Source organism: Taudactylus pleione, unplaced genomic scaffold (assembly GCF_031769625.1).
Source record: "Taudactylus pleione unplaced genomic scaffold, aTauple2 ptg000034l, whole genome shotgun sequence".
NCBI lineage: Eukaryota > Metazoa > Chordata > Amphibia > Anura > Myobatrachidae > Taudactylus > Taudactylus pleione.
In genome coordinates this window covers 5,471,335-5,543,423 of record NW_028284436.1, presented here as the reverse complement: position 1 = coordinate 5,543,423, position 72,089 = coordinate 5,471,335, and the positions used below count along the sequence as shown (strand labels likewise).

At 45.5% G+C, this 72,089-nt stretch overlaps 1 pseudogene; it reads right to left on the bottom strand.

The window, feature by feature from the left end:
• Nucleotides 1-29,989: 29,989 nt before the first annotated feature.
• On the bottom strand, nucleotides 29,990-32,022 carry LOC148538873 (uncharacterized; annotated as a pseudogene).
• Nucleotides 32,023-72,089: the final 40,067 nt, after the last annotated feature.

Genomic DNA, 72,089 nt, shown 5'->3' with positions numbered 1-72,089 from the left:
CTTGATTTCCGACCGCAATGACTGGTTGGCGCATGCGCACTTTGACCCATACGCATGCGCAGTTGTGCGAACATCGCTCAGAGCGAACGAGTGGCCGCTTACGAGCGGCTCTGAATCAGTTCCCACAGTTCATACACCAAAACCTTATTTAAAACAAAACATTATAGAGTAATCTCAAATGTCCACTTTAGTCAGTTATCTCAGACAGTCCTCCTGCCATGGCACTGCACCTGGGGTCTCATTCAAACCTGCTCGCATGCGCTCGCAAGCGGGTCGATGTTGAGGCCCTGTGCATGCGCAGCGGCCGCACTGCGCGTGCGCAAGCCCCGGAGCGAGTGAGAAATTCTCTCGCCCTGGGACTCACTACAAAAGGATGGCTGTTGATGGTGATTGATAGCTCGCCCCGTTTTGTAGGCAGGGCGGGGGGGTGGCTACACACATGGAGGCGTTCCTGACGGAATGCCTGCAGTTTGGGGGCGGCCCCACTGACATCACTCGTGATGTCAGTGGTGAGCTTCCGGCTCTAATAGAGCCGAAAGCTCACTGGGGCCTGTGGTAGATGAGACCCTACCAAAAGGGTCTCGTTGCAAGCTCCGATGGTCGTGATGGTCTTGACCATCGCAATCATCAACCTGGCCACTCACTAAAGCTGTGGGTGGTCACCCACAGCCTAGCGAGTGGCCAGGAGGCCGGCTCCGACCATAGAAGAGACCGCCCTCATTCAGAGCAATCGCTCGCATTTTGCGAGTGGCTCTGAATGAGGTCCCTGGTCTATTGAAATAGGCCATATGCTCCTCCCTCACTTTTTTGGCATGTGTGGTCGATGTTCTTGGAATTGGAGGTGCAGTCACTGATGTAAACTGGGCAATCACCTCCGGATGTTCTGCATCTTCTGGTCTAGCTGTGACTGGTCCTCGTTGTGTAGTTTTCGCAAAAAGTTATGCAGCACACAGCATGACCCAGTCTATCTTGTCCACACGTAGGTTTATGGTGATGTGGAAAATGCGAAACCGGTTACTCAGTATTCCAAACGCATTTTCCACAATGTGCCGTGCCCGGGATAGATGATAGTTGTAGATCCTCTTCTCTCCGGTCAGGCCCCTCTGTGCAAGTGTCTTCATCAAGTAAAGGAAGATCCTCGTCTGCAAGGAAAACGTAATTTAGGCTGTGCTTTGCCTCGTCCAGTGACGGCAAGTTGAGGGTTTTGTTGGTGAGTCTCTGGTAGAATGCCGTCTGTTTGAGGGACCCACCAGTCGAAGCACGGCCATTCTTGCCAACATCCACAAACAAAATTTCGTAGTTGGCAATCCCCACTGCCATGAGAACGATGCTTTATAGTTGTAGTAATATGATCCGGTGTTGGCAGGTGGGTTGATGTGTATATGTTTTCCATCAATGGCTCCTCCGCAGTTAAGGAAATTCCAATGTTGTTCAAACTCTTCAGCGATGCTCTTCCACTCATCCACATTGTTTGGAAACTAAAACAATAGTAAAAAATGGGTTAAAACATGACATATAATAATTTTTTCCATTTTTTACCTATATAGACTCCCACCCAAGAGCCAGATTTGTCCTCAACTCCGGACATCAGTCTGATTGGGGACAGCAAGGTGGATACCTTATCCCCAAGCCCACCGACCATTCAACCACCCCCAACATCTTCCGCACCACCCCAAAGAAAAAAAAAGGCAGGGGAGAAAGCAGCAGCAATATACAGAGGCGGAGGACATATTCCTGCAGCAGGTGGAACGAATCCTCCAAAAACAGCCCGATGACATAGATAACTTCACTGCACATATAAGTAGCAGTATGCGCAAAATGAATGACCAAACAAAGAAGGACTTCCAAAGGCTGGTGTATGAGCTGCTTATTAGGTCTCTCAATTCGAATCTGCATGGTAACACATGTAAAACAGACCCTCTTTTGTACTCACCTGCCCCAACCGCCTCTGTGAGACCCCCCCCCCCCCCCCCAGCCCAGTTGGATACTACCAGTACCACAAGCCAGGCTACTTACACTGCTCTGCTGGAGGCAGACGATGATTTGCCCCATTACTAGAAAATGTAAAGTAATCTTTTGTATTATTGTTGCCTGTACTATCACCACATTTTATCACTCCCAATAGGTGCTGCTGTATGGTATACGGTGGTGATGACGCTGATTGGACAAGGTCACTACACACATGGCGCAAGTACAGATTGATGGAAGCCGGGGCCTGTTCAATCTGGCATCTGACCCACCGTATAGCATACAGCAGCCTACCTATTGGGACTGATAACATTTGGTGATAATGCTGTTTTCTGCATTTTATATGCATGCTTAAAAATGTATATTTAAATAATAAAAAAATATTTCAGTTATTACTGTGCAGTGTTGTTGGCACAGTGTTGTTAATGCAGCCTTATTGGCTGACAGTATGGTTATATAACGAGTAAAAAAAAAAAACAATATAAAAACTTTTTCATTCACAAATGTGTAGTGTGTTTTTTTTTTCTTACCTTGCAATACTGGTACTGCAGCACTTTAACAATAGCCTTGCAGGTCTCCGGGATGATGACGCCCAATGACTGAGGGGAGATGAGGATCCCAAACTTCAGGTCTTCAAATTACCTTCCTATAGCCAGGTACCTCAGGGTAGCCACCAGCCTCTCTTCAGCATCCTCTGGATGTGGGGGGGTCACCATACTTAGCAACTCCTGGAAGGTGTCGTCATCCATGCGCAGGTAGTTGCGGTAGTCGTCCGGGTTGTTCTCCTTGATCTTCATCAGCAGGGACATGTGAGAGTGAGAATCCCTTTGCAGCAGCCACTTCTTGGTCCAGCATGCTCTCCTCCTTTGCTGGGCCCTCTCCTTCATCACTTTGAGCCCAGGATAGGCGCCCATCACTCTATACCGATAGGGCTCCATCAGCACAGAATTCAGGTACAGGAAAGAATGCAGGTAGGTAGCACACACTTGCAGGTAGAACACACTTTGTAAAAGGCAAGCCAAATACAAAGCAGAGCACAGTAGCAATGTACAGGGTTCAGCAGGTATACACTTAGCCTCATTAGTAGCAGAGCAGAATGAGCACAGGGTTAAAATGATGCCTGCTTTTTATACCCCCTAGCTAGCCCCATCCATTTTTTATATTTCCCACCAATCGTGAGGGTCCTCGAGTGTTGTTTGGTAAACTCACCATCTATCGGGCACAATCTCACAATTTGGACTTCTGACACGTTGCACGATAGATCGTGAGATCGTGATTCAAATTGGCAGATTTTTAGACCAAATCGTGACCACGACTGCCGGGGAGTTCCCGGGGAGAGTTCAAGGGAAATCGTACACATCGCCAAGTGTGTAGGCACCTTAAGTACATGTCATTATTCATCTCGCAGTCTGCCATGTCGGAACCCACCTGGGCATGAGTGTGTGTGTGTGTGTGTGTGTGTGTGTGTGTGTGTGTGTGTGTGTGTGTGTGTGTGTGTGTGTGTGTGTGTGTGTGTGTGTGTGTGTGTGTGTGTGTGTGTGTTAAAAAAAAAACAGTTCTGTCTATAACTGAAAAAAACACCAACCCAAATTATGTCTTACGCTTGTGCTTAAATACCCAATTCTGTTATCACTGCATTTAATTCAAGAGTTGACACTCTTAGGAAGTCTTCGGTCATTCCTGGTCTGATCCCAAACTAGAATCACAGCTTAATTTAATCCGAGTTACTGTAATCTAAGCAATTGCCTTGTACTAAGTGAGGCATTAAAAAAAAGCCACGTCTTTCTGAGTTGTGAAGTATTTAAGAACACATACTCAGAACATTATTAATGAGTTTTGTATGACAAAATGTCATAAAAATATTAATAACTAACTTACATACAAAGATAAATGCACAAATGTTTTCTTAAAATAAAACAGGAATGAAAGCTGCAACTGTCTTAAAAAAAAGGGTTATTGCTGCTTCTCTAAAATGTATTAAAATTAGGGGTGAGCGGGTTCGGATTTCTGAAATCCGAACCCCCCCGAGCCCCCCCGATCCGAGGCAGATCCGAGTCAGGCTCGACTTTTCCCGCCTGACTCGGAACTGAAATCAAGGCAAAACGTCATCATCCCGCCTTCCGAGTCTCGCGGGTTTTGGATCCTATATAAGGTACCCGCGTCGGCGCCATTTTCTCACTCGGCTGTGGACAGTGAAGAGGGAGGGTGGGAGTTAGGGCTGTGTAGTGTAGTGTAGTGTAGTGCTGCTGTTGTCCAATACTTCAAAGTCCATAGGGGCTGGCTGTGTTGTGCTGTGCTGCTGTTGTTAATAAGGGCTGTGTCCACTACTTCAAAGTCCATAGGGGCTGGCTGGACTGTGTTGTGCAGTCAGTTCTCCATAGGGGCTGTGTCCACTCCAAAGTCCTGTGCAGTGTCCCAGTCCTAAAGGGGTGCTGTAGTGTTGTCCAGGGGGTGCTCTGTCCATCAGGGGTGCTCCCCCCAAGTGCTAAAAAAATAATATATTTTCTGTGTTTGTGAATTGTGTGCGCAGTAGCCGCACGTGCATCAACAAAGTAGTGCCAAGCGTGCGCCTGTGTCATAAGTAAAGGGCCGGCTGGCTTGACCGTTAAAGGGTGCTGTAACCCCCGAAAGTACACTCCAGTTCAAACCAAAAAAAAAATTATTTTCTGTGTTTGTGAATTGTGTGCGCAGTAGCCGCACGTGCATCAACAAAGTAGTGCCAAGCGTGCGCATGTGTCATAAGTAAAGGGCCGGCTGGCTTGACCGTTAAAGGGTGCTGTAACCCCCGAAAGTACACTCCAGTCCAAACCAAAAAAAAATTATTTTCTGTGTTTGTGAATTGTGTGCGCAGTAGCCGCACGTGCATCAACAAAGTAGTGCCAAGCGTGCGCCTGTGTCATAAGTAAAGGGCCGGCTGGCTTGACCGTTAAGGGTGCTGTAACCCCCGAAAGTACACTCCAGTCCAAACCAAAAAAAAAATTATATTCTGTGTTTGTGAATTGTGTGCGCAGTAGCCGCACGTGCATCAACAAAGTAGTGCCAAGCGTGCGCCTGTGTCATAAGTAAAGGGCCGGCTGGCTTGACTGTTAACGGTGCTGTAACCCCCGAAAGTACACTCCAGTCCAAACCAAAAAAAAAATTATTTTCTGTATTTGTGAATTGTGTGCGCAGTAGCCGCACGTGCATCAACAAAGTAGTGCCAAGCGTGCGCCTGTGTCATAAGTAAAGGGCCGGCTGGCTTGACCGTTAAGGGTGCTGTAACCCCCGAAAGTACACTCCAGTCCAAACCAAAAAAAAAATTATTTTCTGTGTTTGAGAATTGTGTGCGCAGTAGCCGCATGTGCATCAACAAAGTAGTGCCAAGCGTGCGCCTGTGTCATAAGTAAAGGGCCAGCTGGCTTGACCGTTAAAGGGTGCTGTAACCCCCAAAGTACACTCCAGTCCAAACCAAAAAAAAAATTATTTTCTGTGTTTGTGAATTGTGTGCGCAGTAGCCGCACGTGCATCAACAAAGTAGTGCCAAGCGTGCGCCTGTGTCATAAGTAAAGGGCCGGCTGGCTTGACCGTTAAAGGGTGCTGTAACCCCCGAAAGTACACTCCAGTCCAAACCAAAAAAAAAATTATTTTCTTCGTTTGTGAATTGTGTGCGCAGTAGCCGCACGTGCATCAACAAAGTAGTGCCAAGCGTGCGCCTGTGTCATAAGTAAAGGGCCGGCTGGCTTGACCGTTAAAGGGTGCTGTAACCCCCGAAAGTACACTCCAGTCCAAACCAAAAAAAAATTATTTTCTGTGTTTGTGAATTGTGTGCGCAGTAGCCGCACGTGCATCAACAAAGTAGTGCCAAGCGTGCGCCTGTGTCATAAGTAAAGGGCCGGCTGGCTTGACCGTTAAGGGTGCTGTAACTCCCGAAAGTACACTCCAGTCCAAACCAAAAAAAAAATTATTTTCTGTGTTTGTGAATTGTGTGCGCAGTAGCCGCACGTGCATCAACAAAGTAGTGCCAAGCGTGCGCCTGTGTCATAAGTAAAGGGCCGGCTGGCTTGACCGTTAAAGGGTGCTGTAACCCCCGAAAGTACACTCCAGTCCAAACCAAAAAAAAATTATTTTCTGTGTTTGTGAATTGTGTGCGCAGTAGCCGCACGTGCATCAACAAAGTAGTGCCAAGCGTGCGCCTGTGTCATAAGTAAAGGGCCGGCTGGCTTGACCATTAAAGGGTGCTGTAACCCCCAAAGTACACTCCAGTCCAAACCAAAAAAAAAATTATTTTCTGTGTTTGTGAATTGTGTGCGCAGTAGCCGCACGTGCATCAACAAAGTAGTGCTAAGCGTGCGCCTGTGTCATAAGTAAAGGGCCGGTTGGCTTGACCGTTAAAGGGTGCTGTAACCCCCAAAGTACACTCCAGTCCAAACCAAAAAAAAATTATTTTCTGTGTTTGTGAATTGTGTGCGCAGTAGCCGCACGTGCATCAACAAAGTAGTGCCAAGCGTGCGCCTGTGTCATAAGTAAAGGGCCGGCTGGCTTGACCGTTAAGGGTGCTGTAACCCCCGAAAGTACACTCCAGTCCAAACCAAAAAAAAAATTATTTTCTGTGTTTGTGAATTGTGTGCGCAGTAGCCGCACGTGCATCAACAAAGTAGTGCCAAGCGTGCGCCTGTGTCATAAGTAAAGGGCCGGCTGGCTTGACCGTTAAAGGGTGCTGTAACCCCCGAAAGTACACTCCAGTCCAAACCAAAAAAAAATTATTTTCTGTGTTTGTGAATTGTGTGCACAGTAGCCGCACGTGCATCAACAAAGTAGTGCCAAGCGTGCGCCTGTGTCATAAGTAAAGGGCCAGCTGGCTTGACCGTTATGGGTGCTGTAACCCCCGAAAGTACACTCCAGTCCAAACCAAAAAAAAATTATTTTCTGTGTTTGTGAATTGTGTGCGCAGTAGCCGCACGTGCATCAACAAAGTAGTGCCAAGCGTGCGCCTGTGTCATAAGTAAAGGGACAGCTGGCTTGACCGTTAAAGGGTGCTGTAACCCCCAAAAGTACACTCCAGTCCAAACCAAAAAATAATTATTTTCTGTGTTTGTGAATTGTGTGCGCAGTAGCCGCACGTGCATCAACAAAGTAGTGCCAAGCGTGCGCCTGTGTCATAAGTAAAGGGCCGGCTGGCTTGACCGTTAACGGTGCTGTAACCCCCGAAAGAACACTCCAGTCCAAACCAAAAAAAAAATGATTTTCTGTGTTTGTGAATTGTGTGCGCAGTAGCCGCACGTGCATCAACAAAGTAGTGCCAAGCGTGCGCCTGTGTCATAAGTAAAGGGCCGGCTGGCTTGACCGTTAAGGGTGCTGTAACCCCCGAAAGTACACTCCAGTCCAAACCAAAAAAAAAATTATTTTCTGTGTTTGTGAATTGTGTGCGCAGTAGCCGCACGTGCATCAACAAAGTAGTGCCAAGCGTGCGCCTGTGTCATAAGTAAAGGGCCGGCTGGCTTGACCGTTAAAGGGTGCTGTAACCCCAAAAGTACACTCCAGTCCAAACCAAAAAAAAAATTATTTTCTGTGTTTGTGAATTGTGTGCGCAGTAGCCGCACGTGCATCAACAAAGTAGTGCCAAGCGTGCGCCTGTGTCATAAGTAAAGGGCCGGCTGGCTTGACCGTTAAAGGGTGCTGTAACCCCCGAAAGTACACTCCAGTCAAAACCAAAAAAAAATAATTTTCTGTGTTTGTGAATTGTGTGAGCAGTAGCCGCATGTGCATCAACAAAGTAGTGCCAAGCTTGCACCTGTGTCATAAGTAAAGGGCCGGCTGGCTTGACCGTTAAAGGGTGCTGTAACCCCCGAAAGTACACTCCAGTCCAAACCAAAAAAAAATTATTTTCTGTGTTTGTGAATTGTGTGCGCAGTAGCCGCACGTGCATCAACAAAGTAGTGCCAAGCGTGCGCCTGTGTCATAAGTAAAGGGCCGGCTGGCTTGACCGTTAAGGGTGCTGTAACCCCCGAAAGTACATTCCAGTCCAAACCAAAAAAAAAATTATTTTCTGTGTTTGTGAATTGTGTGCGCAGTAGCCGTACGTGCATCAACAAAGTAGTGCCAAGCGTGCGCCTGTGTCATAAGTAAAGGGCCGGCTGGCTAGACCATTAAAAGATGCTGTAACCCCCAAAGTACACTCCAGTCCAAACCAAAAAAAAATTATTTTCTGTGTTTGTGAATTGTGTGCGCAGTAGCCGCACGTGCATCAACAAAGTAGTGCCAAGCGTGCGCCTGTGTCATAAGTAAAGGGCCGGCTGGCTTGACCGTTAAGGGTGCTGTAACCCCCGAAAGTACACTCCAGTCCAAACCAAAAAAAAATTATTTTCTGTGTTTGTGAATTGTGTGCGCAGTAGCCGCACGTGCATCAACAAAGTAGTGCCAAGCGTGCGCCTGTGTCATAAATAAAGGGCCGGCTGGCTTGACCGTTAAGGGTGCTGTAACCCCCGAAAGTACACTCCAGTCCAAACCAAAAAAAAAATTATTTTCTGTGTTTAGCCGCACGTATATATCAAATCGATATAACATAAATGGAGGACCAAACTTTCTCCGATAAAAATAAAATAGAGAAAGATCAAGAACCACTTCCTCCTAGTGCTGAAGCTGCTGCCACTAGTCATGACATAGACGATAACATGCCATCAACGTCGTCTGCCAAGGCCGATGCCCAATGTCATAGTAGAGGGCACATACAATCCCAAATGGCAAAGTTCTGGAAAATGACCTTGAAAAAGACATTTAAATCAGCTGAAGAGAAACGTAAACTTGCCAATATGCCATTTACGACACGGAGTGGCAAGGAACGGCTAAGGTCGATCCCTAGTATGTTCATGACTAGTGGTTCAGCTTCACATGACGATGGAAGCCCTCCTCCCACTAAAAAAATCAAAAGAGTTAAGCTGGCAAAAGCACAGCGAAGAACTGTGCTTTCTAAGAAGATATCACAAATCCCCAAGGAGAGTCCAAGTGTGGTGGTGGTTGCGATGCCTGACCTTCCCAGCACTGGACGGGAAGAAGTGGCTCTTTCCACCATTTGCACGCCCCCTGCAAGTGCTGAAAGGAGCACCCACAGTCCACTTGCTGATATGCAAATTGAAGATGTCACTGTTGAAGTACAACAGGATGAGGATACTGGTGTAGCTGGCGCTGAGGAGGAAGTTGGCGAGGAGGATTCTGATGGTGATGTGGTTTGTTTAAATCAGGCTCCGGGGGAGACAGTTGTTGTCCGTGGGATGAAAAAGCCCATCACGGTCATGCCTGGGCAGAAGACCAAACATTCCACCTCTTTGGTCTGGCAATATTTCTATCCAAATCCGGACAACAACTGTCTTGCCATATGTACCATATGTAAAGGTGAAATAAGTAGGGGTAGGGACGTCAACCACCAAGGAACATCCTCCCTTATACGGCGCCTGCAGCGCGTTCATAAAAAGTTACTGTCAAGTTCAGAAACTTTGGCTAAGACCGCAAGCAGTCCAGGGACACCTAAATCCCGTTGTCCTGTTGTATCCAAGCGCCTGCAAACCACACCGTCAACTCCCTCCTCGTCAATTTCCTCCTTAGTCAGGATCGGAAGTAGTCCTGCAGGCCATGTCACTGGCATGACTGACTCTCCTATCCGGGATTCCTCCGGAGGATCCTGCATTGCTACGCCTACTGCTGCCGCTGCTGCTGTTGCTGCTGCTGGGAGTCGTTCATCATCCCAGAGAGGAAGTAGGAACACCACTACTTTTACTAAACAATTGACCCTCCAACAGTCCTTAGCGAGGAGGATGAAGTACGACAGCAGTCATCCTGAAGCAAAACGTATAACTGAGGCCTTGACTGCTATGTTGGTGTTAGAAGTGCGTCCGGTATCCGCCATTAGTGCAGTGGGATTTAGACAATTGATGGAGGTAGTGTGTCCCCGGTTCCAAATCCCGTCTAGATTCCACTTCACTAGGCAGGCGATACCGAGACTGTACAGAAACGTCAGAAAAAGTGTCCTCAGTGTCCTGAAAAATGCCGTTGTACACAATGTCCACTTAACCATGGACATGTGGACAAGTGGAACAGGGCAGACTAAGGACTATATGACTGTGACAGCCCACTGGGTAGATGTATCACCTTACGCAGCAACAGCAGCAGCGTCACCAGTAGCAGCATCTCAGAAACGCCAGCTCGTTACAAGGCAGGCTACGCTGTGTATCACCGGTTTCAGTAAGAGGCACACCGCCGACAACCTCTTAGAGAAACTGAGGGAAATCATCGCCCAGTGGCTTACCCCACTTAGACTCTCCTGGGGATTTGTGATATCTGACAACGCCATCCAATATTGTGCGGGCATTACATCTGGGCAAATTCCAGCACGTCCCATGTTTTGCTCACACAATAAACTTGGTGGTGCAGAATTTTCTGAAAAGCGACAGGGGCGTGCAGGAGACGCTTTGGGTGGCCCGAAAAATTTCTGGCCACTTTCGCCATTCAGCGACTGCGTGCTGAAGACTGGAGCGCCAGCAAACACTCTTGAACCTGCCCCGCCATCACCTGAAGCAAGAGGTTGTGACGCGGTGGAACTCAACCCTCTATATGCTTCAGAGGATGGAGGAGCAGCAAAAGGCCATACAAGCCTATACATCCACCTATGACATAGGCAAAGGAGGGGGTATGCACCTGACTCAAGCGCAGTGGAGAATGATTTCCGTGTTGTGCAAGGTTCTCCAGCCCTTCGAACTTGCCACACGTGAAGTCAGTTCAGACACTGCCAGCTTGAGTCAGGTCATTCCCCTCATCAGGCTTTTGCAGAAGCAGCTGGAGAAAGTGAAGGAGGAGCTAAGACGGAGCGATTCCGCTCGGCATGTGGGACTTGTGGATGAAGCCCTTCATTCGCTTTGCCAGGATTCCAGGGTGGTCAATCTGTTGAAATCAGACCACTACATTTTGGCCACCGTGCTCGATCCTAGGTTTAAAGCCTATGTGGTGTCTCTCTTTCCGGCCGACACAAGCCTGCAGAGGTGCAAAGACCTGCTGGTGAACACACTGTCAGCTGAAGCGGAACGTGACACGTCAACGGCTCCTTCTTCATTTTCTCCCGCAACTGGGGCTGCCCGGAAAAAACTTAGGTATCCTAAGCAACCCGCTGGCAGTGATGCAGGGCAGGCAGGACCAAGTTTGGACATCTGGTCCGGACTGAAGGACCTGGCAACAATTTCTGACATGTCTACTGTCACTGCATATGATACTGTCACCATTGACAGAATGGTGGAGGATTACATCGGTGACAGCATCCAAGTAGGCATGTCAGACAGTCCATACCTGTACTGGCAGGAAAAAGAGGCAATTTGGAGGCCCCTGTACAAACTGGCTCTATTTTACCTGAGTTGCCCCCCCTCCAGTGTGTACTCCGAAAGAGTGTTTAGTGCAGCCGGGAACCTTGTCAGCGAAAGGCGTAGGAGGTTGCTTCCACAGAATGTGGAGAAGATGATGTTCATCAAAATGAATTATCAGCTCTTCCAGGGAACCCAGCCTCCAGAAGGTACAGAGGGACCTGTGGTGGTGGATTCAAGTGGGGACGAGTTAATACTTTGTGAGGATGAGGATGTACACACTGAAGAGGGTGAGGAATCGGTGGATGAGGAGGATGAGGATGACATCTTGCCTCCGTAGAGCCAGTTTGTGCAGGGACTCATTAATTGCCAGCTTGTTTTGTGGGGGCCCAAACGAACCAATCATTTCAGCCACAGTTGTGTGGCAGACCCTGGCGCTGAAATGATTGATTTGTTAAAGTGTGCATGTCCTGTTTATACAACATAAGGGTGGGTGGGAGGGCCCAAGGACAATTCCATCTTGCACCTCTTTTTTTTCTTTGCATTATGTACAGTTTGGGGCCTAGTTTTTCTAACTGCCATCCTGTCTGCCACTGCAGTGTCACTCCTAGATGGGTCACGTGTTTGTGCCGCCCACTCGTGTCGCTTAGCATAGTCATCCAGCTACCTCGGTGCAACCTTTTGGACATAAAAACACTATTGTGAGGTGTGAGGTGTTCAGAATAGACTGGAAATGAGTGGAAATTAAGGTTATTGAGGTTAATAATAGCATAGGAGCAGAAAAACCTACAAATTCTGTGATTTTAGCTGTTTTTATGCTTTTTTTCAAAAAAATACAGATCCAAAACACAAAACCCAGAACCCAAAACACGGAAGGGTGGTTTTGGCAAAACCAATCCAGATCCAAAACACGAAGAAAGATCCAGATCCAAAACCAAAACACAAAACACGAAAAGTGGCCGGTGCACACCCCTAATTAAAATGTTGACTTTGAAGAAATCAGAGATTTCTCCAGTTTTTGCTTCAGCTTGTGTAAATAATGCCGGAACCATTGCCAGTTATGGTGGTGAAGCACAAAGGAGTACCTACAAGCGACAATATTTTCCATTACTTGTCCCATAACACATAGCGTCTTCCAAGGATGAAGCTATGTGTTACCTACCAGTGCCGATGCTGGTTCCCGACTTTTTCTCGCATGAGCCACTGGTCGTCAATGGTAGCTCATGTTTCCTTAGTGAATTAAGTGAATTCTCCATCTTTTAGCATTAGTGGGGCTGTGCACTAAATTATAGTTGACAGGTCATCTGGACACCCCAACATCCCTACATGAACAATCCAAGCTAGATGACAAGAAGCAGGTCTTCGAAGACTACATCAATATACATTCAAGGGTGCAAAGATATGGGGGTAGTGGCTCCTAATTACCCGAGCCCAGGCTTGTCTAAGGGGCCCAGCAGGGGACCAGGCCCACTGTGGAGGGGGAAGAATGCTCCTCTTCTCAGTGTACAATGCCGCTGCCCATAATGTAGTTCTTTTTTTATCAAACTACTGTTGCCACGCCCCCAGGATTTGGCCACACCTCCCCATCACCCATGCACACCATTGCCTTCCCCGTTTGCATTATCCTCTTGTATACAGGTCTCATACTAATTTGACATCAAACATTAAACGTATTAAAACATCTCCTAGCTTTGGGAGGGATCCGTACCACAATAATATAAATGTCTCCTAGTTCCAATTGGGCTGATGCAGAGACCATAGCAAAATGTGTGTTAATTAAAATAGGCTATTTTTGTGTGCCATTTATTTACCTTCAACTCACATGTATAGACATACAGATCTTGTTCTGCAGCAAATGCGCCTAGGTTACGGCAAGTGATAGCTGTGAGCGTGCATTTGCCACTATTACACCTGCAAAGCGCACTTTGCCCATCACGTAATGATGTTTAAAAGAATGTGCTTCTCTTACTGAGAGATCCATTTATCAGAACATAAAAAAAAATAACACAAAGCAATCATGTCCCGCCAAGCTCCCGTAAACCCAACTAACTTGGTTCTGGTATAGTATAAATAAAAAAATACAAATTAAAGATATTAAAAATAAGGTACAAACTGTTTGCAACACATAGAAAACTACCTGCTATTGGACCTGTGGGAATAATAATTGAAAATAAAAAATATATATTAAAAAAGAAATTACTTTTTTTTAAAAAAAAAAGTTTAAGTTTAATTTAGACATCATTTATACAAAATGTATATACAATTTTTTTGTACTTTTTTTTCTTAAAGTTTAATTTAGACATCATTTATACACAATTTTTAATACAATTTGTGTGTACTTTTTTTTAAAAAAAGGTTTAATTTAGACATCAATTATACAAAAAATGTTTTTTATTATAATGGCCCTTTAAACGATTATCTATTATTCTCATCCCAACTATGTATTAGTGGTGTTACTGTAGCAGCCATGCATCTTATTAATATAGGGGGATGACAGCTACTGTACACATTATTGAATGAGAATCATCTAGGACAAATTTGAGGGAAGTTACTATATCCCGTGGGTTAGTATTACACAAGGTTATTTTTACGACTGCAAAGAACCATTCAAATTGTGTAAAGGATTCCAACTCTCCAAGGTATTTATTGGAAAATACGCTGTAAAAGAGGACTCATACATGACTAACCATAGCTTTCAGTTCACCAGGCAGAAGAATCAATAATATTTGAAAGAGGATATTTATCGGAGAACAAACTCAAAGTATCATCTACATGCTGTAATGTATTATTTTCCTATTATGTTGATCTGTAAATAGACAGTTTTTCTTTTACTGTTCCATTTCTGTTACTGACCTGTTTCAATCTTAAATTAATTGTAAAGGTGAGGGGATATTAGGGCTACCTTTAGGACAGGTGTCATTTTTCTGTTGTGATTGTAAGATTATATCGGTCAAAGAAATGCACTGTTCCATGAAAGCACAACTGGAAGGCATAATGAACGCCCCATTAATTGTATAGGAATGTCTTTGGTTTTCCTATGACCACTTGTAGAAATGAAGTAACCTTGCAGGGAGGACAAGGTTGTGAAACCAACTGTAAACCAGGCACTACCTCCTTAAATGTTCCTCTTAAATGGTTACTAAAAGATATACAGATCCCCCAAAAAGACATGCAAAGTTTTGACGCCCTGCATACCTTGTCATTTTGGCCCATGACTAAATGCCATGAATTCCGGTCACATAATAACTTCCAGGCCTTCAGTGGCTGGAGAGCATTTTTCACCAGACAAGAGTAAGCAGAAAGCTGTTCTTTTCTGAACGTCTTTCCTTGCACTATAGAGGCACAAGTATGTTGCAAAATAATAACAGCAATATCAGTGTTCAGTTAAGAGTTACATGTATATTGAAACGGGGAAAATTAACAATATAGCGGTAAATACACTCTTCTCAGAATGCCGACGGTTAAGGTTAGGCGTCTCCAGCAGGGTTAGGGTTAGGCTGCGCGGGGAGATTAGGGTTAGGTTGCAGGGGGTGGAGGTTAGGGTTAGGAACCGAGGGAGTATTACGGTTAGGGATCAGGATTGGAAATAGGGAAATAATATCTACCTGGACGTCTGCCCTGGAACAGCTGCACACATGACTGCCGTGACACGGAAGAAGACGCTGGAGCCACTGCAGATGATAGGTGACTACTGGGCCAGGTCAACATTCTATCACGTCGATCCATGTAGCCATGATATATGTCGACATGCTCAACACACGTCGACAGTTCAACCATGTCGACATGATGCACGCCAACATGATAAATGTTGACTTAACATACCACACCCAGTGTATGTTTAGTATTTCTGCATCACAGTGATGTTCTATATTTTTTTGTTGCATTATTGGGTGGGAAAGTCCTTCTATAGCACTAAGTATAACACAACCACTTGTACTAATACTTTGGGTGTAATTGGTTTTCCGTCCATTTTATATGCTCAAATAGGGGTTTAAAAACAGGAGGGTTTTTTTGTTGGAAAAAAAAAATAAAAACCACGTCTCTCTTTAATAGGTACAATAAATGGCTAATTTAATGATGATGCTGGGAAGTAATTCAGCATTATGGTGTGCCTGGGATTTAATAAGGACAAATTCCACTTTACTGAATTCCGAAACCAAAGGTGAATTGAGTGAAACATTCTGCCGCCTCGGTTCTGGAATTTTCACTGAATTTATTCTCTACTAATAATAATCTTTCGGAACCTTACCAGTTTTTGCCCCAAAGTCATGTCTGAGTTGGGCAGAATAGTGTCACAGTGGTTAGCATTGCTACTTCATAGTGTTGGGGTCATGGGCTCAATTCCCACCAAGATCTACTGTATTTGTGTGGCTTTCCTCCAACAGACCAAAACATACTAATAGGTCAATTGGCAAGCTGGACCCACGTGTTAGGGAATATAGACTGTAATGTAAGCTCCAATGGGTCAGAGACTGGTGTGAATGAAAATGAGGATGTCTGAGACAGCAGACGGGCCCCAGTGCTTGAGAGGGGGTATGACCAATTGTGGGGTCTTGACCATTACTCGTTTGGCTTGTTCTGCACTGTTACAAATGTGCGCACTGCCTCCCTGGCTGATCGATGCCCATGCTGGACCCCCTGATGATAATTTTTCTCTGTACAGCGCTGTACATTTGGCTTTACCTTCCATGTCAGAAGCCTGCTATTTAACCATTGATCACCAAGGGATGAAGCCACAATGTTTATATCTGAAATGTCATCATGTGAAATGCCGACATTAGGGTTAGGCTGTGGGGGGATTAGGGTTAGACTGTGGGAGGATGGTTTAGTTTTAGGGTGATGGGTAGGGATAGGGGTTAGCATACTCACTGCCAGCACTGCTGGTTCAGGTGACACTGCTGGGACTCCGCATCACCTAACACTGCCAGAAGACACCCCTGCACTAGCAGAGGTAAGTGACTGCCGCACCACCACCATGATCCACTGACTTGTCGATGTGTAGAACCTGTTGTCAATGTCGACATGCTGCTGCATTAGGGCCATTTCGACATTCTCATGATGAACCCCTCACGAGTACTCTTTGTTGCAAGCCAGTTCTATTTTCCAGTATATTAACTGGAAACTACCTCGGGGGTCAGTTACACACTTCCCTTTTGTCATTTGTCATTTTACTTTTTTTTTACATGCATAGTATACTGGTGATATACAAAGAGGTAAAAAAATGTATAGCTGTATATGGCTTCTATGAATTCTTCTGTAGACTTATATACTCATATATTGTACAGTTGAGGATACAGTTTGAATTTAAGGATTCCTGGTGGTCATATGCAGCATTACAGTTTATATGCTACTTTCTTAGCATGTATTAGACAATACTAGAGATGTGCATGAACCCCTGTGTTCTGGGTTTGGTAAAACCACCCAAAATCCGAGATTCGTTTTTTAAACCCAAGTTGTGAACTTACAGCAGACCCGAGCCGGGACTACCTGAGACTCGGAACACCAAAGTTCAGGTTTGTTTGGTTTCCAAGAAAACTGAACCGTGCATCTCTAGACAATAGACTTAGGTTTGAGGGATTCCCAAACATTCAACCCCCCCTGCCGCCCTTTAGGCAACTGCAGGGGGGGCCAGTTGCCTGGAAACCCCCCTCCCCAGCCCACACCATGACCACAATAGAAATACTATAAAATACAATTTTACTAGTGCTGTATGTTCTCCTCAGTATCACAAATGAAATAATTAGCACCACCTGTGGATCTTTTAACCTAATGAATATACCTGTGCACGAGCTAGGATATATGGAAAACATGCACTGTTAAGGTTTCATTGCTATACACCATCTCTAGGGCTAATTATTAATACTGTATAATACTGCAAAATAATACACTATCCAGTGCATAAGGATACCAATATGTACAATAATGTCCAGGGCAGTGCTAGGTTCTTCTGCTGCTCCCCCAGGCCCCTAGTTTGCTCCCATGCTCTGGAATTGTGCCCACATGTGAAATTAAAACACTCAGCTCAGACAGGATGGCCCTACTGCCACATCTGATGGCTCACTGTGATTGTTGGCTCTATATATGTTGGAATTATAGGCTTGATTCAGAACCGCTCGCCAGATGCGTTTGCACGCAGCCAGCGTATGCAAATCCCGCGATTGCTCGGCAAAGCATTAGTACGCCCACTATGTCTTAGCATGCAATCATGGTGTGTAACTAATGCACGTCATCTCCAGGAAGTGTATGCAACCATCGCTAACATCGAGTACCATCGGATGCATACGCAGCACTTGTGGTTGACCATACCCTACCGCAAGCACTGCGAGCGCTTCAGTGTAAAATTCAGCCATGTGACGTGTACTGTGACACTGTGTCTTAATTATGCACACTTCTGAAACGGCGTTAAGATGCTCAGGCACGCCTGCATTCGCTCCACCACTCCCCCGTTTCCAGCTACCAACCCCTGTCACCACCCACAAACGGCTTCTCCTGTCACTCATTCTAGTGAGGTGTCTATGCTCAGCGAGCGAGTGCTTCGCGATTGCATGGACTGGTTCGCGCTCGCGCACTGCGATGCGTATGCATGCGCAGAATGCAAACATCGGCTTGCTGCGTGTCAACGCATCCTAACGAGCGGGTCTGAATTGGGCCCTATGACACACAATACACTTTGAATGACGCATATTAAAGCTGGTTAACCGCTAATTATGCGGTCTTCATTAGCTGTCCATACTCGCTCTAAAATCAAGCATTTGGAAACTCCCCTCTAGAAATCCTGCGTTTGCCCCTGTGCTCCCCCTCCCCACACACACACACATACTGTAGCCTGCCACTGCTGATACTTACCATCCTCAAACAAATAGAACTGAACTGAGGGCCTGATTCAGAGGCGTTCGCAAAAAGCGAGCGCTCGCTCTGAATCAGGGCGGGCGCTGTTTTTTTTTGTTGCAGCCTCCTGGCCGCTCGCATAGCTGTGGGTGACCACCCACAGCTATTGCGAGCAGCCAGGATGATGGTCAAGACCATCGCAACCATCGGGCTTGTGACGAGACCCTTGTGGTAGGGTCTCGTGGCCGCAAGCCCCAGAGAGCTTCTGGCTCTAAAAGAGCCGGAAGCTCTCCCACTGACATCACTGGTGATGTGAATGGGGTCGCCCACAAATGGCAGGCTTTCGCATGGGAACGCCTCCGTTTGTGAAGCCACCCCCCCGGCCACGCCTACAAAACGGGGACAGCCGCCCCTTTTGTAGTGAGTCCTGGAGCGAGTGCTTTTTGCGCTCGCTCCGGGGCTTGCACATGCGCAGTGCGCACGGTGCGCATGCGCACTGGGCCACCATCGACCCGCTTGCGAGCGCAATGCGCTTGCGCGCGGGTCTGAATCAGGCCCTGAATGGCAGACTGCATTGTCATACTGTATCGGAGACTGTGGTCTCTCAATCCGGTGACCTGCATTTTACCTATGCGTTACTCCTGTCTCAATGCACAATTATTTTAAATGAAAATGAAATTGTGAGCTACTTACAGCGGAACATGTCCTATTTCTACCTTTAGAGCTTCTGAAAGCTCAATTAGGAGTTTACAAACAGCCGTGTGCCCTCTCTGAATTAAACCTTCTCTTTGTTCGCATAAATTTATGTAGCCTACAATCCTTTTCTGAAACCTACGGGAATAGTTTTCCATGTAGGTTCCAGCAGCCCAGGATTTACCCGGCAGCTTCACAAGTACACTACAAGCATTAGACCCATTATGTGAGCTGTTTGATTTGTAAAAATGACTAGTTGATAATTTAGTGGAACAATTTGGCAGAGAAAACAACTACAGTACAACGTTTTATTCTTCCCTGAAAATGGCCAGAGGTAAGTAAAAAGATATAGGACAATTATGATACAACGCTGATAATGACGTAGTGTCATGAATAATGAAAAGTGAAATCAGTTGCCGTTTCCTTGTTTAATGCGCTAAAATAAAATATATATAATAATTTACAAATGCAAAAAATAAGAAAAAAACATTGTCATCAACTCCATAAAATGTATGAATTTCACTTGGATATGTATATGGAGATGTGTTTTGGTTTTGGATGTTTTTTTATATACATTATATATATATATATATATATATATATATATATATATATATATATATATGTTGATAAACAGTTAAAATCAAGTAATTTATGCAATCCAAAATTCTGATTTTAAATCCAAATTAAAACCACGAAAAAATCAGAACTGCGACTCGGATTTATCCGGATTCATGAAATTTGTCTGGATTCGGATTTATGGAGAACCAAACCGCACATCTCTATTTTAAACTGATAGTGCAACATTGTAATGGCTCGGTCCAATTAGGTGTGAAGGGGGGTGATTTGCTGTTGTATAGAAGCGATGTAAACGGCATAGCAATTCGCCCCTCTCGCAGCCTGATCTCACCCCAGACTCACACATTTTTGCGAGTCCTGAGGTACCGTAACTGCGGCATAGAGACTCACTTATGGGTGCGAGCTGCAGCGGCTCCTGCCCTCTTCCCTGAGGGGGGCTGCCACTGCTGCTGGCTTGGGTCCCGGCCCCTGCTCAATGACTCTGGCAGGCATTGGGACCGGCGCATGCGCACGCTTAAGACCAGCTTCTCGGCGCTGCATTGTTTGCAGCCCCGAGAAGTCCTGTAGGGCTACCTGCTGATCGCAGCCCGGACTGGCAGTCCCATTGGGAGGAGACACCTCCCTCTGGCTGCCTGTCTTCAGCGTGACTGGCAGGTGGCGCTTCCAATAGGAAGCCTCATCCAGTCACAGTGAAGCCAGTGCAGTCAGTGGCAGATTTTACTGGGGGGGCTGCAGTCTCGCAGTCCCTAGGTAGGATCCGCCACTGGGTGCGAGTAATTCACACCTAATTGAATCAAGTCCTCTGTGTTCTATTAGCCATCATGGTGACTCCACACACAGGGCCTGCTTGAGAAGTGGATGCAGAAGGGGTGGCCGCTGCGCCGTTTGCCGCAGTTACATCTGCGTCTTTATGCAAACACTGCCTCCGAATTGTAAAGATCAGAGATGCCCACTTGCAATGTCCTAGGACGGTGCATTGCCGTCCGATGCTTCTTCAGATGCACCATCGGACTCACCATCGGTCGCCCCATCGACACTTGCACCTGTCCTATGGCGGGTGCAGTCTCTCAGTCTGAGTGTGGGCTCCTGTGTGAGCGGCTGTGCGTCTTTGAACACAGTAGCTTACAGCGACACGCCCACAATGCGCACGCGATGGCTTCACCAGCCCACGTTACCTTCCAGGAACGCTCAGTAATTTTCACAGGCCGTGAGTCCGATTCTGTGCGGCGTCTATGTGCACAAACTATTCGGGTGCACGCTACGCGTGACTCAGATGCATATGCAGACTTAAAACATTGGACGTTTGCGTGCACCATTGGCAGTGTGTCCACCTCTCAATCAGGCTCACATTGTACTGTCATTGGAACAGAAGATGGGATCATCGATACTACACCTCCTCTGTTCTCATTTAGCCACCACTCTATTAATGCTACAAGCACTCTATGGGGGTCATTCAGACCCGGACGCAAGCACCGATGTGCTCGCAACCGGGTCGATGGGTAGCCCTGCGCACTTGTAGCGACCGCACTGTGTGTGCACAATCCCCGGAGCGAGAAAGAAACTCTATCACTCCGGAGCTCGCTACAAAAGGGGCGGCTGTCAATGTTGATCGACAGCTCGCCCCATTTTGTAGGCAGGCCGGGGGGGTGGTTTCCAAAACGGAGGCGTTCATTAAGGAACAGGTACCACAATGGTCTGTGACAGGTACCACAAGGGTCTCGTCGCAAGCCCGATTATCACGACCATCACCTGGCCACCCACAGCTTAGCGAGTGGCCAGGAGGCCAGCTTTTAAAAAAAAAATGTGGCCGCCCTCATTCAGAGCGAGCGCTCACTTTTTGCGAGCGGCTCTGAATGAGGTCCTAAGCGAGGCAGATGTAAGATGCTGACAGTGGTCGTTCTTGTGCACAAGACGGCGGCTGAGTCATTAGCATATTTCCGCAAGCCCACTGCGTATGGGAACGCAGCAGCGAAGGACATTGGGCCTAATTCAGATTAGTACACAGAAGCCAGAGGGTTGACGAAAAAAAGCCTTTGGTTCTGGGTCTGCACAGGATCCAACAGAGGGGTTCCGTCAGCCAGGCTGAGACTGGCAGAGGGCAGCGATGGTAATCCGAGACAGCATCTACGGATGCAGCACTCAGATCGCAGATGCATGCAGGAGCTGTCTATTTCCTACTGACACCTCCTGCTGAATTTGCATTTTTATTCTACGGTATCACACAGGCGCTTCCCTGCGGCTGTGCAATACCGTCCACATCAGAATCAGGCCTACTGTGTGCATCTCTGAAGCAGCCACAGAGTCTGGATCTTGAATCTGGTGACAAAGGGGAGAAAATTGTCACATGACAAGACAAATGGCCTGATTCAGAGCCGCTCGTAAGCGGCCGCTCGTTCGCTCCGAGCGATGTTTGCCCAACTGCGCATGCGTACGTATCGTTATACGCATGCGCGAACCAGTCAGTGCGGTCGAAATTCATGTGCTCGCAAAATAGCGAATGCCTGCTATTTTGAGTGACAGGAGGAGGCGTATGTGGGTGGTAACAGGGTAAGGTGCTTGAAAACGGGGAGTGGAGATCCGATCGCAGGCGTGCTTAAAGGTCAAAACGGGCGTTTTATGGGGGTGCATATTTAAAACAGCAGCGTCATTGACCACGTCACTGGGTTATTTTATAGCCAGAACTGCTCGCAAAATTGTGGTAGCAAAAACCAACCACAAGAATAGCGAGCAGTTCATACCCTGGTCGATGTACTCAATTAATCTAATAAATAGCGGACATGACGTAGGATGCGAGCGGCCAGGGGGCATAGTTTCTCAAAAAACGAGCGCAAGTTTTGTTCGCTCGTTCAGACCTAGAGGCGTGAACAGACCGCAAAGAGCGAACAGTTCATTTGAATAGCCACCCCTATTGTCTGGACAAGCGAGCGCTAATTGCGTCCGGCACTGAATCAGGCCCAAAATATGGACAGGATGTACTAAGGCTAAAAGTCCATTCCCCATATGTACCAAGCTCCGGAATGCGATACTTTCTGGAGCTTGGACCCATTAGGCAACGTCGTCTATAGAGGGCGTTGCCTAATAGAAGCCTACGAGCTTCTCTTGTCAATGTTCACTGAGAGAGATCCAATCGGATCCCTCCCGGTGTCCCTTGTGGTGCACGCGTCGGCGGCGCATGTGCAGAATGGCGATTTTCGGAAAAGAGCTGTCCTTTGCAATTTTAATTGCAATACTTGTACAGAACAGCCTAAATAGATAGTCAGATGTAGCCATGATGTCAGTGTAACCCTGGAGATAAGCTCACGAGCACAGTTGGTACATCTCCTACCTGTTTGTTACTTTCTGTATTTATAACATGCACAATATTAATGTCTGCGATGAAAGTAGTGTGAAAAATCCATCTATCACTATTTTAATTAAATCAGGAACTTGTAATGCAGCACGGTGTCACCTAAATTATTGGTGGTGGTAATTTTAATAACAACTTTAATAAAGTTCTCATTTCGTGTGACTGAAGTGCGATGGAAATATTTATTGCACCATTGGGCACAGCTGGAAATCACAGTCCTTGTACGGCGGATAATTCAAACAAACAGCGAAGTGCATGAAATACATACTTACGCAGGGAGCTAATTTCATCGGAATTCAATTATGAATACATGGTAGAGTTTCTATTTCTCATTAAAACAAAAGTCTGTAAGTTATCATTCCACTACTGTACCACTTCCATAGTAGATGGAGCAGATGGCAGAAAATCCTCTTGAGGATCTCTGCATTGCAGAAACCTTTTTGGGAACTTTATATATTAATTTTCACTGAATTTAGAATTTTAATGTATTCCAAAACCAGGGACAGTACAGGCAGGGTCCCGGACTATAGATAGACAGTAAAAAAGTCAACAATGTCTAGATAGATACTAGATGTTGGACAGTCAATGTGTCAACAGGGACAAAAGGTCGACAGGGACAAAGGTCTACACACTAAATGTCGACATGTAAGAAGGTCGACAGTTACAAATGGTGGACAGGGTCAAAAGGTCGCCGCAAAAATGGTCGACATTTTATTTTTGTGCGTTTTTTAGGGTTAGGCTTAGGCACTTACCCCGACAGTCAGGGTTCAGGCACCAGGAGGTAGGGTTAGGCACCAAGGTGGAAGGTTAAGGTGAAGATTTGGGTTGTAAAAAAAAAATTATCGACCATTTTTGTGTCAACCATTTGACACTGTCGACCATTTGTACATGTCGACCTTCTTACATGTCGACATTTAGTGTGTCAACCTTTTGTCCCTGTCAACCTATTGACTGTCTAACATCTGGTGTCTATCTAGACACTGCCGACCTTTTTACTGTCTATCTCTTATACCACACCCAAACAGGCATTGCCAGTCTTCATAGCAGAAAATGCAGTGATGCCTCTTTTGTCTCATAGGCCCTGGTGAGTATTTGTGATATGGCTCATGTGCCCACTGCCCATGCACTGGCTTAGAGTCTGTGGCTTTGCCCTTTTTAGTGTAGAGTAGGAGCTAAACCAGATTTGCAAGCAATGGTGATTTAACAGAGGAGGGGGCCCGTATGCAGTTGACTCTTGCATTATGCCAGAGTCAACTGTGTATGCCGCCATCTCTGGGAAAATGGTTCCCAAATTTTTGGCAAACATCACAAATGAGTACAGAATGTATGGTGTAAGTCCTCCTTGACAGAGGGGCCTGTGTGCACCGTACACTCTGCACCCAGTACAGATGTCGCCTTTGCAAAGCCTCTCTCAATTAAAGGCCTCTTGGTGGCCACACATCCATCAACTCCTATAGTTCCACCACTGTCCATATAGATTGCAAGCTCTTACAAGTAGGACTCTCTTTCCTTGTGTGCTCTCCCTTTTCTCACATATACCATCTTCTAACCCAGGACCGAAACTAGGATATCTGTCACCCGGCGCAAGGTAGCAATTTTGCGCCCCCTCCCTTTCCGTACCTGGATTTTGTCCTTGCTCCTCCATGAGGCAGTGCACTAGTCAAACGTCCCTGGTATAGTGACTTACATTATTCCACACACCATAATGCCCATTACACATTATGCCACACACTGTAATGCCTATTACCAAAGTGCCACTTACATATTTGCCCGACACCATTTTATGCCCCACAGTAAGGCTTCTAATTACTTTAAAGTTACCTGCTCGTTGTCAGGGGTTTTATGCTTATTGCCAGGGGGTTTCATGCTCGTTGCCAGGGGGTTTCATGCTCATTGCCAGGGGGATTCATGCTCGTTGCTATGGGGTTTATGCTCGTTGCCAGGGGTTACATGCTCGTTGCCATGGGGTTTATGCTCATTGCCAGGGGTTACATACTAGTTACAATGGGGTTCATGCTCATTGCCAGGGGGTTTCACGGGAGAAGATGCGGCTTTCAGCATCTTCTCCCGGCACTTGCGCTGGCCTAACAGACACTAGAGGTCCAGTGCTAGTCCGCATGGAATCTGCTGAAAATGACCATCCAAAAATGGCTGCAGCCAAGGAGGAGGCAGACACTAGAGGTCCAGTAAGGACCTCTAGTATCTGTCTCCTCCTTGGCGGTGGCCATTTTTGGATGGCCGTTTTCTGACTCTGCAGCCCCCAAGCCACCGTGAGTCATCCATTTTTCACCGCCTGCATTCCGGCACCCGGTGCACGTGCACCACTAGCCCCCCCCTAGTTGCGGCCCTGTCTAACCCCTCTTTCCCAACAGCAGCACTAAACCTTTAGGTCCAGCCTTTGTAAGCATGATGACTGTATATGGCTTGTGTCTACATGCTATGCTTTGTAAATCATTTGCACTTGATATCTTATTATGTCTGCTCTGTAGTGTGGACCTTATTCATGTTGGATCGCAAGGCTGCGTTCGCACGCACCCGCTCGCTGCGAAAATATGCTAATGAATGCAATCGCACGGCAAGCACAGCACTATACCAAGACGCCCATCACTGAATACAGCCGCATCCGCAAGTCAGCGAAAACATCAGTAACATCGGAACCATTCGCACAGTTGTGGTTGACCTGACCCTACCGCACAAACTGCTAAACTTCCTGTCGCCATCTAGACCTCTGCCAGCGTATGCTTTCGCAGGGGCTTAATTATGCAGGCCCCTGTAACAGCGTTCAAACACACAGGCACGCCTGCGTTCCACCAACCACCCCCCTCTCCACCCCCTGTGGCTCTCCAGCTGTTGTGAAACTACAAGTCCCAGCATGCCCTGCAAAAGTTTTGCTATTAGGGAATGCTAAAACTGTGGCAGGGCATGTTGGGATGTGTAGATTCACAACAACTGGAGAGCCACAGGTTGGCCCGACCTGTTCTAGAAGATAATAGCTAGAATCTGATTGGTTGCTATGGGGAACACCTCTTCTAAAACTCACTTCTAAAAACTCTCACTTTAGTAAATTTACCCCTTGGAGTCAATAAATCTAGTGATTCCAGGCTACTTAAAACTTACAACAACACCAAGGGGTATATTTAGTAAAAATTGATCCATGTGTTTCTAAGGTTAAATCACACATTCACTAACAGACAATTTTTGATGTGGTATTTTAAGTATTAGTAAATGTGTAATTTAGACCAAGAAAATACATAGATGTTGATCAATTTTGATGATTTTCATCGTTTTTAAATTGATCAAAATTGATTAAAATTGCTGTTCAGTAAATATATCCCCAGATCTGTGCTACCAAAATGGATGGGGAAATGCAGGCAGAAACATAAAACACCACCCAGAACTACGCATAAGAAAAAAACAGTGCAGCGCAGAAAGAACCATTACTTACAGCTAAAATGAAGACGACATGTAAAAGAGAAAACAAGTTATCGCAGCTAATAGTGGTAATCGGAATTTTTAATAATAATAATTTTTTTAATAAAGATAAACAAAACACAACAAAAACAAGCTTTGTCCCAATTAATCTGCATAGTACATATGTATCAGTGTATAAATAACATAGCTATTTCTATCTGAATAAACATGGGATACTTCTATGCTTGATTGATTCTTTCCTTTAATAGGTATTACTTGCTAGTGATATGCGCATAGTCTGTGTATTTTTTGCTGTTTGATTCATTTTCAGGTGTGTTCCACTATGGTTAGGGCCAATATAAGTAATCTTTTTCTGCTAACCTGTAATGTTCAACTTCAAAAGCTAATGTTAAGTTCTCAATGGCAAAACATCTTGTTGCCAATCACAGCAAATAGTCAGTTCCAGTGTTCCAACGATCACTAGGCCGAACTGACCCATAAAGGTGGGAGGAAACAGTGAAAAATGTGGACCGCAATTGATGGTAATGTGCTCAGCCGGCTTGTACATAACAATCCGAATTCAATTTCCTCTGGGAACACTCATAGGACCAGGCCAAGCTGTAGCCAGTCAGAGCATTACAATGTTTGCAGGACCAGATCAATCTGTAGCCAATAAGAGTATTTATAATGTTCCCAGGAAGGAACTGAATAACCTATCAGATTTAGTAAATCCTCAGGGCCAGACCAATCTGTAGCCAATCATAGCAATTACAGCATTTGCTGGGGTGTACCATCAATAGCCAATCAGAGATTTAGAGCATTTGCAGAGGTGGGGCAACCTATAGCCAGTCAGAGCATTACAATGTTTGCAGGACCAGACCAATATGTAGCCAATAAGAGTATAATGTTCCCAGGAAGGAACTGAATAACCTATCAGATTTAGTAAATCCTCAGGGCCAGACCAATCTGTAGCCAATCATAGCAATTACAGCATTTGCTGGGGTGTACCATCAATAGCCAATCAGAGAGATTTAGAGCATTTGCAGGGGTGGGCAACCTATAGCCAGTCAGAGCATTAGAATGTTCAGAGCACTAAAGTTAATTAAGTCAACTTCAACAGCAACAAAATATATATTCCATAAAGCATATTTCCCTTTCACTGTTGCAAAATGATTCCTTTGTCTGGAAGAGCTATTTGCTAAAGTTCTAAAAATACTTACAGTTGATATTTATATCTCAGACAAATCGTTGCCAATTCCAACCCTGTCCTGATGTATTGATCTAATTATAGTAATTATTGGTACATTAAGAATAAAATATGGCACTTAAGTGAATATAAAACTTTGATTTTTAATCTCTCTCAAGTTGCAATGTATTGACTTTACTCCTGGCGTACACATGGCTGTTTAATGCCAGAAAATTCGGCTTTTCACTTCATCATTTTCCTGTCCTGAAAATGCATCAGGTGTATGTATACAATCTAAAATAAATTACAATTTGATTTTACTGACCATATAAATTATTGATGCTGTACACATTTTTTCCATTGGTTTACATTTCAAGTGCTTTCACAGAATTATCCCAATGGATCGTGCTCCTAAATCACAGAGAACACGAAGTATATTAATGCTTAGCACAACATTCTGAGCCTTTTTTTACTTTATTAAGTGCACAACATGGATCAAAAGGATATATTTTGTTTTATTTATGACAGGTATTACTAAATTGCATAACGCCACAACATTCAAAAGCACAGCACAACAGCAGAAGGGAGGAAAAAAATCAGTCTACCATAAATAACCGCCTGTTCCGTACGTTGAAGGGTTTTCAGCTCAATGTACAGTGTGCTGACTATGACCGAATGTTTCGCTTTGTTTTGGTTTAATGATGAAAACAAACTACAAACATCATGCCGATTGCAAGGGAGTTAGTTGAAATCCCAGCTGTCGGGATGCCGGCTGCAAAATCAAGACACCAGTCCGAATCCCGGAGCCGGCATTCGGCGGATCCTGCGTGGCTTCCGGCGGTGAGTATCGCTACCCATAACCCTCCCCCTAGTGCCTGACCCTAACCTCCCCTCTCATAGCCTAACCCTCTACCTAGTGCCTAACACTAACCAGTCCCTCCCGTACCCTAACCCTCTGCTGCCATGTTGACACTTCATATGTCCACTTTGTGAACGTGTCTACATTTTCCACATGTCGAGATGTTCATTGGGATGTCAACATTAAGTGTGATGCCCCGACAGGTGGGAATACAGTAGGTGTGTTAAGTTGAGTTATTTGCGTACTTAGCTGTTTGGGGAAGAAATTCCTCTATGCTGTTTCACTTCCTGTTATCTTCTTATTCCACCAGAGAGGTAAGGAGGTTTAGTCCAGACAGTTTGGGTAATAAGTCACATATACAGCTTCACACAATACATACATTCAAACAATAGATATTCACATAAATCAATTAATACACCCTTTGGCAGTTTTTTTAGCAAGAACTCCAAAGTAGACTGAAAGGTAAATTGAGTTACATTCACAGTTCATAAGAAAATTCAAGAACTGTCGCATTCAGAATAAAGTTTTGTTTGCCATCAATTTTATATGTTATGCTAACAACAAAGTAACTATTCATTTCAATATACATTAACATAAACAATTACTTTTTAAGATTCTAATGAAGACACAATAATTTTCCCAGAAGTAATGTACCCTTTTGGACAGATACCCTTGCGTTGGTGCACATATGTGGTTAATGGTTTGCTGGTGTATTGGTGAATGAACAGGACTGTGGGAAGGTTCCTGCTGCTCAATATGTTGTTGTAATGGGCGCTTGCACGGTGCAAACCCGGGCTTGTTAACTTGGCCGCAGCGAAGGAAGCTGTTACCTGATCCTTGTCGACAGAAGTATGCAGTTCAGCGCCACCAGAGGCTGGTACATCGCTCCCTCCTCAGTGCAGAGCCTCAGCTGTCACTCAACTGGAAAGGGGAGGCTTCAGGGGCAGCACCAGAGCTGTCTTCTAACAGCGCTCACTGACAGACCTCTCCTGCAGCTTAATAGAGGTCTCCTGCAGCACAGTAGAGGTCTCCTGCAGCACAGTAGAGGTCTCCTGCAGCTTAATAGAGGTCTCCTGCAGCACAGTAGAGGTCTCCTGCAGCACAGTAGAGGTCTCCTGCAGCACAATAGAGGTCTCCTGCAGCACAGTAGAGGTCTCCTGCAGCACAGTAGAGGTCTCCTGCAGCACAATAGAGGTCTCCTGCAGCACAGTAGAGGTCTCCTGCAGCACAATAGAGGTCTCCTGCAGCACAGTAGAGGTCTCCTGCAGCACAGTAGAGGTCTCCTGCAGCACAATAGAGGTCTCCTGCAGCACAATAGAGGTCTCCTGCAGCACAATAGAGGTCTCCTGCAGCACAATAGAGGTCTCCTGCAGCAGGCAAACCTCAATGCTGACTCTCTCATTGACACTGTCCAGAAGCAGCTGCCTCCATTAGCCACAGCTGACAGTGCTCAGCCAGCGCAGCTACAACTACCCAGCAAGTTAACTCAGGAGTCTGCCCAACTGTCACCAACATCCAACTGTCCCAGGCCTGATCACCTGACCCCGGTCATGTGACCTTCTCATGACCTCTTTAGCAGTTGCAGAGGTTGCCGGAAATCGTCTCTGTGTAATGGCACAATGTCTGACATAATGCCTCACATAGCAGGGTATTACATACTTCCCCGCTGGAAATATGCGTGTCCCCATGCATAAGGAAATTTTAAGTATTCCATATTCAAATATTCACTTAACAATTTTCCTCGTATTTACTTAATAAAGAATGTATTACAGCTTATTCCCTTTTAGATACTATATGGTCTATGAATCAATAACAGCATATTTGTTCTCTGGGAACCCAAACTTTGCTAGAACAGACATTATGGGCTTCTTGGCTGCAACACAATATTCCCCAGAAACAACATATTTCAACTTTTACACAGCAGCATCTAGGTGATCCTGTTCGGGGAATCCCAACCTCTCAACGTGGGTAGATCGGCAACCATTCCATTGTATTTTCTGAAATCAGAGTCGCACACTCTTGGTTGGCTGTAATGGACCATAATGGGATGGGTGTCATCCATTTTGGGTTTCCTCTGATATGGTGACTCTTGAGGTAGTTGTGGTCCAACAATTTCTTGCAAATTCTGTTGTATCCCTCCACTTGTTTCTACAACATTTTGGTGATCCGTTCTTCCCAATAATTCACTCTGCACTTGGACATTAGGATATTCTTGTCTGCGTCCATATGGTCTCCTTGAATAGTGTGGTGCGTAGCACCGCCTGTGGTATGGCCACTGTTGACTAGGACCCTCTCCCTCTGCCTCACTTTCAACTTCTTTTGGATTCTCTTCACCTTCAATGTGTCGGTAGTTTTGCTGATAGTTACATTGACGTCCTCTGCAACATGGATGGCGCCAATAATGATTGCGATCTGCTGCGTATTTGCTGCCTTGGACAGGAATGCCACCAGGACCAGTTACTTTAGCTGCCCTCGCACCCTTCTCTCCGTTGATTACATCAAACTCAACCGTTTCTCCATCTCCCAGACTGCGAAGATATTTTCTTGGGTTGTTATTTTGGATGGCTGTGTAGTGTACAAATATATCTCTCTTGTTGTCATCCCGATTTATAAACCCATAACCGCGTTGCACATGGAACCATTTGACTTTGCCCAAAATTTTTCTTGAGCTGGTTTGAGCATCATAGCTTGTTGCTGGTGTTACCACAGTTTTAATTTCATTCTGGACTACAGGATGAGGTTCCACATCTCTGGGCTGTCCTTCTTCTAATGACCTCTTAATCTCTACATTTAAAGATTCCAACTAATTGCAAGCATTTTCTATATGGCCACTGCTATTGCAATGCCTACATATAGGCTGGCCATGGTCTAAGAGGCGTCTTCTGGTGCTCTGTGGGTAGTCCCATGAACAATCATTTTGCTGCCATCTCTGAAAACACCAGTCTGTCTCTTCTTGGCACTGGGCTTGTTGCTTCATGAAGTTGTGCAACTCACGGCAAATATCAGTTACCCCACAGGTCAGTATAGCAACTTGTTCCTTTATAGCACTGAGTGGATCAGTTCTAGGTGCTTGTGCACCCTGTACAACAACTTCTCTCAGTATGTGAGGTTCCATGATTCCCTGCTGCACAGTCTCTGGAGGGTATTTATTTTCTAGGTACCCTGGCATCTCAGGAAAAGACATTTCATGAACCTGAAATCTCCCTACCACTTTAATGGCAGCTTCTTTGAAGTCCAAGAATGAAGCATTTGGGGACTGTAGCTGAAGTAGGCGTAACTGCGCCTTCACAATCTCAACGTGGGATCCCTCTATAAACTGATGAATCAATAGCTCATCTGTTGGTCTGACTTCTGTTGGATCAAAAGTCTGTAGTTCCCGAAGTGCCTCATGTAGACTGAGGGCAAAGTCACACAGAGTCTCTCCTGGCTGCTGTTTTCTTGCATAAAAGTCCACCTTAAGCTCAGACAACGTTCTTGTGTCAAATGTGGTAGCTAGTCGGTTCAGGATGAGACCTACTGTTTTTCTTTCTTCTGCCGGCCATAAAGTCACTTCTCTCAGGGCTGTGCCTTTCAGTTGCCCTATCAGGATCTCCACTTGCTGCTGCTCTGATAGTGGGTACAGGCGGAACATAGACCGCATTTTATTCTTAAATTCTCTTAAAGTATTATGTTCTAAGTCACAAGCATCTCCTGAATAGGTGGGTAGCCATGGGATGCCAAAATAGTATGGCAATATAAGCGGGTTGAATTGTGTAATCATTGTAGCTCTTTGTCTCGTGCCGCTGGCAACTACATCAGGCAAATCCCCCATTATTTGTTGCTCACAGGACATCTTCCTCAATCTGGATACCTCCTTACTTTGGACTCTGGATCCTGTTTCTCGTGACGCCAAATGTGATGCCCCGCCAGGTGGGAATACAGTAGGTGTGTTAAGTTGAGTTATTTGCGTACTTAGCTGTTTGGGGAAGAAATCCCTCTATGCTGTTTCACTTCCTGTTATCTTCTTATTCCACCAGAGAGGTAAGGAGGTTTAGTCCAGACAGTTTGGGTAATAAGTCACATATACAGCTTCACACAATACATACATTCAAACAATAGATATTCACATAAATCAATTAATACACCCTTTGGCAGTTTTTTTAGCAAGAACTCCAAAGTAGACTGAAAGGTAAATTGAGTTACATTCACAGTTCATAAGAAAATTCAAGAACTGTCGCATTCAGAATAAAGTTTTGTTTGCCATCAATTTTATATGTTATGCTAACAACAAAGTAACTATTCATTTCAATATACATTAACATAAACAATTCCTTTTTAAGATTCTAATGAAGACACAATAATTTTCCCAGAAGTAATGTACCCTTTTGGACAGATACCCTTGCGTTGGTGCACATATGTGGTTAATGGTTTGCTGGTGTATTGGTGAATGAACAGGACTGTGGGAAGGTTCCTGCTGCTCAATATGTTGCTTTAATGGGCGCTTGCACGGTGCAAACCCGGGCTTGTTAACTTGGCCGCAGTGAAGGAAGCTGTTACCTGATCCTTGTCGACAGAAGTATGCAGTTCAGCACCACCAGAGGCTGGTACATCGCTCCCTCCTCAGTGCAGAGCCTCAGCTGTCACTCAACTGGAAAGGGGAGGCTTCAGGGGCAGCACCAGAGCTGTCTTCTAACAGCGCTCACTGACAGACCTCTCCTGCAGCACAATAGAGGTCTCCTGCAGCACAGTAGAGGTCTCCTGCAGCACAGTAGAGGTCTCCTGCAGCACAATAGAGGTCTCCTGCAGCACAATAGAGGACTCCTGCAGCACAATAGAGGTCTCCTGCAGCAGGCAAACCTCAGTGCTGACTCTCTCATTGACACTGTCCAGAAGCAGCTGCCTCCATTAGCCACAGCTGACAGTGCTCAGCCAGCGCAGCTACAACCACCCAGCAAGTTACCTCAGGAGTCTGCCCAACTGTCACCAACATCCAACTGTCCCAGGCCTGATCACCTGACCCCGGTCATGTGACCTTCTCATGACCTATTTAGCAGTTGCAGAGGTTGCCGGAAATCGTCTCTGTGTAATGGCACAATGTCTGACATAATGCCTCACATAGCAGGGTATTACATAAGGAGTGGCTCCAGTGTCTTGTTCTGGGTCCCGGCAGTCACGTGTGCAGAAGTTTCAGGGCAGATGTCTATCAAGCGGCAGTTCCCCTAATTCTAATTTCTAAACCTCCCCTAGTTCCTAACCTTAACCTCCACCCCCGTAGCCTAACCCTAATCTCACCCCGCAGCCTAACCCTAACCCTCCCGGTGGTGTCTATCCCTAACCCTAACCGTTAGCATTCCAAGAATGGGGACATTTCCCTTTGCAACATTTCAACAATGTCGACATTGTGACATCAACATTATGACTACTTTGCAGAAGGTTAGTAATAGGACGTTTAACTGCTGCTTAGTCATATATATAGCATACCTCCCAACCATCCCGATTTCAGCAGGGCAGTCCCGCTTTTCGGATGTGAGTGGGAGGAAGGTTGGGGATCCATTCGATCTCAGCAGAGCAGCACGTGACTACTGAATAGATGCCATGCTCATATGCACGCCATCTAAACAGTACAGGGAGCAGAGCTTGATGGTAGCCCAGCTGCTTGGAAAGCGCTGGGCACGTCCCCAGAGTGACAAAAACCAGGGATGTGCTACAAGGTCACGCCCCCTTTTCAGACATTTCCAAACCCGATTTCCAAAAAGCATTTGCTGGGAGGTATGTATAAAGGGCTAAGTACCATATAAAGCTTATCAAACATTATTTGAAATATTGAAACTGTGATGGTTGTAATGGGATTGAAATACGGGCGGCTGTTTAGCTGCAAGTTCAAATCCCGACACCGTTGGCCCGACAGGAGGAGATTCTGACTGGGACAGGTAAGTACCCTAACCCTCCCCTGCCGCCCCCTACCTCTCCCTTAGCGGTGCCTAACCCTAACCTCCCCCCCTAGTGCCTAACCCTAACCTCCCCCCAGGGGTGTCTAACCCTAACCCCTTCTTACCACTCCCTAAACCTATCCCTCCCAGGGGGGTGCCTAACACTAATCTCTCCTTGGGGGTGCCTAACCTTCCCCCCTAGGGGTGCCTAACCCTAATCCCCCCCCCAAACCTAACCCCGCTAGACTCCCTAATCCTAACCCACCCCAACCTCCATGGCTAACACTAAGGGCGCCCCAGACTTACCTTCATTCGGGCTGGCGTCCTCGGCGTTCCTGCGTCGGGATTAACATAGGGGTCGGTATTATTACGCCGGGATTCCACTGTCAGGATTGAGAGCGGCAGCTTTCATAACTACATCCCATGATGGTGTCATCTTAAACTGCTCCAGGGCCATCACAATTCATCAACATGTCAAGTCCGCATAGTGGAGATGTGTGGTTACAGTCCCTATGCTCTCGTAGCCAGAAATGTATCTTAATAACTAGGGGTGAGCGGGTTCGGATTTCTAAAATCCGAACCCCCCCGAGCCCCCCCGATCCGAGTCCGATCCGAGTCAGGCTCGACTTTTCCCGCCTGACTCGGATCTGACATCGAGGCAAAACGTCATCATCCCGCCTTCCGAGTCTCGCGGGTTTTGGATCCTATATAAGGTACCCGCGTCGGCGCCATTTTCTCACTCGGCTGTGGACAGTGAAGAGGGAGGGTGGGAGTTAGTGCTGTGTAGTGTAGTGTAGTGTAGTGCTGCTGTTGTCCACTACTTCAAAGTCCATAGGGGCTGGCTGTGTTGTGCTGTGCTGCTGTTGTTAATAGGGGCTGTGTCCACTACTTCAAAGTCCATAGGGGCTGGCTGGACTGTGTTGTGCAGTCAGTTCCAAAGTCCTGTGCAGTGTCCCAGTCCTAAAGGGGTGCTGTAGTGTTGTCCAGGGGGTGCTCTGTCCATCAGGGGTGCTCCCCCCAAGTGCTAAAAAAATAATATATTTTCTGTGTTTGTGAATTGTGTGCGCAGTAGCCGCACGTGCATCAACAAAGTAGTGCCAAGCGTGCGCCTGTGTCATAAGTAAAGGGCCGGCTGGCTTGACCGTTAAGGGTGCTGTAACCCCCGAAAGTACACTCCAGTCCAAACCAAAAAAAAAATTATTTTCTGTGTTTGTGAATTGTGTGCGCAGTAGCCGCACGTGCATCAACAAAGTAGTGCCAAGCGTGCGCCTGTGTCATAAGTAAAGGGCCGGCTGGCTTGACCGTTAAGGGTGCTGTAACCCCCGAAAGTACACTCCAGTCCAAACCTAAAAAAAAATTATTTTCTGTGTTTGTGAATTGTGTGCGCAGTAGCCGCACGTGCATCAACAAAGTAGTGCCAAGCGTGCGCCTGTGTCATAAGTAAAGGGCCGGCTGGCTTGACCGTTAAAGGGTGCTGTAACCCCCGAAAGTACACTCCAGTCCAAACCAAAAAAAAATTATTTTCTGTGTTTGTTAATTGTGTGCGCAGTAGCCGCACGTGCATCAACAAAGTAGTGCCAAGCGTGCGCCTGTGTCATAAGTAAAGGGCCGGCTGGCTTGACCGTTAAGGGTGCTGTAACCCCCGAAAGTACACTCCAGTCCAAACCTAAAAAAAAATTATTTTCTGTGTTTGTGAATTGTGTGCGCAGTAGCCGCACGTGCATCAACAAAGTAGTGCCAAGAGTGCCCCTGTGTCATAAGTAAAGGGCCGGCTGGCTTGACCGTTAAAGGGTGCTGTAACCCCCGAAAGTACACTCCAGTCCAAACCAAAAAAAAATTATTTTCTGTGTTTGTGAATTGTGTGCGCAGTAGCCGCACGTGCATCAACAAAGTAGTGCCAAGCGTGCGCCTGTGTCATAAGTAAAGGGCCGGCTGGCTTGACCGTTAAAGGGTGCTGTAACCCCTGAAAGTACACTCCAGTCCAAACCAAAAAAAAATTATTTTCTGTGTTTGTGAATTGTGTGCGCAGTAGCCGCACGTGCATCAACAAAGTAGTGTCAAGCGTTCGCCTGTGTCATAAGTAAAGGGCCGGCTGGCTTGACCGTTAAGGGTGCTGTAACCCCCGAAAGTACACTCCAGTCCAAACCAAAAAAAAAATTATTTTCTGTGTTTGTGAATTGTGTGCGCAGTAGCCGCACGTGCATCAACAAAGTAGTGCCAAGCGTGCGCCTGTGTCATAAGTAAAGGGCCGGCTGGCTTGACCGTTAAGGGTGCTGTAACCCCCGAAAGTACACTCCAGTCCAAACCAAAAAAAAAATTATTTTCTGTGTTTGTGAATTGTGTGCGCAGTAGCCGCACGTGCATCAACAAAGTAGTGCCAAGCGTGCGCCTGTGTCATAAGTAAAGGGCCGGCTGGCTTGACCGTTAAGGGTGCTGTAACCCCCGAAAGTACACTCCAGTCCAAACCTAAAAAAAAATTATTTTCTGTGTTTGTGAATTGTGTGCGCAGTAGCCGCACGTGCATCAACAAAGTAGTGCCAAGCGTGCGCCTGTGTCATAAGTAAAGGGCCGGCTGGCTTGACCGTTAAAGGGTGCTGTAACCCCCGAAAGTACACTCCAGTCCAAACCAAAAAAAAATTATTTTCTGTGGTTGTGAATTGTGTGCGCAGTAGCCGCACGTGCATCAACAAAGTAGTGCCAAGCGTGCGCCTGTGTCATAAGTAAAGGGCCGGCTGGCTTGACCGTTAAGGGTGCTGTAACCCCCGAAAGTACACTCCAGTCCAAACCTAAAAAAAAATTATTTTCTGTGTTTGTGAATTGTGTGCGCAGTAGCCGCACGTGCATCAACAAAGTAGTGCCAAGAGTGCGCCTGTGTCATAAGTAAAGGGCCGGCTGGCTTGACCGTTAAAGGGTGCTGTAACCCCCGAAAGTACACTCCAGTCCAAACCAAAAAAAAATTATTTTCTGTGTTTGTGAATTGTGTGCGCAGTAGCCGCACGTGCATCAACAAAGTAGTGCCAAGCGTGCGCCTGTGTCATAAGTAAAGGGCCGGCTGGCTTGACCGTTAAAGGGTGCTGTAACCCCTGAAAGTACACTCCAGTCCAAACCAAAAAAAAATTATTTTCTGTGTTTGTGAATTGTGTGCGCAGTAGCCGCACGTGCATCAACAAAGTAGTGCCAAGCGTGCGCCTGTGTCATAAGTAAAGGGCCGGCTGGCTTGACCGTTAAGGGTGCTGTAACTCCCGAAAGTACACTCCAGTCCAAACCAAAAAAAAAATTATTTTCTGTGTTTGTGAATTGTGTGCGCAGTAGCCGCACGTGCATCAACAAAGTAGTGCCAAGCGTGCGCCTGTGTCATAAGTAAAGGGCTGGCTGGCTTGACCGTTAAGGGTGCTGTAACCCCCGAAAGTACACTCCAGTCCAAACCAAAAAAAAAATTATTTTCTGTGTTTGTGAATTGTGTGCGCAGTAGCCGCACGTGCATCAACAAAGTAGTGCCAAGCGTGCGCCTGTGTCATAAGTAAAGGGCCGGCTGGCTTGACCGTTAAGGGTGCTGTAACCCCCGAAAGTACACTCCAGTCCAAACCTAAAAAAAAATTATTTTCTGTGTTTGTGAATTGTGTGCGCAGTAGCCGCACGTGCATCAACAAAGTAGTGCCAAGCGTGCGCCTGTGTCATAAGTAAAGGGCCGGCTGGCTTGACCGTTAAAGGGTGCTGTAACCCCCGAAAGTACACTCCAGTCCAAACCAAAAAAAAATTATTTTCTGTGTTTGTGAATTGTGTGCGCAGTAGCCGCACGTGCATCAACAAAGTAGTGCCAAGCGTGCGCCTGTGTCATAAGTAAAGGGCCGGCTGGCTTGACCGTTAAAGGGTGCTGTAACCCCCAAAGTACACTCCAGTCCAAACCAAAAAAAAATTATTTTCTGTGTTTGTGAATTGTGTGCGCAGTAGCCGCACGTGCATCAACAAAGTAGTGCCAAGAGTGCGCCTGTGTCATAAGTAAAGGGCCGGCTGGCTTGACCGTTAAAGGGTGCTGTAACCCACAAAGTACATTCCAGTCCGAACCAAAAAAAAATTTATTTTCTGTGTTTAGCCGCACGTATATATCAAATCGATATAACATAAATGGAGGACCAAACTTTCTCCGATAAAAATAAAATAGAGATAGATCAAGAACCACTTCCTCCTAGTGCTGAAGCTGCTGCCACTAGTCATGACATAGACGATAACATGCCATCAACGTCGTCTGCCAAGGCCGATGCCCAATGTCATAGTAGAGGGCACATACAATCCCAAATGGCAAAGTTCAGGAAAATGACCTTGAAAAAGACATTTAAATCAGCTGAAGAGAAACGTAAACTTGCCAATATGCCATTTACGACACGGAGTGGCAAGGAACGGCTAAGGTCGATCCCTAGTATGTTCATGACTAGTGGTTCAGCTTCACATGACGATGGAAGCACTCCTCCCACTAAAAAAATCAAAAGAGTTAAGCTGGCAAAAGCACAGCGAAGAACTGTGCTTTCTAAGAAGATATCACAAATCCCCAAAGAGAGTCCAAGTGTGGTGGTGGTTGCGATGCCTGACCTTCCCAGCACTGGACGGGAAGAGGTGGCTCTTTCCACCATTTGCACGCCCCCTGCAAGTGCTGAAAGGAGCACCCACAGTCCACTTGCTGATATGCAAATTGAAGATGTCACTGTTGAAGTACAACAGGATGAGGATACTGGTGTAGCTGGCGCTGAGGAGGAAGTTGGCGAGGAGGATTCTGATGGTGATGTGGTTTGTTTAAATCAGGCTCCGGGGGAGACAGTTGTTGTCCGTGGGATGAAAAAGCCCATCACGGTCATGCCTGGGCAGAAGACCAAACATTCCACCTCTTTGGTCTGGCAATATTTCTATCCAAATCCGGACAACAACTGTCTTGCCATATGTACCATATGTAAAGGTGAAATAAGTAGGGGTAGGGACGTCAACCACCTAGGAACATCCTCCCTTATACGGCACCTGCAGCGCGTTCATAAAAAGTTACTGTCAAGTTCAGAAACTTTGGCTCAGACCGTAAGCAGTCCAGGGACACCTAAATCCCGTTGTCCTGTTGTATCCAAGCGCCTGCAAACCACACCGTCAACTCCCTCCTCGTCAATTTCCTCCTTAGTCAGGATCGGAAGTAGTCCTGCAGGCCATATCACTGGCATGACTGACTCTCCTATCCGGGATTCCTCCGGAGGATCCTGCATTGCTACGCCTACTGCTGCCGCTGCTGCTGTTGCTGCTGCTGCTGGGAGTCGTTCATCATCCCAGAGAGGAAGTAGGAACACCACTACTTTTACTAAACAATTGACCCTCCAACAGTCCTTAGCGAGGAGGATGAAGTACGACAGCAGTCATCCTGAAGCAAAACGTATAACTGAGGCCTTGACTGCTATGTTGGTGTTAGACGTGCGTCCGGTATCCGCCATTAGTGCAGTGGGATTTAGACAATTGATGGAGGTAGTGTGTCCCCGGTTCCAAATCCCGTCTAGATTCCACTTCACTAGGCAGGCGATACCGAGACTGTACAGAAACGTCAGAAAAAGTGTCCTCAGTGTCCTGAAAAATGCCGTTGTACACAATGTCCACTTAACCACGGACATGTGGACAAGTGGAACAGGGCAGACTAAGGACTATATGACTGTGACAGCCCACTGGGTAGATGTATCACCTTACGCAGCAACAGCAGCAGCGTCACCAGTAGCAGCATCTCAGAAACGCCAGCTCGTTACAAGGCAGGCTACGCTGTGTATCACCGGTTTCAGTAAGAGGCACACCGCCGACAACCTCTTAGAGAAACTGAGGGAAATCATCGCCCAGTGGCTTACCCCACTTAGACTCTCCTGGGGATTTGTGATATCTGACAACGCCACCAATATTGTGCGGGCATTACATCTGGGCAAATTCCAGCACGTCCCATGTTTTGCTCACACAATAAACTTGGTGGTGCAGAATTTTCTGAAAAGCGACAGGGGCGTGCAGGAGACGCTTTGGGTGGCCCGAAAAATTTCTGGCCACTTTCGCCATTCAGCGACTGCGTGCCGAAGACTGGAGCGCCAGCAAACACTCTTGAACCTGCCCCGCCATCACCTGAAGCAAGAGGTTGTGACGCGGTGGAACTCAACCCTCTATATGCTTCAGAGGATGGAGGAGCAGCAAAAGGCCATACAAGCCTATACATCCACCTATGACATAGGCAAAGGAGGGGGTATGCACCTGACTCAAGCGCAGTGGAGAATGATTTCCGTGTTGTGCAAGGTTCTTCAGCCCTTCGAACTTGCCACACGTGAAGTCAGTTCAGACACTGCCAGCTTGAGTCAGGTCATTCCCCTCATCAGGCTTTTGCAGAAGCAGCTGGAGAAAGTGAAGGAGGAGCTAAGACGGAGCGATTCCGCTCGGCATGTGGGACTTGTGGATGAAGCCCTTCATTCGCTTTGCCAGGATTCCAGGGTGGTCAATCTGTTGAAATCAGACCACTACATTTTGGCCACCGTGCTCGATCCTGGGTTTAAAGCCTATGTGGTGTCTCTCTTTCCGGCCGACACAAGCCTGCAGAGGTGCAAAGACCTGCTGGTGAACACACTGTCAGCTGAAGCGGAACGTGACACGTCAACGGCTCCTTCTTCATTTTCTCCCGCAACTGGGGCTGCCAGGAAAAAACTTAGGTATCCTAAGCAACCCGCTGGCGGTGATGCAGGGCAGGCAGGACCAAGTTTGGACATCTGGTCCGGACTGAAGGACCTGGCAACAATTTCTGACATGTCTACTGTCACTGCATATGATACTGTCACCATTGACAGAATGGTGGAGGATTACATCGGTGACAGCATCCAAGTAGGCATGTCAGACAGTCCATACCTGTACTGGCAGGAAAAAGAGGCAATTTGGAGGCCCCTGTACAAACTGGCTCTATTTTACCTGAGTTGCCCCCCCTCCAGTGTGTACTCCGAAAGAGTGTTTAGTGCAGCCGGGAACCTTGTCAGCGAAAGGCGTAGGAGGTTGCTTCCACAGAATGTGGAGAAGATGATGTTCATCAAAATGAATTATCAGCTCTTCCAGGGAGACCAGCCTCCAGAAGGTACAGAGGGACCTGTGGTGGTGGATTCAAGTGGGGACGAGTTAATACTTTGTGAGGATGAGGATGTACACACTGAAGAGGGTGAGGAATCGGTGGATGAGGAGGATGAGGATGACATCTTGCCTCCGTAGAGCCAGTTTGTGCAGGGACACATTAATTGCCAGCTTGTTTTGTGGGGGCCCAAACGAACCAATCATTTCAGCCACAGTTGTGTGGCAGACCCTGGCGCTGAAATGATTGATTTGTTAAAGTGTGCATGTCCTGTTTATACAACATAAGGGTGGGTGGGAGGGCCCAAGGACAATTCCATCTTGCACCTCTTTTTTTCTTTGCATTATGTACAGTTTGGGGCCTAGTTTTTCTAACTGCCATCCTGCCTGCCACTGCAGTGTCACTCCTAGATGGGTCACGTGTTTGTGCCGCCCACTCGTGTCGCTTAGCATAGTCATCCAGCTACCTCGGTGCAACCTTTTGGACATAAAAACACTATTGTGAGGTGTGAGGTGTTCAGAATAGACTGGAAATGAGTGGAAATTAAGGTTATTGAGGTTAATAATAGCATAGGAGCAGAAAAACCTACAAATTCTGTGATTTTAGCTGTTTTTATGCTTTTTTTCAAAAAAATACAGATCCAAAACACAAAACCCAGAACCCAAAACACGGAAGGGTGGTTTTGGCAAAACCAATCCAGATCCAAAACACGAAGAAAGATCCAGATCCAAAACCAAAACACAAAACACGAAAAGTGGCCGGTGCACACCCCTATTAATAACACATCTGATTCACTACGGATCATGCGCTGAATGTGTTTGACCTGTCACAGAGCAAAGGGAAATTAACCTTCATTTACATTATAGCCTTTACTGGCGCCATTCTCCATAATCTAAACCTGCTCTATGGCCAATGATTCACTAGTGCCCATGTACTCCTGATGCAGCATAAATAATATATTACTCAGTACTTGCCTACTTCTTTCTATGTCACCCTTTATATCCCGTCATATCATTATATTATCTTTTTCCACAAATTTAAACACACTCATTTACTTGATCTTAGTCTTCCTAATTATCCCTATTAAACTATTCTAACATTTGCTGGGATTCTGCGATTCTTTACTGTCAGTGAGATGTACAGCAGATGCGTATTCCCGCTGCAGGTACTGCGTCCGTCCCGCTGTGAATGTCCTGCCTTTTTTCGCTGAACCTGGCAGAAGCCGCAACTTCAAAACCAGCTCCTTGCAGAGAAATGGGATCTATTTACTAAGCCTTGGATGGAGATAAAGTGAACGGAGATAAAGTACCAACCAACCAGCTCCTAACTGTCATTTTTCAAATACAGCCTGTGATATGACAGTTAGGAGCTGATTGGCTGGTACTTTATCTCCGTTCACTTTATCGCCAATCAAGGCTTAGTAAATAGACCCCAATGTTCAACAACGATGAGTTCCTTCTCAGGTGCTACACAGATAAGGTGACCCCTTTAAAGGGGGAGTGAATGTTTTAAGAGAGTCTGTTGGGGCAAATAAAGGGGCTGAATGCTGATGGTTGTGGGGGATGGTACCCTCTAACCCCCTTTCCTTATAGCTATTGGGCTGCAGAGTCAAATAAGATCTTCCCTTTAGAACAAAATCCATCATGTAAACAAAGGGGATTGGTTTTCCACCAGGGGAGATATTCCCAGAGTGAAACCCTTCCAGTCACAAGTGATGTCACAAGGCGTTCAGCTGTTCCTAACGTCAAAGGAAGAGGTTGTAGGGTCGGGCTGGCAGGGAAACATTTCCTGCGCTGGGGCTTAACACTGCACAACTGCGGTCTAGTGTAAAGGTGGCAGGAGCAGCTTTGGGTTAAGTGATGCAGGGCTTTGTTTCTTTCTACTAGCTGGGTTTGTGAGTTGAGCTATCTGGTTTAGTCTAAAAAAAGGTTCACTCCATGGACTTATAGACACAAAGTGGAGAGGAATGTTGGTGTATGAGAGGGTATGGGACTCCGGTTCCAGTTTTAGAGGACAGTGGGGCCCCTGGGTCATCACACTTATGTTTAATTTATATGGTGCCACAAGGTATCCACAGTGCCATACCAGGGGTTAACAGTACAACTGAACTTCAATACATGGGATAACTATAACAAAATGACACAACCAAATGCAAGGTGGAGTCACTGGGAGAAGCCAGGGGAAGGGTAGAGTGACTCATTGTGACTAGTTATAACATGTAATACAAATATACTTGAGGGAGGGGGGAGGAGTAGATTGATGAAAGACAGGTGAACAGAGGAGAACTGGTGACATGGATAGTCCTAGGGGTAGAGAACAGGGGTCCTGCCCATGAGGGTTAACACTCTAACGGTAGGGGTGTAACCAGGAGGGTGAACTAGGGGAGGGAGTAGGTGGGAGGTCAGGACTGATAAACTTTTATGAAGACATGAGTCTTAAGGGCCTATTAGAATGTGGGGGTAATCGAAGAGAGTATATTAGGGAGAGGAAGAAAGTTCCAGAGAGCAGTGGGGCAGCACAGGAGAAATCTTGGATATGGGAGTGAGAGGGGGTGACCATGGATGAGGTGGTCAGTGGATGAGCTGGAGGGGGTGTGAACAGAAATGAGGATGGAGATGTAGGTGGGATAAATAGCTAATACCCCTTTCAGACATCTCAAGATTCCCGGGAATTTGGCCTGCCTCAGCCAAATTCCCGGGTAGCCGCGTCTGTCTGAAAGTTACCTACCTGGAAACACGTTCCCGGGTAGCCGCCCCTTCAATCGACCAGGGTTTTTCCCGGGAAATTACCCTGCTTCTGTCTGAATGGTGCTACCCGGGAATTTACTACTCCCGGGCAGCACCGAGCAGCTTTTACATGGAGTTGACAGCGCAGAACGTCCTATAGGACACTCAGTGCTGCTGCTCACCACCCACAGCGCCGGCCGGCTGTGTACAGAGAACCCCAGCCGGACTGTGGGGACACCCGCCGGCGGGTCTCTGCCACAGCAGGCTGCCCGCACTCCCGCTGGACCACCAATGAAATAAAAGAAATTAAAATAAATAATAATAAGTAATAATAATTTTAAAAAAGCTGCATTATGGTTGGCCGGCTTCCGGCGGCCAAATGATGACTTCATCATCATTAGCCGGAGAGGGGATAGGTTAGGAGGAGCAGACGGCAGAGAAGAGGCAGGTAAGCAGAAAAACCCTGCTCTTGTCTGAATGGTGCTACCCGGGAGTTTCCCGGGTAGACACTGTAGTGTGAAAGGGGGGTCTCGACCAAATACCCGGGAATTTGCACAGGAGAAATTCCCGGGTCTGAGCAGGAAATTTCCTGGGTTGTATGTCTGAAAGGGGTATTACACTCTTGTCCATATCATAGTCAATAAAATATATCATATACACAGTACTACTACAATAATGATAATAGAACAGTTGAATGTTTTGTGCTTGTGCGACTCCTGGTAAAAGTGCTAGAACAATGGGCAGATCTGTTTTATGTGCATTTATAGATGCAACATTAAAGTCATGGTAATATATGCGTTGACTCTCACTATCTACTTAACCTGACACTGCTTGAAGTCTGCATTAATTATAATTAAATACCAGACAAGTGAACAAATGTACACACTTCTCACTCGTTATTAACATTTCTTAAATTACAGGCTGATGCTCCCTGGTCAAAACATGAGTAAAACAGTGTAACAATGATAAGCCACCTTGCCTCATTAACACTTACTGTAATTATTCTTACACTGCTCTCATTTGTCATCTGAGTTTGAGTTTATTTCACAAAGGTATCATGGTCTAGGTTACATACACCTGGGAGTTGAGCTGATTATTAGGTAAATAAGGCATATTTTATGCTTTGTATATCAGGCTGTTGCATGTGATACACCAGTATTTGCTGTTTAGAAAACACTACACTTTTTAATTGAATAGCTGGGGATGCTTTGTGCTCTTTTTTGGTGTGGTTTCTACTGCTTTATCATAATTATCATGCTTATGTATGTGCACAGGGCCGAAACTAGGATTTTTGTCACCAGAGGCAAGACAGTAATTTGACGCCCCCCATGTAATTCCCCCTGCAGTAGTGCCCATATTGTAATGCCCCCATAGTAATGCCCATATGTTAATACCCCCATAGTAATGCCCCTGTAGTGCCCACAATACAGTAATGCCCCTGTAGTGCCCATGCTCCCATATTAATGCCCCTGTAGTGCCCATGCTCTCATAGTAATGCCCCTGTATTGCCCATGCCCCATAGTATTATCCCTGTAGTGCCCTTACAGTAATGCCCCTGTAGTGCTCATGCCCCCACAGTAATGCCCCTGTGGTAATGCCCCTGTAGTGCCCATGCCCCAATAGTAATGCCCGTGTAGTGCTCATGCCCCATTAGTAATACCCCTTATTGCCTATGCTCCCATAGTAATGCTCCTGTGGTAATGCCCCTACCCCCATAATAATGCCCCTGTAGTGCAGCTTATTAAAAAAAAAAATACTTACCTTGAACCCCGCTCCTGCATCCAGCGTCGCGTCCGGTCCGCCGGCTGCTCCTTGGAACTATGGGGGAGATGTCATGACGTCTCCCCCATAGTGCCCGTGGGGAGAGCCGGAAGCTGGAGTTCAGGAGAGAACTCCAGCCTCCGGCTCCGGCTACACCGCGTCGCTGCAGAGAAGGAGCCGGGCGCCCGCTGGTAATAAATATTACCAGCGGACGTCCGGCTTGGAGCCTCTCTGCAGCGCCGGGCTGGAGGTCACTGGCACCAGGTACAGCGGCTCACCCGGTGCACGTGCACCTCCAGCCCCCTCTAGTTGCGGCCCTGATGTGCACTATGTTAATGTTGTGTTTCTGGCCGCCTTTTGTTATTTATCTAGACTGGGAAATCCCAATTTCTCTGGCTATACAACATAACCATAGACACACGGTAGCCCTGCAGTTTTCTGCTGCACAATTAATTTGAATTGTGTCATGTAATTGCTCATTGACTGCCCCTGTGTACACCCTAAGGCCTATCAATGAAGATTCCTGCCTATTTAAACTTTCAGTCCCACATTATCCTTGACTGAGTAATACCGCTTTTACACCAGAGCAAAAACCTGGGTTTTTGCTGGGTCTACCCGGGTCGCAGCTCAGTGTAAAAGGGTTCCTGAAAAATAACCCAGGTCAAGTGACCTAGCAATCCAACCCAGGTAGCTACCAGTGTTGGACCCAGGATGGACCTGGGTAATGGTGCAGTGTAAACGGTTCAACCCGGGTTATCTGACATGGGCATGCCTAAAATGAGCTGATTGGTGGTTGTGGGGCATTCACCTCCCACTTTTTATGACCTCACAGGTTTAGCAGGGCAGTCCTGAGTTCAGTGTGAACAGGGCTGACCTGGGAGTAACCCAGATAGAATCTGCAGTGTAAATGGGTCTGACCTGGGTCTGACCATGGTTGGAACCATGTCCAAAAACCCATGTCGGACCTAGGTTTTTGGTGGAGAAGAGGTATTACAGATCACCTTGAGTTGTTCCTGAGTTGCAGACTTGCCATATTTTCTGGCATCTTGTAAGTTGCTTGGTGGCAGTCTCCTGGTAAGACTCATTTGGGGACTGGGGCTTATGGTCTTTCAGCACCAGTGTCCAAGGCCTCTTGTGGGAGTTGTGTACTGAAGCCTTCCCTTCCCAAACAAACCAATGGTAATTACCAGAGAGATGCAGGGGGGGACACTTTATATGCTTATTCATTACAGAAAAAGAGTTACCTAATTACAAACCCAACTATATTCTTGTTTATTCACTTTCTCTCTGCCAGCTCTAAACATCAAGGTCAAGGCTCCATTATCTCTGCACTGTCATTTCTAAAATGGCTGACAGAAAATGCTGTTTATGCTTTAGTGAGGCACTGACATCCTAAGTCTAGAAGAGGTATGCTGACATGTACAGAAGACAAAATGAGCTTCTAAACATATACGGCAAAGAGTAGTAATGTGACGCTACTGTGAAAATGGACCTGGAAAATTGTAGTCTCCAGTGGTCTCTTATGCAAAACAAAATCCAAAGCAAATTGCTAATTTATTTTCTATGGTCAAAGAAAAGGTTAATAATAGTAATTTAATAATGATATATATATATATATATATTTATTGTTATTTTTTCAATTTAGTTTTATATTTTTTCCATATTTCAAAATATTATTATTTTCCCAAGTTATTTTTCTATTTTGTTGGACTATGGTTGCTTGAAGATTAGCACTAATTCTTTTGAGAGTCCAGGTACCATTATATCTGGTTATTTTTCCTCAGACATCACTCATTTCATTCCACCAATTCACTTAGAAAACAAATCTCACAACTCTACTGAGATGCAGCCAGAACATAAGCAGTATGCCCATCTTAAAAGTAGTCAGCCTAATCAACTAGCTGTATGAACTTCAGCTCCAAGGGATTGACAAGAGTTAGAAACAGCATTTAGCACTCTGCTGACCTTGAGACCACCTTTACAAAACTCCTCCTGGAACCAAGATATTTTCTAGCCATTTTTAAGTGATTTTTTTTTCACTTCCTCCAGAGAATAAAACACTTGATTGACCATCAATGTACAGCCAAACTCTTTTGCTGGAAAAGATCTTGTTGACTGAGTTTTGCAATAAATCAAACTCACAAACTTTTTTTTTTTGTCTTCATTCCTAAAACTGATATCTATTTGTATTCCTAGAAATAGATGTGCAAAACAATATGTCCTGTTACATACACAACACATCGGTAGAGAAAGCAATTTAAGAAATACAGTAATACTACAATTGGACATTATAAAAGCCTAATTTTTTTTTTTCTAAATTTAATTTAATGTGGAAACCCACTATGTCATAACAAATATAGAACATGAAACAGAAGAAGACTAACTCATCTCTGCTATGTGCTATACTACTCTAAATATTCTTTTAGAGATCAAGATATATTATTTATTCAAGTTCACCACCTCTTTAAGTATAAAATGTGGCTATGAAAAATATACTGTATGAAACTTGCAGTAAATATATGTAATTACTTATCTTTGCTTTACTCATTTCATATATATATATATATATATATATATTTATATATATATATATATTTATTTACTTGTACGTGTGCATGTGTGTGTGTGTGTACAATTTAGGATCTTTACAGATTACCAAATTACCTGATTGGCTATTTCTGATGGATTATTAAATTATTTTACGCAGTTTTGAGTACATATAATAACAGTCAAGTGGACATATGAACTTTTTTAATTGCAATTTGTTTATTTAAGACAGATTAGCTAATTCCAGAAGCCAAGATTACATTGACTGTCAAACCTGTCAAAAAATAAAAACAGTAATTGTAAAAATTAAATCCTTTAATCCCTAAATTTTGCATCCAACACGGATGAAAGAAACTCTGTTTGAGTGCAGTGAAATTAATCCCTCAAGAGGGAAATAACATTTTTGACATTCAGTCAATACCAGCTCCTCACACATGTAGTATGAATTATATGGCTACACAAAGGGGCCAATTAAAGTGTTTATTTAAACAAAAAAAAATGCTTAGATTTATTTGTATCACATACTATTATACTAGGCCCATTTTTTTAAAATATCCTCATAATAATGAATTTTCGCCAGGTCAGACAGAAATTGAACAGAATGATACTTTGTGACACATGCGTAAAGAATTAATGTAATAAGCATTGATCAGGGCTGGTGCTGAGATGTACTTTGTAAGGAAGGACTATCTGATATGCTGTAAAAATGGCCAGTTCATTTCAGATATATATTGAAAATGTAGTTTGAACTCCTACCAGTTTACAGAAACTTTAGTTTATATACATCAGATATATCAATCATATAGTATAAAATAGTTTTTTTATATCATTGGAATATGTATATATATATATATATATATAAATATATATAAACTCATATACTAACATATCGCATTGTGTTTTTGATATAAATATCATACTTACAATATTGTGTATTTATCACGAGACTAGTCTAAGAACTATATTGTACATGAAAGGTGCTACATTACAAGGGTTTTGTAAACATCCCCCTCCTCTAAACACACTAATGTTTATTGTAACATCATAATAAAATAACTCCTTTATAATATAATAATAATAATAATAATAATAATAATAATAATAATAATATATAAAGGGACCTGCTATTTGAAAAAAAAATGTTTTTTTTTTTAATTGAAAGATCACACTCCTACACAGGGAAAATACATATTTGAATTCCCACACACAGTAAGGGTGTTCCTAATTCCATTCATACAGTATATGGATTGTAAACCCTCTTCCCTCATGTTTTTTTAATTCCCTCGCTTATACCATCACCTCCCCCAATGCCGATAATGGCACCAAGTCTTTGCAGTTTATTCTTGTTTTAGTTGCACTGGTTCTGCCTATGTACTTTGTAATGTGCTATGGACCACTTGTGGCACCATATAAATAAAGGATAGTAAAAATACTAGTACTAATATTATTATTATTACTAATATTATTATATTAGGAAGGAATCCACTACTCGATAATTTGCCCAGGTTGAAATTAGGGTATATACCCGCATATTGATGATGTGCCCGGTTTCAGTCGGGCAAACCTTAGATATTTACTATTTACATATCCTTCATCGTTGTGGAACATGATGAAGTCCTCCCAGATATCAACCATGTTGTCCACCTCACAATTAGCTCACGCACCCCCTAGCCATTAGCTGAGTGCCATACATGAGATAGGAGAGGGACCAGTACAGGCAAGCTCTGTCTCATGTGACGAGGACAATGGTGTGAGGCACTTTCTCCCCAGTAAGATTTAAAAACTCAATTGCCATGTTAAAATCCAAGTCACGAATCTGCCACTCATCCCGGACAACGAGCTTACAATTTGAGTACATGGCCCACAGCACTTGGGCCATGTTGCTTTGTCACCTAACCACCTTGGTTGAGAGGAAACATTTTGGAAAGATCCCTGCATAGTGGGTGCTTAGGTCATGGAAAGAATATATTATATACCCCTCGAATTTAATGTTTCTAGGTCCAGGGGTTTGGGCTGGGCATTGATGAGTCAGTCAATCAGGACATTGCACAGGGGGAGGAAATTTATTTTTATATATTAATACACTAAACATATGCTTTTCCTTATTTAATGTTTTGAATTATAGTATTGCTTAATCCAACCTGTATTGTAATTACATTTCTTAATAAACTATGGGACTTTAGCTCTTAATGTAGAGATGTGCCTCCTGTGCCTCCTTTATTAATTATAATCATAGGTAACTGAAGTTGACTGTGACTGCAAAGATTTTCACCTCCTGTGCCTCCTTTATTAATTATAATCATAGGTAACTCAAGTTGACTGTGACTGCAAAGATTTTCACCTCCTGTGCCTACTTTATTAATTATAATCATAGGTAACTGAAGTTGACTGTGACTGCAAAGATTTTCACCTCCTGTGCCTCCTTTATTAATTATAATCATAGGTAACTAGCTTATTCTTTACTGAATCCTTATGCTATAGTTTCTAATGCCTTATGATTTGAAATAGTTAAATTGTATTAAGGATTCTCTCAGTCTATTGACTAAATTAAATGCTTGATTTATTTGAAGCCTTAGATGTATGGTATGTGGTCATTGTTGACTTAAGCCATTTTTATTGCTGGCTTTCTCTGGCTGGCCAATTGGGGGTTTTCATTAATTAGTGTCCACACTTGCTTGCATCCCTGTTTAAGTGTCAGTAGTTTGGCTGGCATAGCCTTGGCTGGGTGCAGCTTCTAAGTACAGTGTTTTTAAGTGCATAACTAGCGTTAGACCTGCGTTAAACCGAGGAGAAACAGAAGGAGAAAAGGTCCATCAAGCAACAAACCTCAACAATCTAAAGACTCAAACTATAACTGGACTCCCTGTACAATCACGTCAAGAACACTTGTATTGCTATTAATAATGCTGGCCTTCTGATTCTCGCTTACAATTCAAAGCTTATCGTACTTTTTCCCATGTCAGTTTACATCTATCTACTTTGAAACACTGTTCTTTATCTCAGCTCTCTTGCCTAGCCTCACATCCTCTATCTGCTTACAATCTACATTATTTTTCCAATTCTGCACACATTAGAACCCCACTTCTAATACTCCCTATAACAGTCTTGTTAATCTGCGTACATATTGATACACTGTTTTTTGATACATCACTGTTTTTTTCACTTGCATTCCTACAAATCTCTTGCACTCATATCTCATTTACATTTCCAAATTTCATTCCTCTTGTTTACTTATAAACACCATGACAAGGTTTTCGTCAACTCCCTCCTTCACTCAGTCTCTACCTAATCCTCTATTCTGCTTCCACCTTTATCCTTTCCCCCTTATCTCTTCCACCTCCTCCTCCCCTTCTCCCCCCTCCTCTGTCTGCCTACTCTTCACTCCTCACCCATTACTCCACTTTCTTCCTGTTCTACCCCCCCTCTGTCCTGCAACCCCAACACCAAACCCTCCTCCTACACTCCTCTCCCTGTCACTTCACCCCACTGCCATCCACATCTCCCTCCCTGCCCACCTCCTATAGGTTTCCTTTCTAGCTCAGGTGCCCGCACCATCACTAAACTCACTTCATATCGGTCCCCCAACCCGGATAATCTTATTCACATCTCCCCCACAAATGCTATCTCTCTATCCTGTGCCCTCTGGAATGCCAGGTCAGTCTGTAATAAACTGGTCCCCACCCATGACCTTTTTATCTCCAACTCTCTGAATCTCCTAGCCATCACTGAAACTTGGATCTTACCCTCTGACACCACTTCTCCTGCTGCTCTATCCACTGGGGGCCTCACCTTCTCCCACACACCCCGGCCTGGGGGTCACCATGGTGGTGGTATTGGGGTCCTTCTATCCACCAGTTACTCCTACCAGCTAATACCCTCTGAACCATCCCTTACATTCCCCACATTTGAGGTTCATGCTATACGCCTCTTCCAACCAGTAAACCTCAGAGTAGCTGTAATTTACCGTCCCCCTGGCTCTCCCTCCAAATTCCTTGACAACTTCGCTTCCTGGCTCCCTCACTTTCTCTCCTCAGATCTTCCCTCCATTATCCTAGGTGATTTTAATATTCCTATTGACATTCCCACAGAATCCTCTGCAGCTAAACTCCTTACCCTCACCTCTTCATTTGATCTCGCCCAATGGACCTCCTCACCCTCCCATGTGAGTGGGCACTCACTTGACCTGGTCTTTACGCACCATTGTGATATTTCTGATTACTCCAATTGCCCATTCCCCCTCTCTGACCATCACCTTCTCTCTTTTAACCTATCCCTCTCTCCTTCCCCTCCTCTAACTCCTAAGGCTACCATTACTAAGCGTAATATTGAGGCTATTGACACTGTTGCTTTTTCCTCCCTGCTGGACTCTCTTCTCTCCCCTATCATTTCTCTCTCCTGTCCTGAACAAGCTACTTCCCTGTACAATTCCTCCCTTACTTCTGCTCTTGATTCTGTTGCTCCAGCAATAACTACTCACCCTCGCAGATCCACACCACAACCCTGGCATTCCAAATGCACCAGATACCTACAAAAGTGTTCAAGAATTGCAGAGCGTCAGTGGAGAAAGTCACGCTCTAAGGCTGACTTCCTCCATTTCAAATTTATTCTCTCTTCCTACAGTGCTGCACTGTCTCTCTCCAAACAAACATATTTCAAGAACCTCATCTCCTCCCAGTCCTCAAACCCCCGGCGTCTCTTTGCCACTTTCAACTCCCTACTCTGCCCTTCCCCTCCTTGCCTTCCCTCCTCGCTCTCTGCCCTCGACTTTGCCACCTACTTTACATCTAAAATTTACTCCATACGTGAGGACATCATATCCCATCAGACCCTCAGCACTCCTCCCCCTCCTTGCCCTTACCACCCCTCCCCTTCTGTCTCACCAACTCTGACATCCTTCTCCCCTGCTTCTGGAGAGGAAGTCATGGCCCTCATCCGGTCCTCCCCTCCTTCCACCTCCCCTCTTGACCCTATCCCTTCCCGTCTCCTCTCCCACCTGTCTCCTTCTGGCTGTTCCCATCTGGCTCACCTCCTTAATCTCTCCCTATCATCTGGCACTGTCCCTTCTGCATTCAAACATGCTCTTGTCTCCCCCATTCTTAAAAAACCTACCCTTGATCCTAACATACTTTCCAACTATCGACCCATCTCTCTTCTCCCTTTTGCTTCCAAACTCCTTGAGCGTATTGTCTACAACCACCTTACCACCTTTCTTTCCTCCCACTCCCTCCTTGACTCATTTCAATCTGGCTTCCGATCTCTCCACTCTACTGAAACTACCCTCACGAAAGTCAGCAACAACCTCCTTGCTGCCAAATCCAAGGGCCACTACTCTCTGCTCATTCTCCTTGACCTCTCTGCTGCATTTGACACTGTCGACCACCCTGTCCTACTGCAAATCCTTTACTCTCTCGGTCTACGTGACACTGCCCTCTCCTGGCTTTCCTCCTACCTCTCTGATCGTTCCTTCGCTGTGTCCTCTCATGACTCCTCCTCCCCTCCACTTCCACTAACAGTAGGAGTTCCCCAAGGTTCTGTTCTTGGACCTCTCCTTTTCTCCCTATATACATCCTCTTTAGGTGAACTCATTAACTCCTTTGACCTCCAATATCATCTGTATGCAGATGATACTCAAATTTATCTTTCCACCCCTGAGCTCACCCCTGAGCTCCTTACCTGTATCTCCAACTGTCTCTCTGCTGTCTCTTCATGGATGTCCCAGCGCTTTCTTAAACTTAACATGTCTAAGACTGAGCTGATCATTTTCCCACCCTCTTCCACTACATCACTTTCCGCAATTTCATTATCTATTGATGGCACAACTATTTCCTCTAGCCCCAAAGTGCGCTGTCTTGGAGTTTTCCTAGACTCCTCCCTCTCCTTTAAACTGCACATTCAGCACCTCTCGCAGTCCTGCCGTTTTCACCTAAAAAATATCTCCAGGATTAGACCCTTCCTCACCCAGGATGCCACTAAAACCCTCATCCACTCACTGGTCATATCCAGATTGGACTACTGTAACCTTCTCCTAGCTGGCCTCCCAGTCTCTCACCTCCCTCCACTACAATCTGTTCTCAATGCTGCTGCTCGGCTCATCTTCCTCTCCAGACGTTCTACATCTGCTTCCCCTCTCCTTCAAGCCCTACACTGGCTCCCCTTCCCCTTCAGATGCCAATTTAAGGTTCTTACATTCGCCTACAAAGCCCTCACCAAATCCTCTCCCGCATACATTTCTGACCTTCTCTCCCTTCACACTCCCGCCCGCCCACTTCGCTCAACTAATGCATGCCGCCTCTCTTGCCAACTGATTACTTCCTCCCACTCCCACATCCGAGATTTTGCCCATGCTGCTCCCTACCTTTGGAATGCTCTCCCTCTCCCCATCAGACTCTCCACCTCTCTACAAATCTTCAAACGGGCTCTCAAGACCCACTACTTCATCAAGACCTTCCAGCACTCATCCTAACCCACCTCATGCTCTTTCCTTCCTATCTTCCCCTTCTGTGTCACGCCTGTCTGTCTGCCCCTCCCCTTAGAATGTAAGCTCTCATGAGCAGGAACCTCTTCCCTCATGTGCGTCTCTACATTTTCTTCTACTCTCTACTCCCCATAGGGCACCTAACACGTGACTGCCAACTCCCGGCAGCTTATTGTGAGTGCTTTAATCACTATTTCAGCAATGTATATAAGTTGTGTCCTTGTCCTGCACTGTAATGTACTGTAAGTTACTTGTTTCTTGTTCACCTATTAGTTCTATGTACTATGTAAGGCGCTGCGGAACACTTGTGGCGCCATATAAATAAAGGATAATAATAATAATAATAATAATAATAATAATAATAATAATAATAATAATAATAATAATAAAGATGTGCCCCAAAGAAATGAAGATGCTACAAAGATGTGGAGATTTGTCTTGCTCAACAGGTCCCAGGAGGAGGACTTGTCGCTGCTGTAGGAGCAGAGTGTGCTGGGCCAAAGAGGATGGAGAGCCAGGAAGAAGAAGGACAGACCTGGAGAGAGATGAAGCCATCGGAGAATGCCACTTTTCCTGTTGCTGGGACTGGTCTGATAAGTTTGCAGTGATACTTGTGGGCCCTGGCATTGGCAATAGTGAGTCTCAGAATATTCAATATTGCCCAATCAGTGGCAAAGCAGCGAACCAACCACAGCTTGCTATAACATCTGCCCTGTCCCTGTGCAATGGCTTATATTAGCTATCGTGGGTGGAGCAGCTTAGAGTATGAAGGTGAACTGAGAGTGCACACGACTCCTGAAAAATACTTCTAGAACTGTTGCTATCCAAAAAAGAATAAGATGCCATTACATACCTCCCAACATTTAAACTTGTTAAGGAGGGACAGGTCGCATGCGGTCGAAAAGGGGGCGTGGCTTGAGTCAAAAGGGGCAGAGTCTGCTGAACATGGGGCGGAGCCTCACGGCTTCCCCCATTTTCGTCACTTTGGGGGCGTGCCAAGCACTCTCCGAGATGCTGGGCAGCCCCAGGCTCTCACTACACAAGACAACAGATGCCGTGCACATGCACACAGCATCTGTTCTCCTCCTGCACACCCACTGCTCTGCTATGCAGTGCAGCGGTTTGTGCTCTGCCCAACTTCCCCCCCACCGTGGGACACTGCGGCCAGTGAGCGGGACAGTCTCAGAAAAATGTGACTGTCCCGTTGGAATCGGGACAGTTGGGAAGAATGCCATTAGCTGGGATATGTCAGAGGACATCAAGTCAAGTGAAAAAGATGTTGCAGTGCAACAGAGGGCTCATTGTAAAATATCACTTTGTCCTCTGGTTCCCAGGTGAAGTTGGCAAGGGACAGAGGGACAAGAGACGATGCTGGGATCAAGTAGAGAAGGCTCAGAGTGTTTATAGCAGGTAAGACCTTTTTGCTACCTTTCTTCATAAGGGGCCTTACTAGGCCCAGCGGCCATCTTGGAGGTGTGGTCCTGTAAATAAACCATGTAGGCCTTCCCCTCTTCATCCCCCCAGTGTGCCCATTTTCATTGGGCAATAGACCCCGCAGCTATCTTAGTACCTTCACCAGTCTCCCCTTTTAGTCCACTTGCAAAACAATGTTATTGAGGCCCTTGGCCCCATATAAAAAGCAGGGTCTAGGCCTGTGTGTGTGTAGTAGACAGTAGGTCTACTGCACATATTAATGGAACTAGGCTTGGGCACATTAGGAGGCTGTGCTGCATTGTTGTGGGGATGAGAATGAAGGCCCAGTGCCCTAGACCAACACGGAGATATTTTGGGGCTGTAGCTCCTCAATATAGCAAAGTCCGTTTTTGCCCCAGTGAGCCTCTGTAAATTTGCACACAGCTGGAGAGGCCCCAGTGTCTTAGGGAAAATGTTCTATCTGTGACAGCATAGGCTTGTTCAGAGGTTCGAAGTGTGACCGATGTTTCCGATGTTTTCTCTTTTGTATATAAGTGGAGGATGTGAGATGTTGGAGGTGGGCATCTCTGTGCACAATACAGCGGCTGAATCATTAGCATATTTTTGCAAGTCTGACACACACGGGGTCGCAGCAGCGACGGGCATTGGGAATAGATGAACAGGAATAACCGATATAGGGCCTGCTGAACAGAGATTCCCGATTATCGGGAATCTGTGTGTGCGCAGGACCCATTCTGCGAGTGTAAAGAATGGGTCTTGACAGGCAGAGGCATTTAAGGGGCGGTGCGCGGGTGGCCGACATTCCCGGAAACGGGGCGCGTCCACCCCTTCTTCCAGGAGTGGCCATCCCAGGGACTGCGTGGACGAGGCTTACTCAGCTGGCCAGCCGCCCGGCGCCGTCCACCACCACCGATAGTCGCGACAGTGATCCCAGTCTACAACCTCCATCGCAGTGCTGGGATCGCAAATGCAACAGGGGCAACATCCTGCTGCATTTGTATTATTGCAAGGATTGCAATTGCAAAGCTCCCTGCATGCATATATCATATCTATAGCCTGCGTGCATACATCATATCTATAGCCTGCGTGCATACATCATATCTATAGCCTGCGTGCATACATCATATCTATAGCCTGCGTGCATACATCATATCTATAGCCTGCGTGCAGCTTTGCAATTGCGATCCTTGCTGAATCAGGCCCCTAGTGTGGAGCAAGAAGCACAGTCCAGTGTAATATAGTAAAAATAATGACATAAAATGTGAGCTAAAATGTTTAATCCCCTTTGAGTAAAATTACTGCTGATTTAATAAGGAACACTTTGTGCACAAGCAAATCAAGGGTTAAAGTCAAGGTATAATAAGGATTTCCTCCCCTATAACTTGCTTTAAACATCAGCAAGGAAACTACGTTAATTATACCTCTAAAATAATCAATTGCCCAAGGAAGCCAGTTTACATTTGTATGACACAGAGATACAGTTTTTGGGTCTCACCTGCTGACCCATTGTCCTCCTTGCATCAATCAGTGCAAGCCATTTAGAGTAGAGGGTGACTGTAAAAACAGGGATGCTGGAAGGCTCCTGGGGAACAGCCTGTGATATATGGAAGCACATAAAACAATGTTCTTCCTTCCTGAGCTATGTCGCGTGGAAGGGAAGAAGGAGAGCACAATATTTAACCTGGTTTTGGATAAAAAATACTACTTCAGATGTAGCTCAAAAACAATGAAATCATAGGGGCCTATTCATCATCGCAGGCCATATGGCCTCTGATGATTAAGTATTGTTCTCGCTGTGAGATAGTTTACACCAGAGGAATTCATCATTGCTTCGGTGAGGGGACAGCTGCTCCGAAAAGCAGCTGTCCCCTCGGTTAGTATCGCAGCTACATAAGAAGCTGTGTTACTTTTCTCCTCTTCGGCCTGGCTATGCATGCATGACCAGAGGTCATGCATGTGCACAGCCGCTGGGGAGTGCGTGAGAAGGCGGCGTTGGGATCCGCTCGGATCCCTTTTCGCATCCCCAGAACTCCTTCCCATAGGAAGGAGCGGGGCTAAGAGAGCAAGCGCAGTCTGAAGATGGCACTTGTTCCCGGCAGCAATCTCTTAATATTTTCAGTCTTCTGAGTTTGCTGATTATCAGGGGGTCCTATCGGACTTCTGATAATGAATGGCCAGGTAACTAAAATATGCGGAAACTAGTGTTTCCGCATGGTTACCAGGCCATTTATGGATGATGAATAGGTCTCACAGGGCCGTAGCTAGGGTAGTGCAGCCGGTGCCATCACACAGGGCACCACAGGTCAGGTGGCGCCATGTATCCATGTAATACATGGCGAAAAAAGTGCAGAATTTGGGTTTAGCCTGCAGCCCTGGGAGGGTCCCCTAAAAGAAATCTGCATAAAAAAAATGTAAAAAAATTCCTCAGGACACCCCAAAAAATTAACTTTAATTTTGGGGCGAAAAAAACAAAGTTTTAAACTAGCGAAATTGATTCACGGGGAGTCCCCAAGTATGCGGCAGGTGTTTTCTAGAATGCGGCTGGTAGCGGCAGGTGCATTTTTGAAGAATTTAAAAAAAATAACTTTAGGGACTTAAAAATATGCTTGCACCCATTTTCATGCACCCCAAATTTGATGGGCATAGTTATTTTTCACCCAAAAAAACCTAAGTGCTATTCTTCACCACTTTAGCAAAGCTGCATTTATGTACCTGCCACGGCTATTTAAAAACCCTGACTACCTTCAGCAGGCAAAATCGGGGGTACCCATAGTGATCCCCCATGTCAGACCATATTTAGGGGGGGCCAGGATGATTTCCCGAAAATTCCCAGTACTTTGCGATACTTACATTTCCGCCGGGTCCCGTTTTCGCTGGATCCTAATTGAACACTGGGATAAGCGGGCACGCGCCCGATACTTTATCCCAGTAAAAAACGGCGATGAGGGCGAAAATTCCTATCTCTGACTTTTCGCCCTATATTGAATACGGGCTTTAATCTGGAACCTTAGTCTTTGAAGAAGCTACTAATTTCTTAGGCTACCTTTAAAGTAATATAGAGTTATTCTGAGGCTATGAGGTCTATTTACTAAGCCTTGGATGGAGATAAGGTCAACAGAGATAAGGTACCAGCCAATCAGCTCCTAACTGCCATGTCACAGGCTGTGTTTGAGAAATGACAGTTAGGAGCTGATTGGCTGGTACCTTATCTCCATCGACTTTATCCCAATCTAAAGCCCCGTACACAGTGGACAATATTTTTGAGCAATATGAACGATAACGAGATCGTTGATTGATATATATCGTTGAAATTGTCCAGTGTGTATGCACTAAACGAAGAACGATGCGCGCCCCCGCGGGTCGTTAACGATATCCCCAGTCGTCTGTACATGCAGCTAAATCTGGGGATATCGTTAATGGTGCCATGCTGCCGAATGCAGCATGGCCTCGCTCTCACCCCTCCCCCCGCGGTCGTTCGGCGTTGCCGGCATCGGCAAGCGTGTATGCACTTTAAGGCTTAGTAAATAGATCCCTATTTAACAGAGTGATAGTTGTGTCACAGAAATTGTGCAATTGTAACTAAAATGATTTGGGGACCAGTAGCCCTGATACATTAGGGTGTGACAGGCTAGTAGAGATACTTACTTAGCGGGGAGTATTGTTTGAATGGCGGAGTGAGAAAATAGTAATTGTAGATAATTATAGCTGGATAATGAATAACCGCAGTCAGAATAATAGCTAGTAATACTAGATTGGATAGATACGCATATATCCACCTACATAGGGCATGTTCATAGATGTTGTTTGTGTATATTTTAGGGCCCCATGTAATTACAATCCTTATTGCTAGCGGCATGTTTTGTTTAGTATAGCAGCGATACTAAGAACTATGCAAGTGGTATTTAACATCGCTTACCCCCCACCCCCCGGCAAGGTCCAGCAACGACCCCCTCCTTGGCAGCATCCACCGCTCTGTTGCTGGCAGCCAACCTCTGCCAGCGACGGGCTGCAATGTCATTCGCATGTGCAAAATCCAGTCTGCACATGCGCGTGACACTTTGGCAATTCATGGAAGGCTTCGCTGAAGCCGAAAAGCTGCTGCCAAGGAGGGAGGCGTTCAATTTAAATGTACACCCATGTATATGACCATATAATCAGGGCTGGCTCCAGGGGTCTGAGCACCCTGTGCCGGCCCGGTAAGCAGTACCCTGCTAATGGGGGCGTGGCCTCATTACCATAGGCCATGCCCCCTATGTGACGTTATTTGAAGGCGTGCCCACATGGCAAGCCTCCAAATAACGTCAGGCTGGGGGTAAAGCCCAGCCCTCCGTCACTGGCTGGGCTTCCTCCAGCCCTTTCCATTCACACTCTGGGGGTCCGGCACCGCCACACATCTGCGGCCGTGGGGGTCCCCAACCTCCCGATTTGACCACCTGCGGGCCACTTTGGCCCACGGGTGGAACAGAGGGACAGTACTGTCCCGCTGAAATCGGGATGTTGGGGAGGGGTGCGCCCTCTATGGGTGGCACCCCTGTTCGACTTTTAATGGTAGAACACCCCTAGAGCCGGCCCTGCATATAATAGGTACAGTGCCAGGTGTGCAGTATGCATTGCGGGGCCACCCTGGACTCAGGCACCCATGTGGACTGCGCACTGCTCCCATTATAAATACACCTGCACATTATTTCTTTTAAACGCACATTTTTCCAATGAACACTGAAATGAAGACATGAGTACTGATTTATAAGGTATCATAAGATCATTAAAGTTTATGATAATTAAGAAGTCAATGAACTTATTAATGAGACATTAAAACTGATAATCAATTATTAAAATTCTGCACAAATATCACGTATTGTGATAACAGTGTTGTGCAATGCAGGATTTTGGTGATATAACATTTACAATGAAAATGGAGGATGAATGAGTACAGCAGGGTAGTCTGTAAATATTCGCAAATTGTTAACTGCTGCTTATATCACTAAAACGAACTGAGAGATCTTTCAGTACAGGGAATACTTTCTACAGCAATGTATCATGGAAATGTCACCTACCATTTCTGCCACTGTACTTAGCCACAGCTCGGTGTGAACAGACAGGAGTGGTTCTCATAGAGATCCCTACATTAAGTGATCCCAGCATTTATTCGGCAGCTCATAGACCATCTGCCCACCGCATGGCACCACAAGCAAATGCTTCCCAATTCTGTTCATGAAACCCTCAAAGGTTTTTAATCCTCCTTGCCCTGGCAGTACCAACAGTTATGCTGTACCAGCTGGCCTGTGCTGAGTGCTACCACTGTTCTCTCTGATCAGTTGTTGGCTCTAGGAAGTGCTATGCTGTGATATTACATTATAAATAAAGTTGCCAAAAGTTGGCAAGCATGCCTCTATCTTATGTACTGAGTTTGGATTGAACTAAGGGCCTGATTCAGAGCCGGATGCTCTTTGAGAGCGCTCGCTCTGAATCAGGGCGTCCCTGTTTTTTTTTTTAAAGATGGCCTCCTGGCCACTTTCTAAGCTGTGGGTGACCACCCAAAGCTTTAGCGTGCGGCCAGGTGATGGTCGCGAACGGGTCTGAATCAGGCCCTAAGGCCCTGATTCAGAGGCGCACACTATTTGCGTGCACCCGCTCTGAATCATGGCGTCCCTATTTTTTTTTGACCAGCCTCCAGGCCACTCGCACAGCTGTAGGGTCTCAGGTCTCGTAAGCCCGAGTGGACTTCCTGCTCTAATAGAGCAGGAAGTCCACTAGTGACATCACTAGTGATGTCAGTAGGGCCGCCCACAAACGTCAGGCGTTCTTTAAGGGTATGCCTCCATTTGTGCAGCCACCCCCCCTCCCTGCCTACAAAATGGGGCGAGCGCCCCGTCTTATAGCGAGCCCCGGAGCGAGTGATTTCTCACTCGCTCTGTGGCTCGCGCATGCTGTGCGTGCACAATGGCCCACCATCGACCCGCTATGCGCTCGCGAGCGGGTCTGAAGCAGTCCCTAAGCCGCTTAGTCCTTAGATAACAGGTCTTAATGGAATAGGGTGATGAACAGAAATTCAACACCACTGCAAAACTGCCGTCAAAACACATTTTAGAATAGAATAGATCAGGGCTGTCATTTAGAAACTGCTGCAAAACCGCCAACAAACCCCCGGGGTTTAGAACAGAATAGAACCCACTGTCAAACCGCCACCAAACCGCCGGGTTTTAGAACCCGCTGCTTAGTAAATTTTGTCCTTAGCACCATCGATGTTTTAGAACATAGAAAAGATAGAATAGAATAGAACCGAAACCCCTGATTTATCAAGAAGGGGTTTTTCAAAACATCATAAAACTGGCAGCAAACCCACCGAAAAAAATGGACTATCCTTAAGCTCCGTACACACGAAGCGAACAGACAATGAAAACGATATCATTGTCTGATCTTCCTGCACCCTCCCTGGTGTGCTGGATGATCGATATCGATTGTCCAGCACACCACCAACAAGCCAACGACTATAACGACCCTATAGTAAAGTGGTTGATATCAACCAAGATGATCTGTATTGCTATCGTCCATCCGTGCCCGCGCATCGCAGGTCGTTGGTGGGTAGGAAAGGGGCCAAAAACTGAACGATTTGAACGATAACGATATGAACGATATCGTTATCGTTCAAATCATCTAGTTTTATTGTACTGTGTGTACACAGCTTTAGACAGGCGTGGTTGCTGGAACAGCAGGTAAATTAATATATTTTAATAGGCAATTTTGACAGGAATATCATCCACTTGGACAATAGAAGATTATGCTGTATCTTACTAGACATGACTGGACTTTAACAGATATACAAAAACAATTAAAATATAAAACAAATACAGACCAAGAAACAAACCAACTTATAAAAAAAATCACCACAATTAGCAATCACTTTATATCTTTCTCCTTATACTTTCCTACAACTTTCTCCTTCTCTACTTACACTCCTCACAGACTCACAAAGTGAAAGTAGCCGGCTGTCTAGTTCTATAATGTCAGGCGAATACTGTTTCTGCAAAAGCAAAATTAAATGAATATGAATAGAATAGTGTCTAATCCACAGTGGTCTGTTTATGATAAGAACAGTTTGTTGCTTTCTATAACAAATAGAGTAGCACAAATGAAGGACTATCAAAAGAATAGCTTCTATTTCACAGTGTTCTGTTTCTATGATCACAGGTGAATGTTCTTTCTATAAAAGCACTTTTAAATGAATATGAATAGAATAGATTCTAATCTGCAGTGGTTTCAATAGAAACCACAGAGAAATAGAATAGAAACCACTGCCAAACAGAACTCGCCATGGCGGGTTGTCATTTAGAAACTGTGGGGGATCGATGGGGGTTTCAGTTTAGACATCAAAAGCGACCTTTAGTAAGTGCTGTGAATTGACGGCGGTTTCTAAATGACACCAAAACCGCAACTTAGTAAATTTAACCCTATATATCATCACATTAGTGCATGTAAAAAATACGTCCAGGTCTATTATTTCATGGTTCATAAATTACACTTAGTACCTGATTCTGAGATACACACAAAAACGCACGCAGCAGTTTATGCAAATGGCGCAACAAACTCATTTTCTGCACGTCCATTTGCACATTTTTGCAAGGTGTGAGACGCCCACTTTTAGCATCTATTTATGCTGTAATACAGATTGTACCATCCTTATAAGTTATACCAAGGTACCAATTCTGCTGCGCAGAATTTTGGCGAATATGGTACACAAATCTCCCTTGTTTTTTGATTGCACCCCTATGGGGTGGGAGCTAAAACAACAAAGATTTCCCTGCCTGAATATTGTGCAATGTATTAGTCTCGACAGAACGTCGCAACTAATTGAATGTCCCCCCAATAGAGCTTATCAGTTCTTTTTTGTCCAGTCTGTTGGCAGACTTAACTAAACCACAAACATATCCTCTTAGATTTGTATTTAATAGTTTTATATTATATTATATCATTCTATCTTGTTATGTGCTTTGAAACATAAGTTATCCTTGGCACGTCTTATATAAGCCTATAAATACAGCATAACAGTTGATATATAAATATTTATAATCGTCTATTGGAATTACTGTAGGACAATCAAAGTTGTGTTTCTGGGGCTTAATCACACATTTGCTAACACTTAAAAAAACAAATCAAAAATTGTCTGCAAGTAAATGTGTGGTTTAGTCCCAGAAACACAACATCGATTTAGATCGATTTGAAATAGATTAAAATCGCTAGAAACTGACCTGTAGTAAATTCCCCCCCATGTCTCTATGAGGGTTAACAGATCATATTTAGATGTTTGGCAAATGCAAGAAGCTAACGGTAGGAAGCAGACACCTCCTTGCTGCATCTGTGATCCCAGTGCTGAAACCGAGGTCGCAGCCTGGGATCACCATCGCAGCCGCTTTGGCCAGGCTATGGAAGCTAAAGCCTGACCGGGTTCTGGCCACTAACAAGGTCAGGATATCTGTGTCCACTGACGTAGACCCTGGCCTCGTCCCACTCGGAAAATGGGGACAACACCCCCCTGTTTATGGGAACTGTACACCAGCCACAACCCCACCCCGCCCCCCAAACACCTTAGCATGTAAATCGTGCTATGACTTGGATGGGTCTGCAAGCGAGATCGCTGTACCTATTCTGCACATACGCAGAACGGGTCCTGTGCATACGCAGACCCTAAAACATCAGAGATGTGTGCTAACCATCGGATTAGTGTGCATGTCTGTATCAGGCCCTAGGTACAGAAGACACATCTTTAAACAGGCATAATTACGCTACTGTCCAACTTTGCATGGGCTGCGGTTGCATCAACAGTGAGAAGGGCCTCCTACATACATGCCTACTCTCCCAGAATATCTGGTATACTCCCGAATCTCAGGTGGTGCTCCCGGACAGCAGGAGGAGCAGGCAGGTCTCCCAGACTGCCACCTGCCAACAGCCTACTTCGCTCAGGTGGCTTGATGATGCGATTTGTGCTGAATTGTGTCATCATGGGCTCCCTCCCACTTTACCAAGATGATTTATCAATTGTGACTTTGAATAGCAAACATAGTAAAATAGTGCCATGCCCCCATACCGGCGCCCACCTGGCTGCCCGTTCACCCGGACTCTCCCGGAGACCCCTGCCGAGCTTCGGCAAGTATGCCCTGCTACAGCCCAATGACACCATTTCAATCATAAATGTAGATGCAATTGCAATGCGTACAGCTTAGCGGTGCCTGTCCTTGCATCTGCGGAACACAGTATGTGCAGGGTGAAAACACACAAGATGCGCTCTGCAAACAGACATGCGCTCAGGTGGGCATCCGGCCCAAAATGAGGGTGATAAGGTGACCCTCTATATTTGTTTCTATGGGCCTGATTCAGCAGTGATCGCAAATGCAACTACGTACGCAGAACGAGCGACTGTTAGCCATTGCACATGCGTATAAGCCAAACTGCGCATGCGCTGCGTTTGCACTGCGATTATGTGTGCACAGAGGAATCCATCGCAGATTGAGTGACAGGCTGTGAGCGTTTGGGGGTGTGGAGCGCTTGGAAAAACGCAGGCTTTAAACGCCGTTGCTTGGGCGTGCATAAATTAGCCACTGCGATTGCATACTCAGCTTGAGAGCCCGAGGAGACTCACAGTGTGTACGGCAGGTCAGAGCTATCGTAAATGCTGCGTGAACGGTCGATGTTTGTCGATGGTACCGATGTTTACGCTAAAGCAACAGTGGACGGGTATGAGAAAGCAGAAGTGGGCGTCTTTATGCCGGCTGAGCATTGCCAAGCGTTAGCATATTTTCAAAGATGCGTTGCGTGTGGTTATGCAGCTGCGATCGCAATTGCGATCCGTACTGAACCAGGCCCTATATTTGTAAAACTGCAGGGGCCTTATGGTTGGGGAAAATAATAAAACAAATATTTTATAGGAAGTTCCCCTTTAATGGTCTTGTTCTCTTGTCTTGTTCAAATAATGCAGACATCCATAATGTTTAACAATATTCACATCAGCTCACAATATAAAGTAACATCAAAATGTGATGGCATCATGTAAAATGCCAATAGCATTACAAAAACCAATAAACAAACTATATCACATTGACACTTCAATATATTCTCTATGACTCTGGGAAAAAAAAACACAACCAGACTATGTTCTTTTTTTAGCGAAGTCCCTGGGAGACTTTCCTTCTTTTTTATTCTTGTGGTATTACCCATTTTTTAATAAAATCTGTCATATTTCAGTAGATGGAAGCTTTTGTCGTAATGACAACTTTACCCCAATTTCCATTATCCCTTTAAGGTCACTCTCATTATTACAGAGGCTTCGGGATTCATGGAGATTTATGGTATGTGGAACACATCTGTTTTTATGGAAATGTCTGGCTTGGAACATAGGGGCTCAGTATAAACTTCCTCCCCTGTCTCTTTGTAAAGGTCATTGAATCGTTTAATGCAAAAACTTTATTTCGTTTTCTCCAAAGCAAAATTGGGAAAGTAGAACTTATTTTGTTTCCAAATATGTACTTGGGCATTAAAATAGGGAGATAATGCAGGTCTCAAGGAACTATTAGAGGGATAATAGAGGGAAATGCTACTCATTTAAAACACCACAGGGGTTATGTAAATGCTTCACTGTTGACGTAACCGACGTGATTTCAGCAAGTTTGCCGCTAACTTTGAAGCGGCAATCAATTTTAAGGGGATACATTCAGTATCCCGACACAGGGGATGTCGGCACTGACCGCCAGCATTCCAAAGGTAAGTAGCGAGTTGAGGGGAGGGTTAGGGGTTAAGGTAAGGCACTAAGCGGGGATGGTTAAGTTTAGGGTGGGGGGAGGGGGAGGTTAGGTTTAAGCACCGTGGAGGGAGGGTTAGAGTTAGGGTAGGGAGAGGCTTAGGATACCTACCGACAGGTGTCGGTATCCTAACCCTGTTGGTGTTGGAACCTTCATTGCCGAGTCCCCGAGCTATGGCATCCCGTACCCATGCCGTTTTAAGGCTGATTTTTCCTTACAAGTCATTGCAACTTTAAAATTTAGCAGCGAACTCGCCGAAATCACACCGGTTCCATAATTCCAGAACCTATTAAATAACCCCCCCACAAATGTGTTGTGGGTCTCTCCTTGCAGACGTCATCATCATCATTATAATAATTTTTGTATGAGGCGCCACAAATTCTGACAGCCGCACAGTCAGCAATACACAAAGCAGAAATGTTATGCAAACCTATGACAGTACTATGTATGTCAGTGCGACTCTAAATATGACCCCACTTCTGAAAGGAGGGGTATGCAACCAGTGCTGCTGCCCAGGGCGCAACGCAGAGGGGTAGAGGTGTCATAGTCGTTACCCCGATTGCACCCAGCCACCTTGTGCCTCTTAAGAAAGTGCCCAACAGCCAACTTCCAGAAGCACAGTTTTCTGACACTGGGCATGATACAGAGACGGGTGCTAATGCGAATGCAGCTGCGATTTCGTACACAGCGCAGCTGTGAAAATATGCTAATAGTTACAAAGCTTACTCGAGCATAAGGGCGGCTACCGCTGCCTTCTCATGTGCGTTCGATGTCGCCTACCTGCATAAATATCGGTGACATTGATGCACATCGAGCGGCCTTCTTGCCCTTGCGGAAAATATGACCAGCCGCAGACTCGGCAGCTCTCCTGATGAGCAGAGAGCTCTCACGCTGCGTAGGAGATCACAAGGGCTAAGTTATGCACGCCCATGTAACGGTGAATAAATGGTCAGACACGCCTGCGTATTTTTGACCACCCCCCTGATACCACCACCAAACGCTGACAGCCTGTCACTCAGTTTGCGATGGAATCCACAGTGCAACCATAATCGCAGTGCGATTGTTGCGCACATGCAGAGCGGCTTATATGCATGTGCATTGACAATCGCTTGATCTGCGTACGTAATTGCCACTGCGTCCATCTCTGAATCAGGTCCCACTGTAATTTTCTTTGAGCAATATGTACTAAGTGGCGCGTTCTAAACCCCGGCTGTCTGGTGGCGGTTTGGCAGCGGATTCTATTCTGTTCTAAACCTCGGGGGTTTGGTGGCGGTTTTGCAGCAGTTTCTAAATAACAGCCCTGTTCTATTCAATTCTAAAATGTGTTTCGACGGCAATTTTGCAGCGGTTTTGGCCTTAGTAGATCTGCAGATAGCAAAACCTCCACCAAACCGCCGTCAAAACACATCTCAGAATAGAATAGAACAGGGCTGTCATTTAGAAACTGCTGCAAAACTGCCACCAAACCCCGGGGTTTGGAACAGATTAGAACCCGCCATCAAACTGCCGGGGTTTAGAAGCCGCCGCTTAGTAAATTTTGCCCATAGCCTGATTAAAACCTTATCCTATGCAAGAGATATGCCTCCCCTTCACCACTCTGTCAAAAAAAGCCACATAGAAAAACAGATTATAGCAATGTGGCCCCAGGCAGAAGCAAATTCTGGCTCTGCAGCCACCTCATAGGATTTGGCTCTGCCCTAGAATCTTAATCTGAGCCTGACTTTGCGGGTTTGCCCCGAGTATGCCCATTGTGGCACCTATGAAACTGTACTGCAAAATCCAACTTACAGTACTAACACTATATGCCCATTAATGCATTGAAACTCTCCAGTTTTCTCATAAAATACTGTTTGATTGGGCTTAATTTATGTCCTGCGAAGTGTTAGATGTGAAGTGTTCTCTAATCCGATCACTTCCTCTTCGCGACTCTGCAGGGCTACTGCACATATGCGGTCTGCTAACCACACATGCGCAGACAGCCATTCCCTCTCCCAAGATATATACAGTGGAGTGTATCCCATAGGCTACTGGGATCATAGGCTATTGGGGCCAAGCTTGGTTAATTCCGCAAATAAGTAGACACCATAGAAACCTACTAGGGCTGCTATTGCTGTAAAAAATGGGGGACCTTGGTCATACATTCGGGAATTCTTAATATTTGCTATTACACCCACAAATATTATTTGATAAATAAGCCACTAAAACTGGTCTTTATTTAATTTAGCCTGTAATTTTTCTCTACGTTCAACGTTTGTTTGTTTTATTATTTTTTACTTATTACCGATCACTGTGTAATCACTAAGGGCCTGATTCAGACCCGCTCGCGAGACTGCTCCGTCGTGCGCATGCGCGAGACCCGGATAGCGAGGAGAAAGCCCCATCTTCCTGGCCGCTCTCTATAGCTGTGGGTGGTCACTCACAGCTATGCGAGTGGCCAGGAGGCCGCTGTGAAAAAACAGAGGGCCGGCCCTGATTCAGAGCGAGCGCTCTGTCAGAGCGTCCGGCTCTGAATCAGGGCCTAAGTTCTTCCTTGCCGCAACTGCCCGGAGAGAGCATGTAATATGTTGTGCTATAACCTGATTCCAGCTGTCAGCATTAACTATGCACTCTTTGAATTCCCGAATACTTCTCAGCCACCATGGAGAGAGCATAGGGCCTGATACAGAGATGAACGCAGTTCACATCGCTGCTGTGACTAACCAGCTGCCCACTTGGCAGCAGCTGGTCATTCAGGCTGCGGCATGGAGACACTGGGAGCAAACTCGCAGATGGAGGCCTACTCATGCGCAGTACACATCGTGTGCATGTGCAGTAGGGTGGGTTGATAAAAAAAAAAGGTTCCGCATTGATTGCCAGGGTCGAAACAATTTGTGGGACCACTCGAGAAGATGATTGCTGTTTAGTTTTTCAAAATCGGATAATATCTTAGTTGGCCAACCGGCGCCTAAAGATTTTGTTTTTACACCCTATAGACATGCCTGCGGGACACCACCACAAAGCGCTCTGGCAGTGCTGATAGAGGTAGAGGGGTCTATTTATTAAGCAGTGTTAGAAGACAGAGTGAAAAGTGATAAGAAAGTGATAAGGTGCCAGCCAATCAGCTCCCAACTGTCATCTCACAGGCTGTGTTTGAAAAATGACAGTTGGGAGCTGATTGGCTGGCACCTTATCACTTTCTTATCACTTTTCACCCTGTAGATGGAAGGCTTGTTGCTAATTGCCTGCTGCTTCCCTGCTCATCGTGCTGTGACTGTGCTAGTAGAAGCTGCAGCAGTGCAGGGGAGAGGGGCAGGCTGTGCTCTGATTGGTTATCACTGGGCCAATCAGAGCTAGCAATGAAGGAGCCAGGGCCAGTGCAGCTCTGAGGAATTAAAGAAAGAGTCAGCCATCGGAATAATTTCCATTATTAGGATGGATTTGGATAAGGCTCCGGCCAATTCCACCAGAAAGAAAACAACTCCCCCTCCTCCCCACCTCCTAACTGTTCTATTTTCGGGACCCCTCAGGAGTTTGATGGTACTGTTCTTCCGACTTACGAAAAAGTAGTTCTTCAATTCCATGTAATTCGACATGACATTCTGTTAGATACACTTCGTAACCTGACATCTGCAGAGGTCATTAGGGCTGTTGCTAACAGAAATATAGCTGTATGGACTAAAGCATCATTACCTACATAGGCAAATGCAGGGGGGGTTTCGTCTGCCTGGAAACCCCCCTCCCCAGCCCACACCATGACCACAATAGAAATAGTAATATAATGGAATTTTACTAGCGCTGCATGTTCTTCTCAGTATCATAAATGAAAGAATTAGCACCACCTGTGGATCTTTTAACATGTATCCGCCAATAATAAATAACCTGTGCACCAATTAGGGGATTTGAAAAACATGCCCTGTTAGGGATGCACTGCTATATAGCCCAATATGTACATATATGCCCAGGGCAGTGCTATGTTCTTCTGCTGCTCCCCCAGACTCCCGGACTTGCTCCCATGCCCTGGAATGGTGCTCACTTCTAAAATAAAAACATTCAGCTCAGGCAGGATGGCTTACTGCCGCATCAAATGGCTTACTGTGATCTCTGGTCCTGTATATGCTGGAATTATGACACACAATACACTTTGTATGACACATATTAAAGCTAGATAAGTGATAATTATACCTTCTTCATGGACTGGCCACACTAACTCTAAAATCAAGCATTTGGAAACCCCCCTCTAGAAATCCTGCGTTTGCCACTGACCTACTGTCACCCTGCAAGTCACAGACGAACGCGTTCAGACGTACTGCAAGAAATATTGAGCGTTGCTCGACACTCCTAAAGATAAGAGAGGGCCTACTTTCCATAGTGGTGAGTCCTGGGTTGTTGCATGTACTGTATCTGTTCGCAACAAGCTGAAAGCTTTAGGCAGAGGGCAACAGATACCCTACTACTGCATTTTAAATGATACGACTATGCTGAGCTCACTTACTATATGACACTATACGGTGAATATCTTTAGGCATCGGTTGGCCGACTAAGATATTATCCGATTTTGAAAAAACGAAATGGCAATCATCTTCTCGAGTGGTCCCACAAATTTTTTTCCACCCTCGCAATCGATGTGGAAAATTTTTTCTTTTTGATCCACTTTTCAACACACCCTAATGCGCATTCCTCCCACCATGTACGCAAATCATCAGGTTTATTCCATCGCTGAATGAGACCCATGTTGAATCCTATTAAATGCTCTTTTTCAGATGAAAGGGGTCACAGAAGAAGCCCTTTGTCTAACATCCAGGGCACAAGGCACTAGTTTTTAATCAAATATAAAGTAAACGCTGAATATGGTAACATAGTCTCTTTAAAGAAGTTATTTTTGCACCATAGAAAAGAAAAAAAAATTTCAAATATATTCCCAACTAAATACTTCAAAAACTACAGACCTGAAAAGGATGATTTTACATTTTTTTTTTTTTCATTCCACAACGGAATGTTTCAGCTTCAAACGGCTGTTAAGGGTTAATTAGGTGGGATGTACAGGGTTTAAACAATAAAGGAACAAGCTTGTCTTCGGTAGTACGTAGCATAATAAAGCATACTTAGTTGGACATATGGTATAATGGTTTCCCTTTAAATTACATTTTAACTGCTCTTTTTTTTCTCCTTTTCTTTT